General features: G+C 43.7%; 4 protein-coding genes across 4 annotated transcripts; all 4 read right to left on the bottom strand.

The window, feature by feature from the left end:
- Positions 1–14384: 14384 nt before the first annotated feature.
- Positions 14385–15177, bottom strand: LOC120925023 (translationally-controlled tumor protein homolog). The gene has a single exon (XM_040335928.1). It carries the CDS (start codon positions 15093–15095, stop codon positions 14580–14582), a length of 516 nt encoding a protein of 171 aa, XP_040191862.1. The 5' UTR covers positions 15096–15177; the 3' UTR covers positions 14385–14579.
- A 10621-nt stretch (positions 15178–25798) lies between these two features.
- Positions 25799–27823, bottom strand: LOC120926698 (vomeronasal type-2 receptor 26-like). The gene is made up of 2 exons (XM_040336887.1): positions 27766–27823; positions 25799–26805 (listed from the first exon to the last, which is right to left on the bottom strand). The coding sequence occupies exons 1-2, from the start codon at positions 27821–27823 to the stop codon at positions 25856–25858; spliced, it is 1008 nt and encodes a 335-aa protein (XP_040192821.1). The 3' UTR covers positions 25799–25855.
- Positions 27824–29388: 1565 nt separating this feature from the next.
- Positions 29389–41351, bottom strand: LOC120926776 (extracellular calcium-sensing receptor-like). The gene is made up of 3 exons (XM_040337012.1): positions 41226–41351; positions 32166–32393; positions 29389–29581 (listed from the first exon to the last, which is right to left on the bottom strand). The coding sequence occupies exons 1-3, from the start codon at positions 41349–41351 to the stop codon at positions 29396–29398; spliced, it is 540 nt and encodes a 179-aa protein (XP_040192946.1). The 3' UTR covers positions 29389–29395.
- Positions 41352–41437: 86 nt separating this feature from the next.
- LOC120926839 (extracellular calcium-sensing receptor-like) lies at positions 41438–51178 on the bottom strand. Its single transcript, XM_040337135.1, has 4 exons — positions 51123–51178; positions 47926–48217; positions 45450–45689; positions 41438–41467 (listed from the first exon to the last, which is right to left on the bottom strand). The coding sequence occupies exons 1-4, from the start codon at positions 51176–51178 to the stop codon at positions 41438–41440; spliced, it is 618 nt and encodes a 205-aa protein (XP_040193069.1).
- Between the last annotated feature and the right edge of the window lie 20911 nt (positions 51179–72089).

The following is a 72089-nucleotide window of genomic DNA, read 5'->3' on the forward strand; positions in this document are numbered from 1 at the left end:
TGTGAAAGCCGCCGAGATCTCAGCGGCCGACTTTCCTCATTGAACAACGAGGAAATAGAGAACATGTTCTCTATTCGGCCCGACGAGTTCCTCGTCGGCTTCCTAGCTGAAAAGTGTACACACGACCGAGTTTCTCGGCAGAATCCAGCTCCGATCGAGTTTCTGGCTGAATTCTGCTGAGAAACTCAGTCGTGTGTATGGGGCCTCAGCCAGGCCTTCTCGTCCAACATCATGGCCTGACCTCACAAATGCGCTTCTGGAAGAATGGTCAATTATTTCTATAGACAAACTCCTAAAGCTTGTGGACAGCCTTCACAGAAGAGTTCAAGCTATTATATCTGCAAAGGGTGGACCAATTCAATATTGAACCCTACAGACTAAGACTGGGGATTCTATTAAAGTTCATGTGTGTGTAAATGGCAGGTGTCCCAATACTTTTGGTAATATAGGGTATGATCCCTCAGGGGACTGAAATGGGCAAAAAGTTCAGGCATTTGTTCAAATGCCATAACAGTCAAAGATTATACTGAACCATCGGCCCATTTACAACACTTTGCCACAAGGATTATCTGTACCCTTTTGACCCACCTCACCATAAGACGACTCGCTGTCCTAACGTTACATAATATAGGAAATTCTGCTTTTCTTACCTGGGTGTAACCATATAGGCTCAGCAGCTGGGCCATTTGGAGAGTGGTGTCAGAATTGAGATCTCCAATGAAACCAGCCAGGGCACCCCGCTCCATACAGGAATAATTTGGAGCTTCCTTTGTATGTCCAGACAATATCTGTGGAACGACTTTTATAGCTTTATTCACATGTCCACAAGAATCATACACATGATATCCCAGAGTTATGTTTGGGAAGAATATCTGGACTGCGGTTTATCTCATCAATAGCAAATATAAAAGCCAGGAGATGTCTGTATTCTCTCATGTAAACCCTGCAGAAAATGGAGAGTTTTGCATTGGTTCTACAGGACAAGGATTCAAGCAGAAATTCATTGCAAAATATATATCACATTTTCAACTACAGATCTATGGTGGATGGTGCCGTGTGTATTGCTCATAGGACCAGCAATTTGAAATAATATAAACATGTTTATTATCATCAAACATGGCATGGCACGTAGCAATTGATACATAACTAGATAGTAACACATTTGTATACTGTATATATCAAATAGTGCACATAAATGTATTTCTAGTCATTATATGTGCATTGATCATATGATACATATTGCAGTACCCAGTAATGTAAGCGATACATAACCGATATCATAAGATCAATTGGAAAAACAAAATTGTTGTATCAAGGTGAAAAAAGGAACGGGATGTTAGGGACATGACTGTATCCCATAAGGTTGATGCATTTTGTGGATCAACTCCACTTCTTCAGGAGCGGCCACATAACATGTTTTATGGAAAAGCAAAAATTACCACATGATCCAATGTAAAGACCCAATAGGTGACTTCCTCTGGGGCAAAGGTCAGGTGTTGGGTGACAGCTTTTTAAACCCCATAATTGCGGTCACCTGACCTTTCACCCCTGAGAAGTCACATGGTAGTGACGATACGTGTTAGGCAGAGTGCAGGCAGCACACAGGAGCCACGGCCCCGCTGGAGATAGAGATTGAATGCACAGTTTTTATCTTAGATGTAAGTGGATATTTTCAATAAATTCATTGGGCTAGATTCAGGTAGCTGCACCCCTTCTTACGGCGGCGCAGCGTATCTTATTTACTCCATGCCGCCGCAACTTACAGGAGCAAGTGCAGTATTCACAAAGCACTTGCTCCATAAGTTGCCTAGGCGTAGCGTAAATGGGGCCGGCGTAAGCCCGCGTAATTCAAATGTGGAAGGGGGGCGTGTTTTATGGTAATATATGATGACCTGACGTGATTGACGTGTTTTACGAACGGCGCATGCGCCGTCCGTGTACATATCCCAGTGTGCATTGCTTCAAATGACGTCGCAAGGACGTCATTGGTTTCGACGTGAACGTAAATTACGTCCAGCCCTATTCGCGAACGACTTACGCAAACGACGCAAAAAATTCTAATTTTGAAGCGAAAACGACGTCCATACTTAACATTGGCTGCTCCACCTAATAGCAGGAGCAAAGTTACGCTGAAAAAGCCTTACGCAAAACGACGTAAAAAACTACCGCCGGGCGCACGTACGTTTGTGAATCGGCGTAACTAGGTAATTTGCATCTCTACGCCGAAAACAACAGGAGCGCCACCTAGCGGCCAGCGTGAGAATGCACCCTAAGATACGACGGTGTAAGAGACTTATGCCAGTCGTATCTTAGGCTAATGTTGGCGTATCTTGCTTTCTGAATACAGAAAGAAGATTACGCCGGCGCAGCTATGAATTTACGCGGCGTATCTATGAATACGCCGGCGTACATCGTGCTGAATCTAGCCCCCTGTGTTTTTAAATACTTCACATTGGGAGCTTGTTTGCTTTGATTGAGGGGAAACTCATAAAAAAATAAGTTACTCCACACGGCTCACATAAGGCCTCTAGAATAACTCGGAGAGGGGAAAGGAGGAGAAGGACACACATACCCAAGTTGGGGAAGATGAGATCGGACCTACACAGGTCTATTATTGAGGTGATCGCAGTGGTGAATCGGTGCCGGGGATTGATGCACATGTATGCCGTACTGAACACACGTAGGGTGAAGGTTACAGAGGATCATATTTAAGGAGCACCGTGTATAAGAAAATTTGTAACAAACTATTACCTAGATTCAGAAACACTTACGACTGTGTATAACTAGATACGCCGTCGTAAGTCCGAATCCGCGCCCTTGTATCTTTAAGCGTATTCTCAAACTGAGCTACGCTTAAATCTTACTAAGATACGACCGGCGTAAGTCTCCTACACCGTCGTATCTTAGTTGAATATTTACGCTGGCCACTAGGGGCGTGTACGTGGATTTACGCAGAGAATATGCAAATGAGCAAGATACGCCTATTCACGAACGTACTTGCGCCCGATACGCTGGTTACGTAAGGCGTTTTTCCGGCATAAAAATAAACCACCAAAAAGATGGCGCAGCCCATGCAAGGTATAGGCGACGGAACAGCCGTCATATTTTACGCCGTTTGCGTAAGTGTACGTGAATGGGGGCTGGGCGTAGGTTACATTCAATTCGACAGGAGTATTTGCAACGTGATTCTGAGCATGCGCACGCATGCACCGTACCAACGGCCCTCATTTACATGGGGTCACGGGTATTTTACATGGAGCACGTCCCCTACCTGCCTAATTTGAATTAGGCGGGGTTACACCAGCACATTTACACTACGCCGCCGTAACTTAGGACGCAAATTCTTTGTAAATACAGTACCTGCCTCTCTAAGTTACGGCGTCGTAGTGTATCTGAGATATGCTACGCCCGCACAAACTTAAGCCAGTCTTTCTGAATCTGGCTATATATGTTTTCTTGTTACACTCTGAAGTAATGTGTATTGATGTCACTATCGCAGAATTGGGTTTTTATTTTGATAAGTACAGCCAACACATAGTATCTTTTTCAGTTGTGGGGACACAATATTTGGATGTCACACAAATATATTTTGACATTGAAGGAGACAGCGCGGGATAACACATACTGTTATTTGTTATTCTTTAGTTTAACTAAAGAAATTTGGCAAGGCTGACACCATTTATTGTTATTTCATTTAACAAACAGAACGGTATTGTCTGTCTACAACAAGAACAGATCGATGGGAATTGTTCTGTGACTGCGTTGTCTTTAACCCTTTCACTGCCAGAGCAGATTTTGTGTGAAATATTAAAATGTCTGACGATTAGTTAAATCCCCAAAATATTTTCTGAAAGCAAAGACCCTGCGGAATACAATGGTGGTAGTTTAAATTGTTATGATACGAGAGGATCTGTTTATCAAATACATATTTTCTGTAAAAAAACAACAATAAAAGTAATGTTACGGCACACTAACGAGATGCATTACCAACTTTTTGGTAAAATATAAAATATAAAATAAAATATAAAATATGAAGTTGTTACCGGTAAAATGAAACCGAACATGTAAAGCCTTCAAATTGTTCATGCCGGTGAAAAGGGAAATGCAATTCCGGCCATCAGAAACAAAAATACTATATAATGTTATTGTGGTGCTTTAAAATTCATGTCCAACCAAAACCTTTTTCCTTTGGACAGACACCGTCCAGGGCTCCATTAGAGAGATTTCCCCTCACTTCATGTCCTGCAGATAACATTCTACCAGACAGGAAGAGAGGAAAAATCTGCAATAGGGACAGAAATACAAGACTGACAGGGATTCCAGCCTTCCAGGACTTTACTAATAATTGTGTTTATTTCTGTGCTGCTATTGGAGAGATTCTCTCACTTTCTATGGTAGAATGTTATCTGCAGGACAGGAAGTGAGGGGAAATCTGTTTTGGGGGCCCCGGATAGCAGTAAAAACCTGACAGGGATTATTTACCCTTCCCCACTGTATTCAAAGGTGAGAAAAAGATATGGAGTCATTAAGGGCCAAACTCATTAAAGGTCCCATTCACACTTGTACATTGTGGTAACACATGACAATGTATGACAAAGCCCCTTCTCTATGGGCAGTGCAATGCGGTGTCATTCATTGTGAATTGCCCCCCAATGCATTGTACAGTAGATCCCAACACACAACACACCTCTAGGCTCCATAATACACATACCATGCTCTGTGGTGTGCTGCCTTATTAACAAACAGGTATTGTGTGTTTTTTCATCCATTGTGGTACATTAGCAGCTATTCATAATGAATAAATGTGACCATTAACACACAGCAATGGAATACCTAAATGTGAATGGGCCATACGTGATTTTCATGAACACATTAAAGGATATACTTTGATTTTATATAAATGCTGTGTAACAGACTGAGTCCTGCACATTATCACACATCTCTCCTAAAGACACAGCTCTGTAGATCAGATTGGAAGCTTTACACTTCAAATTTTACTTACGCTGAACATACGAGATTTTTAATAAGACTTCCTTCCTCATTCCATCGTATCACTGCAGAATGTACAGAGAATATCCCTCCTATAATGATGTCTCCATCCTGAGAATACTTGTACTCAAATGTATAATTTCTCATAGTCATATCACAGCGGTGAGCAGAGTTCTGGGTGTCAGATGTGCAGGGGGTCACACACAAAGACAACAACCACAATATTCTAAGTGGATATCTGAAGACAACATGGCCGAGTCTCTGATAGACTCCAATGACTTCTTCCTCTTCTCCCAACCTCATCATCACTGACAGCAGCTCAGGATCCTGACACTGACTTCATGGCTCAGCTGAAGGCTGTGAGAATGTCAGGTTTATAAAGAATAATTCTGTTATTTATTACTGAATATGAATCTGCTTATAGAATAAGAAAAAAAGCCAAACATAAAATACACAGAATCCATCTTTGTCAGCACTGTAGAAAGTGAAGGTTATAAAATTACCATTATGATATATTGTACATGAAACAGTAAAAATGTGAAGTTTGATGGCCAAGAATGCCGTGTGTATTATTATTATTATTAATATTATTATTATTATTATTATTATTATTATTATTATTATTATTATTATTATCATCACACTGTATAAATACAGGTTCAGGGATAAGGTTCAGCAGTTACCATAGATTTGGGGTGAATCTAGGATTTGTAAAGTTTGTGACTTTTGGCTGAAAAGTTTGCAGGTTCACCACCAAAATACAGAACAACCTCTAATGCAATGCACAAGGAATGGATGAAGGAATGGATGACCTATCGTATCGATGGATGGGTGGGGTCACAGCAGCTTTATTATCAGTGTTGTTAGGGACAGCTGACACTTCTTTGTAGAGAGAGATTATTATTATTATTTTTTTATTTTTCATCTGTACATGTCCCCCATGGCAGTGAATATTTCAGAACATTAGGGTGTTACTGCCAACCTGCTCTTTAATCTGCTTTTTGTTTGAAGACTGCCACTGGATCATTTGAATGACTAAGTGCAAGAACATTGTGCCCTAATCCACCGCCCATCATTCACCAAACCCCCTATCCCAACTGATAAGATAAAAGTTAGGCATACACCAGTTAGGCCCTATTATCCCCGATTAAAATTATCCTCCTGCTGGACAATTTTACAATGGTGTGTGCTGCTTAGTATCCTAATTCCTAATGAGAATTTGAAATCAGTATAGAAAACTTTCCATGTAAGGTGAGCCAAGGTCTCTATATTGATGTCTGACTTTTGTGACTTCTTCTTTGACAATAAATCTGAGATCCAGCACATGGTATTGTAGACCTGTTTTTTTATTTGATATCACATTGTGTAATGGGAAGAGGCAAGGTCTACAAGCTGAAATTTTCTGCTGCAGAGGTCAAAGGATTTACCAATAACAAAATAAAAAAAGCTCTACCTACAGAGGTGCACTGCAATGGCTGCATATATCTTCCTCTCTGCCAGCACAGGGAAGAATTCACCCAGTACACCCACCACGGCCGCAATTCACAGACAAAGAATGGCAGCCCAGCCCCCGGAGACAATGCAGGACATGACAGGGAAGAAAATTCACCAGCCAAAGCCTTGCAAGCTCACTGAATTCTTTAACAGCTCTGGGTGTGCAGACAGGCAAAATAGTGCCAAGCTCACCTCACAGAGCGCGCCCTGCAGGCCTAACAGTGCATCTCTCATAGATCAGAAACAGAGGATATGGACTGCTCCGCTCCAAAGAATAACAGACCCAGAGACAGCACCAAGAGTGTAGCATCTTCTCCACACTCCTCACCATCTCACCAGGGCCCAATAATCAAAAAACACCTCACTTTTCAGCAGGCATCAGATGATGATGAGGACCCTGACTGTGGCCAAGATCAAACAGCCACCCTTTCTGCCTTGCCAACCACTTATAACCCTGTTTTTTAAAACATGCTAAAACATATGCTCCTCTCCATACAAAAAGATCTCAGAAAAAATCTTAGAAAATATATCAATAAATCCATCTCTCACTTACAATCTCAAATTGATGAACTAGGGGAATGCACAGATACCCTCGAACACCAATTGAGTAAATATGCCACTGCATACAATGAATTGGTTGATATTCACCAACATCAAGCTGAAGAGCTAATACACATCACTACAAAAAATGCAGATTTAGAGGATCGCTCTCGCAGTAACAACCTCAAAATTAAAGGCATATGGGAGGCGCATGCACGGCAGCTCCCAAGATGGCCGCCGGCTTCTAGAGCTCTGCTCCACCACGGCCCTGTAACAGCCATCGGAGCTCTCAGGGCGCCCTAGCACCCTCACCGGGATAATTGAGTGGGGGAATCCCCTGGGAATGTGCGGATGTCAACGGCGCTGGCCCGGAGGGACTTGTCACGTCAGATGGCAGCATCTCCCAGCCCCCACAGCTATGCCAAAATGGTGGCGGCGCAGTGAGGCCTGCATTCGGCAGAAGACACGGAGGATTCCGTCGCTGACCAGGACCTGGTTCCTCCACCTTCCCCAGGTACTGATTACCCCCCCTGCCCCAGACCACATCATCAGCATCCACGAAATCCCTGCTGGGAAGACTGGGCTCTGGCCCCCCTCTACCCACATGCTGGATCCACATACAGGCCTACTGCTGGAGGTCAGTGATGCTGCTGAATCTACTCCCATCCCCACTGACTGTCCATCCATGATGGAAGCTTTTGCGCAAATGCTCTCTAAAACCCTAGCCCTTAATGCAGCCCAGATTACTTCATCCATCCAATGCGGATCTGCAGCAAATTGAGATGAGAATGGACACAATTGAGAAAAAGGCTGATCAATCAGTGGCTCAAATTAATCAAAACACAACCAGGCTGCAAGATGTTCAGGATCAATTAGAAACTGCCTTTGCAAAGATCGATGACCTCGAGAACCGATCAAGACGCTATAACTTTAGGATCAGGGGCTCCCCGAATTCGGAGAAGGAGGTGCAGGCAGCTGTGAAATCTTTCAAAAAAAGCCTTATCCCAGATATTGCTGAACACCGCCTGGAGCTAGACAGAGCTCACAGAGCCCTGCAACCCGCCCGCTCAGATGGCCTCCCCAGAGACATCATAGTGAAACCTCACTATTATTCAGTAAAGGAGGAAGCGATGAGAAAATCTAGGAACTCGGATAACCTAACTCTGCATGGACACAAAATTCTGATTTTTGACGATCTTTCCCCATACACGGTGCAGAAAAGGCGATCACTTAAACCGTTACTGCAGCTTCTGATGGAGAAGGAATTCACTTATAGATGGTCTTTCCCCCTCCGCCTGAACTTTTCCTACAAGAACAAAAGCTTTGGCTTCTCTTCTCTGGCTGAGGATGAGTGCCTTCTGATACATCTGGGGATTCTATACCAGGACCGGACCCCCACCCATGCAGACCGGCAGAAGCAATCCAGCCTCTACAAAGAGACCCCCACCAGCGAGCCAGCTGCAGCACACCTGGCTGAAACAAGGCTCCAAGCGCTTCAAGGAAAATCTCCTGCCTTGATGGTCTCTTCCCCTTTATCGATCAAGGATATGATCTGTGATGTTTCCACTCTGTCTACATTTTGGTGTGACTTCTCCGCTCCTTCCCCTTTTGAGGGTCCCCGCTGGGGTTCTGTAGGTTCCCTGTGTGGCATCTCTCTGTTCTCAATTGTTTTGCATTGACAATTTTTTCTCTCGTATTAAGGTAACTGTTCTGATGTTGAAATTGTTTTACTGACAGGATCCTCTGAACAACCGGCTGAGGTGACACCTCCCGTTGGTCAGAGGATGGTTTATAAGATGCCCCCCGGGCGTGTCCCCCATACTGGGCTGACTGTAACGGTTTGCGCTAAGTTTGTGTCCTGCTCTCCCCCTGCAGTCCATGGCACTTTGAGTGGGGGCTGGTCGGGGGGGCGGGATTCGGAGGGTGTGTCTGGTGTCTTTAGTTTAATACTGTGTGTTAATTGTTGGGGCGCTCTGTTCTTTTGCTCATCGTAGGCTCAAGTTCGAGCCTTCAGTTCAATCGGTTTTTGGGTGGTTGGGCTGTGGTGGACCCAGTGCACCTCACTTTAGGACCGGGAGCACCTATTGTGCTCCTAGGTTCTTTCACGGATTCCCTATAACCAGGGAATTCCGGGCCTCTCAGGTTGGAGGGTAGGAGATGGCTAGTCCATCCCGATCCCTGGCTGGGAGGGGGTCAGTGGACCCCCGGATTCATTGTTCTTATGTATTCACTTTGATAGTCAAGTTATTTTTTTGGGTTTGCAATTATGTATCCAGCTTCTCTTTCTTCCTCTCTTTTTTCACACCTTTTCTCCTTCCTCTTCTTGTGACTGTTCATCTGAGTCTCCACGGATTCCACAGGTGTCACCGGCCTCACATCCCAGGGCCTGGGTATCCGCCATCTTCGCACTTCAAGCATCCCGGTGAGTACCGCTCTCTAGATCAAGGTGGGCCTTGATTTTTTGTTCTAGTCCTACCCACTCTGATCCATGTCTAATGCACATCCTTCTACACCCTCCCTCAAGATTATCTCCCATAATGCTCAGGGTCTTAACTCTCCCGTTAAATGCAGGAAACTTTTCCAGCAATACCACTCCATTCATGCCGACATTCTCCTGTTACAGGAAACCCACTTCCCAGCCATGTTTAAACCCACATTTCTCCATCAGCGTTACCCTCAATTTTTCTTAGCTTTGGCGGATAACAAGACAAAAGGGGTGGCCACCTGCTTTGCTAAACACATTAATCTCTCTCAACCACACGCTCTAACATTCCCTAAAATTCGGGCGAGCTCAGGGGACCCGACGCAGAACCCGACCAAGAATATAGATACTTTTTTAAAGTTCTACTCTGATCTATACAAACCTAACAAACCTCCCCAGGGTTCATTGAGAAACACATTTTTAGACAATCTCCCTTTGCCCACTCTGTCCACATAGCATAGGAATCTCCTTGAGAGTCTGTTTACCCAGAGGAAATACTGGATACCATTAAATCCCTTAAGCTAGGTTCCTCACCTGGACCGAAAGGTTTTTCCACTGGTCATTACAAAAAAATTGGACCCTGTCTGGCTCCACATCTGGCTCAGATGTTCAACTCTCTCAGGGGGGGAAACCCCTTGGGGAGGGACATGAATTCTGCATATATCACAGTGATTCCCAAACCTGATAAGGACGTTAGTGAAGTGAGTAATTACCGCCCGATCTCGCTCATCAATAATGATATTAAAATTATGACCAAGATCCTGGCCAATAGGGTTTCGGGTTTTATTGCTGAATACATTCATAAAGATCAGGTGGGTTTCATCCCTGGGAGACAGCGTCTGGACCAGATCTGATGGGCTATTGACATCATTTCGCTTCCCAAATCACAATGGGATGGGAGACCCCCTCAAAAAGTTTATTTACTCTCCATAGACCTCCACAAGGCCTTTGATTCGATAGACTGGGCATACCTGTCTGATATCTTGGGGAGGTGGGGCTTCAGCCCGTATTTCTTAAACTTGATCCAAGCACTTTACTCGAACCCCACTGCCCAGGTACGCTTAATGGGCAGATACTGTGACTCTTTTACCATTGGCAGGGGTACCAGACAGGGTTGCCCGCTCTCCCCCTCCTCTTCGTGATGGCCATAGAGACTCTAGCCATAGCTCTTAGATCGAACCCTGACTTTAAGGGAGTGACTTGTGGACAATGGAGCATAAGTGGGCGCTGTACGCGGATGACCTTCTCCTCTTTATCACCTCCCCTCTGACCTCCACTCCTGTGATTCTTAAGACACTGTGGGCTTTTAGTGAGGTTTCGGGACTGAGAGTTAATATGACTAAGTCAACAGCTTTGAACATTACTGTCCCCCCGGATCTTCTTAATCAGCTTTCCAATAATTTTGACTTCAGTTGGGCTTCTGGTGCAATCCCATACCTAGGCATTAAACTGACGTCAGACGTCAATAGTCTTTTTAAAGGCAACTATCCCCCTATGATACACAAATGTAGGGGCAAGATGCATATGTGGTCGAAGTGTGGTCTGTCCTGGTTAGGCAGGGCCCATGCAGTGAAAATGACCCTTCTCACCTGTCTGTTATACTTATTCCGCTCCCTCCCAGTCCCGATTAAGAAACATTTCCTCAGTAAACTGCAGTCACAAATAGTTTGCTTTGTGTGGGGTAGTTAGGGGTATAGATGTCCCTCTGGAATTCTTTTCCACCTGAAATCGCAGGGCGGACTGGGACTCCCAAATCTATGGGGGTTACTACCAGCAGCTCAACTTACACAAATCTCAACATTTTTTTTAGGGGACCAAAACCTGATTGGCTCTCAATGGAAAGACAGGCTACCCCCTTGAATACCATTGATTACCTCCTTTGGTGTGACCTCAGGGTTAGGCCTGCAATAATGTCCCCCACTCTCTCGCACTCCATAGCCTTAAGCTCCAAGCTCTTTGGACTACACACCCTGACATCCTCCCTGAAGCCTCTAGCACATGTATTCCATAATGCAGCTTTGCCTCTGGGAATGAGCATTGAGGCCTTTCGGTGGTGGACAGATAAGGGTCTCTACCGTATTGGCCACTTCCTTTCTCCAGTGGGTCCGATTTCCTTGTCGCATTGTAGAAAGAAACTGGATATGCCCGATTCGGAACTATTCAGATTTTCCCAAATCTCCCATTTTTACACTCTGGACCAATAAAAAGGTACCCCCCACAATAACACCCTATGAGCATTGGTGCTCTAACACAGAGGATCAGAGGGGAGTTATATCCTTGATCTATACAGCACTTGCGTCTAAAGTGGACAAGCCAACCTATGCCCGGGCCTGGGAGGAGAAGGTGGACGGCTCGTGGGACACCGCGGTCTGGTTCCATGCTACACAGAGAGCGTATAAAGGTATTCTCAACATTTCTCTCATAGAGGCTTGCTTAGGTGGTACCATGTTCCTTCCAGGCTGGCAAGAATGTTTCCAGGGACCTCGCCAGTGTGTTTTAGGGGTTGCGAGCTGGAGGGCTCCACGCTCCTGCCCCCGCATTAGATCCTTCTGGCAGAAGGTTTTCCATACCATTAGCTCCTTAACCGCAGTGGTGGTAACTCCCCACCCCGGCATAGCACTTCTAAACCAGTGTATTCCTGATTTACCCAAACATTCCCAGGCTTTATCGTTTGTCATCCTATTGGGAGCCAAAATGTCCATTGCCAAGGCCTGGAAGAAACCCACTGTCTCCTTCCGGGGGTTCAGGGGGAAAGTCTCCTGGATTATGATGCAAAAACAGATTGTAGCTAAACTTACTGACAAAACAGAGAGATTTATGGCCATTTGGGATACCTGGGCCACCTTCTTTTTTTTATTATTCTATATCTTATTGTTTTTTAATCGATTTTATACAAACAAACATACTTCAATTGCATACGTATCACATATATAACATATCACAAATTGATTCTGCAATAAAAGGAATTTACAGAGCATTTCAGTTCTAGAATTTTTCCTCTTCTAGATATACTGATGGTATAAATAATATTCATCGTTCTTCCTATTTATCAAGCCGGCACAACAAAAAACAAAAACAGAACAAAAACAAACAAACCAAAAACAAATCAAAACAAAAACAGAGAAAAATATATATATATAAAAAAATATTCCTCTATTCCGCCTCCGCCAGTGCACAGCCATATTCTCTAAAGCAGACATACGCTGACCATGTTGACCATTTTTTATTAAACTTCTCTTCTCTGCCTTGAATAGTAGCACTACCTCTTTCCATAGTATATATTTCAGCAATTTTTTTAAGCCACTGCGAGACAGAGGGAGATGATTCCCACTTCCAGAAAGCTGATACACATGACTTGGCTGCATTCAGAAGGTGAACGGTCATCGAATTACTATATTTATGCCTAGAAAGCTCTGAAAGATGGAGCAAGTATGTGGCTGGTTCAGAACCCAGGTCCTGACCTGTCAGCTGTCTTATCATATCTCGGACCTTGGCCCAAAATGCCTGCAGTTTTTGACACGACCAAAAAATATGGAGCATATTGCCCTCTGCCACACCACAATGCCAGCACATATTCATCCTTTCCGGATAAATTTTATGCAACAATGATGGGACTCTATACCAACGTGTGAGAATTTTATAACACAGCTCTTGGTACTTAGCAGCCGTTGAGGAGTGATGAGTAAAATGTAAAATATATCTCCGCTGCTCTTCAGACATTTAATGTCTAAATCTATTTCCCATTTCTGAAGGAATCCCGGGGCATAACCCTCTAACGATTGTACTAACAGTTTATACATCTCAGATACCCCATGTGCTGAGGGAGCTTTTACCAAGCATACATTTTCCACGGGCGTATTCGGACGATCTGACCACTCCTTACGAAGAAGGGAACTGAGAAAGTGAGTAAGTTGCTACATCCGCCATGGATCCAGTGGATCAATTGTATTTCCGCCCTAGTCTTCAGCCTATATTCTTCAAGATAATCACCTAGACAAAATTTACCCTGTCTCACTGTTTGTCTGAAACGGCTATCTGTATATCCAGGGGAAATGCTGGGTTTCCCAATATTGGATACATCCGGGATATTTCTCCTTCTTCCTTAGAGAAAAAATGGCTTTGTTGTATTACTCACAGAGTTGCCCCTATCAAAGGATGGTTCCTCAATGTGCCAAGTACATTTGGCCTTAACCATGGCACACATTGAATTGGATACTTGGTGCACGATTGTTCAATTGCTACCCATGTTTTATTTCCCCCATCTCTGCACCACGCCATAACCCTGGCAAGGTGTACTGCCTGATAGTATCGGTTTGGATCTGGGAATGCCATACCACCCTGGGTTTTAGGCCTGGCCAGAAGATTGTAGGATAGACGTGGGTACTTTTTTGCCCAGATACATTTGATAAAAATATTACGCAGTGATTTCAGAAATGGCCCTGGAATAGCTATCGGTAAAGTATGAAACAGATACAATAACCTTGGCAGTTTGTTCATTTTATCCATCCATGTATAGGGCCCCTTATTTTTTTTTTTTTTTTTTTTTTTTTTTTTTTTAACGGGTTCAGGGGATAGTTTATTTATCCTAAAACTACACTGCACCACAATAAAAAAGGTGCACACCTGTGACATATTCCCAATAAAAAGTTTTGTATTACACAAGATCACAATGTCCATTTTCATAGGCTGTAGGCACTTCAGAGAGAATTAACTGGCTTCTTAGAGTGCCATACAGCATTCAGCAGCTAGATGAGAGGAAGCCTGTAGTTGCAATCCATAGAACTATTTGCAGACTAGTCCACTTGTGTGCAAACTAATGTGGCAATAGGCACAGTTGTAGCTTAAACATGCAATAGGAAGGAATGCACAAATCATTAACTAGAGTGGAGTATGATCATTTTATTTGGACTAAATGACAAAAGTTTTAAAATAATGTCTCCACTCCAATAATTTAGGTTCGAAATAAATGAAGCTTGATGATAACAGTCCAGTTTGAGTTGGTCATAAGACTTTAATCCTGGTGTGGTATGAATGGAAATCAGCAGCAGTTGGTTGCATCAAACGATCCAAATGGTTAACATTTTTCAAGTTCTAAGCCATCCAAGAAGAAAGTCATGAAGGGGGTTATACCATCCTCACGGTAATCCAAGAAGCCCACCATACCCTCTGGGTCCATTGACTCTCCTGTAAAAAACTGCAAGTTTTTGAAGTTTCCAAGAATTTCTTTGATTTTTTCCGCTGCTCCAGTCATGAAAGGCTGCACTCTTCCAGGTTTATTCTTTTCTAGATGACTTTTAATGGCTTTCATATAGTCTTTAATATATCGTTTGAATGCATCCTTTGTGAAGCCAGTTTCCTGAAGATGATGGTTCATCACAATGTCAACTCCTGATACCGATACACCCTCGGCCCCCTCCTCCACGCACTCAGCAGATGCGTTGCCACCAATAAGAGCATCATCAATGTCACCTTCTCTTCGAGTGATGGTCTTTCCTTCAACTTCAATACACAGCCCATTGCAGACTTCTTTTAGTCGATAGATGTCTGAGAACATTTCATCATTGCTGATGACACACTTGTAGATGATCATGGTGACGGTGAATTGGGAGTCGGCGTCCCGGAGCGACGTACAGGAGCTTCAGCTCCAGCTAAGGGTGGGGAGTAAAAAGGCAGGGCCCCTTATTTCATCTCTCCAGGTCAGCCGACAAATCCCACATTATCGGTGGCAAATTAGCTGTGAATATTTTGTCTACTGAGGGAGTCAGTTTGACCCCCAGATATGTCAAATAAGATGAAGCCCATGGAAAAGAGAATGAAACTTGAAGAGCTTTAACCCGCGCAGGAGACAGGGTAATATTAAGCAGTTCCGATTTTTGAATATTAATTTTGAAATTTGACAGAGCAGAATATCGATTAAACTCTTTTAATAGGTTTGGCAATGTGGTCTCTGGAGATGTAATAAAAAACAGTATATCATCTGCAAAAGCCGCAGCTTTATGATCCGTCTTGCCTATTGAAAAACCCTGAATATCCATGCTTCCTCGGACGTATCGCAGAAATGGTTCTGAAGTTAGTATAAAAATCAACGGAGATAGCGGACACCCTTGTCTTGAACCATTCCTCAAATTGAAGTATGAGGAGGTTACCTCATTGATTCTAAAAGCTGCACATTGAGCTGAGTATATAGCCTCTATCCATTTACTAAACCCCTCCCCCACCCCTATATGGATTAATGTCTCCTTCAGGAATGTCCAATCCACCATGTCAAAGGCCTTTTCTGCGTCAGAGGATAACAAACACAATGGTATTTTATGCAGATGAGCTAAATGAATGATATTTAAGGCTCTAGTAGTGTTATCTTTTGCCTCCTTCATTGGTAAAAACCCGGCCTGATCAGGGTGGATGATATCCTGAAGGTGAGATTGTAATCTTGACGCTAATATACGTGTAAAAAAATGAAGTCTACATTTAGTAGGGAGATAGGCCAATAGTTCATACAATGAGCATGGTCCTTACCTTCCTTTGGAATCACGTTAATGTGTGCTCTTAGGGTGTCTATTGGTATAGCCCGTTCTTCCAAAATGGAATTAAATGCCTTAATAAATCTAGGAGCTAAACATGAAGCAAATGCCCTGTAATATGCTGTTGTATACCCATCTGGGCCTGGGACTTTATGAGGTTTAAGCATCTTAATCGCCCTCATATATTCCTCTGCCGAAATTGGAGCATTCATTATTTCAGCGCCGTCTTCAGACATTGATGGTAGCCCCGACGAAGAGATATATTCCCAAACTAATTGTCGCTTTTGAGCCATCTGCTCAGTGAATAGGTTTGTCGGTAGATTATATAAGGACACATAGTACTCTCGAAAAACGTCTGCAATTTCCCTGGATATATATTTACATTTCCCACTGTCAGAATCGATAAATGGAACATAGTTTCTCCGGGAAATGTTCCTAAGTGAATGGGCCAATAGTTTACCAGATTTGTTCCCATTTACATATTGCATATGTCTGGCTTTTAATAAAAATATTTTAGTTTCATGTCCAAGAAGAGATGCCAATTTTTCTCGTTCCACCCTGATGCCGCGTACACACGATCATTTTTCAGCATGAAAAAAACGTTGTTTTTAAAAAACGTCATTTAAATCGATCGTGTGTGGGCTGCACATCGTTTTTCAGGTTGTGAAAAACAATTTTTTTTTTCCGAACATACTGCATTTTTTAACGTAGTTTTAAACAATGTCATTTTTCGGGTTGTAAAAAATGATCGTGTGTGGGCTAAAACGACGAAAAAAAAACGCGCATGCTCAGAAGCAAGTTATAAGACGGGAGCGCTCGTTCTGGTAAAACTACCATTCATAATGGAGTAAGCACATTCATCACGCTGTAACAGACAAAAAAGCGCGAATCGTCTTTTACTAACACGGAATCAGCTAAAGCAGCCCAAAGGCAAATGGAACTTCCCTTTTATAGCGCCGTCGTACGTGTTGTATGTCACTGCGCTTTGCTAGATCATTTTTTAAAAACGATGGTGTGTGGGCAACGTCGTTTTAATGATGAGGTTGGGAAAAGGACGTTTTTTAGACATGCTGAAAAACAACGTCTTTCCCAGTGACGTACGAGGGTGCGTCAGAGGGGGCGGGGTCACGTGACGGGTGGCTGCTTCCCCTATATAAGTAATGTCAAAGCTCCAGCGCGTCATTCCGCTGGGCTGTGTCCAGCAGAGAGTGGAGCCCACCTGCTGCGCTCTGGACGGATGGATCTTCTCATCGCTGGACCAGACCGCTGATCATCCATCGCTGAAGAGATCATCCGTCGCTGGATAGAAGACAACGTTGGAGCAGGGAGCCGCATCGACAGTGGATTACCACCGCTGGATTTTTTATTTTTTATTAATAAAGGAATGTTTTCTACGGTGTCTGTGTGTATTTTTTTCAACTATTTACACTTCCTTCGTGAAATTGTAGAGGTACAGTGTACCCCATTACCAATTCACATAGGGGGGGCCAGGATCTGGGGGTCCCCTTTGTTAAAGGGGTCTTCCAGACTCTGATAAGCCCCCCGCCCGCAGACCCCCACAACCACCGGGCAAGGGTTGTGGGGATGAGGCCCTTGTCCCTATCAACATGGGGACACCCTCCCCATGTTGAGGGCATGTGGCCTGGTGCGGTTCAGGAGAGGGGGGGCCGCACTCTGTCCCCCCTCTTTTCTGCGGCCAGCCAGGTTAACGTGCTCGGATAAGGGTCTGGTGTGGATTTTTTGGGGGAACTCTGGTGGAGTTCCCCTTAAAATCCACACCAGACCTCAAGGGTCTGGTATGGATATTTGGGGGGAACCCCACGTCATTTTTTTTTTAAATTGACGGCGGGGTTTCCCTTAATATCCATATCAGACCTGAAGGGCCTGTTAATGGAATTTGGGGGAACCCCCAGGCTTTTTATTTTTATTTTTTATGAATGAATCATCTCTGAATTGCCAGAGCCGACAATTCATTAGAGCCGCAAAGCCGGTTTTAAATGCCTTTTTTTCTTTCAGAAATTACACTTTGTGCAGGGACAGTTCTATGTACGGGAAACATGCACTTTTTCACATGCTGACTTTACACCCCCAGGTACAAAATTTAAAGTAATGTTACACTTTTATTGCTTCACTTTTAGCATTATTAAATTCACTGCTCCTGAAAAAACGACAGTTTTTAAAACTTTTTTTTGCATTGATACATGTTTCCTGGGACAGGACCCAGGTCCCCAAACACTTTTTAGGACAATAACTTGCATATTAGCCTTTAAAATTAACACTTTAGATTTCTCCCATTGACTTTAACAGGGTGTTCCGCGGCTTTTCAAATTTGCCGCGAACACCCCTAATTGTTCGTTGTTCGCCGAACAGGCGAACAGGAAATGTTCGAGTCGAACATGAGTTCAACTCAAACTCGAAGCTCATCCCTACTCCTGGCCTGAATGAAGCCAACACATTTAAATCTTTTTTTATGATTCATAACGGCATATTGGGCATGTCTCTAAAATGGCTCATTTTGACATGTTTTCCCTTCTCTCTCTTTCTTACCCCACCCACCCCCTTTCCCTTTTCTCCCCCCCACCCCCCTCCTTTCTAATTTTCTGGTCACTGTCTGATATTTTTTCATGTTTGTTTGTTTTTCCAAATGTATTTGTATAGGTTATTTTGACCATAAAATGTACTATATGGTTATCACCACATTGTATATTTGATCCTCTGTATCTGTGTTCTTTAAAACTGAACTGTCTGCTCAGAATTCTTGGAGCATCTCTTTGTTAAAATGCCCCACTTACTGTATAAATATTTGTTAGGGTGCGTTCCCACACCCTTGATAATTGTAATATATATTGTATCTTCAAGTTAACTGTATAATCCTTTATGAGTATCTGTTGATTCTGTATAACTAACAATCATTGCGCGGCTCTCTATTCTGTGCCCCCATTCGCTCTTTGGGATGCTATATCCCCAGCCATATACAGTAATCCCACACTCAAGTGCCTAGCGAATGGGGTTCTTTACCCTGTTTAGATAGGCGTTACTACGGCTACACACTCCCCCCTCCAACAAGCCCTTATCCACACACTACACCACATAACTCCGCCCTGGAAGGCCAGCTGCTTCTCTAGCCGCCGCCCAATAGCCCGCCCCTCTCAGGCTCTCTTAGCCTGTATGGTAGACACACACACACGGTGTATCGCCGTGTATACATTGGGACGACGCACAACGCAGTGATGTCATATCCAGGCGCCGCCGCGCCGATCTATGACACCACCCCCTCAGGCTTTTCAGCCTGTATGTAGTACATAGACACGGCGTTCGCCGTGATTACATCATGATGACGCATGACGCGGTGGCGTCGTATTCAGGCGCCACCGCGCAGCTCTATGATACAACCTACTTGGCCCTATATAAACATATGGGTTCCTTCGCTGGCCCTGGGACATGCTTGATGGTACACCTACTACAAGTAAGTACTTTTACCTACGCCCTGATACCCCTTTTGATCTTGTGAATATACGTACTTATCAGTACCTTAATTCCATAGGTGGTCTATGTCTAAATTATCCCTAGTGCTGGTACCCTCTCACTGGCTTTTTCCAGAATTGTACTTGGTGTTTCCCTAAACGGTCTCTGCCCACTACCAGATAGGTCCTAGAGCCTAAAAATGTCAACACTTTACACAGGTATGATAATATAATGTTTCCCTTATATACCTCCTTCACCATTACATTTTTACACTTCCCCTCACTCCCCTTCTCTCCACCTCCCTTCCCCTCTCCCCCCTCCCTTCACTCCCCCTCCCCCCTCCCCCCTCCTACCCCACTTTTCTTTCTTTTCCCCCTTCCCTTGCCCCCAAACACCTATTTTCTTCCCCCTCTCCCCCCTTTTCCCCCTTGGACTTCCCCTTCCCCCCAATCTCCCCCCCATCCCCCCAGCCCTTCCCCATCCTTGTTCCCTTATATTCTCAATTAAAAAACTTTTTTCTCTTTTTTTTTTTTCTCTTTCTTTTCCCCCTCCCCCTTCCCCTCTGTTGGCTTCTTCCCTCCCCTTTTGCCCTCCCCCTTTCTCCCTTGTTTCCCCTCTCCTTTCCCCCCCTCCCCCTCTCCTTCCTTCCTTCCTTTCCCTCCTTGTTCCCCGTCCTCTTCCTCTCCTCCCCATTCTTTCCTGGATCCTCGCCTTTTGCACCCCTGTTCTTTCTCCTCCCTCCCCCCTTTCCTTCCTTCCCTTCCCCTTTTTCTTCCTCCCCTCTCCTCCCTTCCCCCTCCCCCCTTCCCCTTCCTTCCTCCCCATCCCCCCCTTTCCCTTTACCCTCCCCCTTCTTACACTCCCTCACAAATCCCTCTTTTTCTATTCCCTTTTCTCCCCCCCCCCTTTTGCAACCCTTTTCCCCTTTGGTGGTAAGCATTTACGTTGTAATTCCCTCTTTTTCTTGGGAACCTCATCACAATTAATTTCCACAACACGTTTTGGGCAAATTGTTCCTTCACCTTCTATCCCGCTGGTCCCTTCACCTTAGCCTGTAATAAAGACTCTATTCAGTCCATACTAACTATTACTTCATATATAGTCATCACAGATTCACACTGTGCTGGGGCACCCTTACCATCCTATACCGCGTGTGAGATTTCTGTCTCCACACTGGGCCTATTCCCCCCCCCCCAAACGAGTGAATTTCTTGTGCACAGGTTAGCCGCGCAGTCTTTGTTTTATCCCCTTCAACTTTTTATCTGTATAATTTTCCTTTGATGACTGTATATATTTGCATTCTTTACTTGAGTGGTGCTGTGCATATGTTCCCATATGTACACAACCTGTAATGTTAATCACTATATATTGTTATTTTTTTAGACCAATATCTCCTGACGAAGCTACCACAAGTAGCAAAACTAGTAGAGATCCTGATCTATATGACCCCCTCTGCCTCATCGTCGCCCTCAGATTAGGGCTTTATACCATCTCTATGATGTGTTGGCTGGTCGTATAATCTATCTGTTTTACATTACTACTGATGTAATTTAAAAACAATTGTGTACTCCTTATCTCCTTTATGTTATTTTTAATAAATTGAACCTTTTTTACCTTTACTATTTTTTTTCTGCTTAACTGATTTACCTAGTACCGATATAGTCCACCTGCCCCTATCTACCCCTTCGGCTTCTTTGGGCCTCTGGGGTCCCAACGAACCCTATCTCTATTCAAAATTACGCTAGGATGATGGTACTTTAATTTCATGTTATTTTTTCTACTGAGAGGTCTCCTTATAAATCTTTTATATTTTAGTTTATCCAGTTTTATTCTATTTGTTTATAATATATTATATTTTATTCAGCGTTACCCTATTATTTTCTATTCTATTCTATAAAGCAGCCCAAGTGGTAATCGTCATATTATTTTTTTTTTTTAACCTCTACCTCTACATATTTTGGGAAATGATCACCCTCTGAGATAAAATGTGATAATTCTTACATATTTTGATTAGATGAATTAGAAAACAGATGATAAAGGTGCTGGTTGGCTAAAGTTTTCCAGATATTTCACAATAAATATTTATACACAGAGGAGTATATTTCCCTACAAGGGGGGGAGGAGTCTGATGTTCATGATGTCTCGTAACTTCTCCACAAAGTACGGAGAACAATGAAAATGGCACCACATGGAAGTATAAATGTATCTTCACTGTGACACTAAAGATTATTACCTGACTGTAATTTATTCTTCTTTTATTACAAGGTACATTTGTCTTGGTCAGATCTACGCCTCATACAGTTACATCTGGTGACTTGTGAAAGTGTCATTGCCGAACATTTCCTAGGAACAGTTGTGTGAAATTTTCCCTCAGAAGCCAAAATTAGACATGAGCAATTTGTTTCATTCCAATTAGTTTTTTGTTTTTTGAGAAATTTGTTAATCTGGACATATACAAATTAATGAAAACACATTTAACCACTTCAGCCCCGGACCATATTGCTGAACAAAGACCAGAGCACTTTTTGCGATTCGGCACTGCGTCGCTTTAACTGACAATTGCGCGGTCGTGCGACGTGGCTCCCAAACAAAATTGGCGTCCTTTTTTCCCCACAAATAGAGATTTATTTTGGTGGTATTTGAAGACCTCTGGGGTTTTTAGTTTTTGCGCTATTAAACAAAAATAGAGCGACAATTTTGAAAAAAATAAATATTTTTTACTTTTTGCTATAATAAATATCCCCCAAAAATATATAAAAATAAAAAATTTTTTAGGCCGATACGTATTCTTCTACATATTTTTCGTAAAAAAAATTGCAATAAGCGTTTATTGATTGGTTTGCGCAAAAGTTATAGCGTTTACAAAATAGGGGGTAGTTTTATGGCATTTTTAGTAATATTTTTTTTACTAGTAATGGCGGCGATCAGCGATTTTTTTCATGACTGCGACATTATGGCGGACACTTCGGACACTTTTGACACATTTTTCGGGCCATTGGCATTTTTATAGCGATCAGTGCTATAAAAATGCATTGATTACTATAAAAATGACACTGGCAGGGAAGGGGTTAACACTAGGGGGCTGGGAAGAGGTTAAGTATGTTCCCTGGGTGTGTTCTAACTGTAGGGGGTGGGACTGACTAGGGGAAATGACTGATCGCTGTTCATATATTGTATGAACAGACGGTCAGGCATTTCTCCCCTGACAGGACCGGGAGCTCTGTGCCCGGTGGTGATCACGACCCCAGGGCACGCGCGCTGGAGTCAGGAGCGAGAGGCGCGTGCATGCTCCTATTGGCTGCTGGGAGAGATGACGTAGATCTACGTGCTCTCGCCCAGCAGAGCCGACCTGCCGCCGTAAAACTGCGGCGGCTGGTCGGCAAGCAGTTAAAGAGGATCTCCGCCAAAAAAAAATATTAAAAGCCAGCAGCTACAAATACTTAATTATTTGTTCCATTCCATTTGCTTAGATGTGGCATTTTTGGATTTCCTTTCTTATTTTCTAATTATTGAATTTATGAATTTTCAAACTTACAAATTTACAAATTTTCAAATTCACAAATTTATGAATTGTGATTATAAAGAATAACCAGATAGAAAAAAATATAATAATTAAAACAAAAAGAAAACTTTTTTTTCCGGCAGTGCACATGTCTAGACAAGGGGCCAGATCCACATACATTTAGATAGGTGCAGCGTATGTGAGATACGCTACGCCGCTGTAACTTACTTTTGAATTCCTCTAATCCACAAAGAATTTGCGCCGTAAGTTACGGCGGCATAGTGTATCTCTCGGCGCGTAATTCAAATCGGCGAGTATGGGGCGTGTTTCATTTAAATGAAGCGCGTCCCCACGCCAAATGAACTGCGCATGCACCGTCCCTAAATTTCCCGCCGTGCATTGCGCTAAATGACGTCGCAACGACGTAATTTTTTTCACTTAGATGTGAATTACGTCCATCCCTATTCATGGATGACTTATGCAAAAAAAAAATTCACATTTTGACGCGGGAACGACGGCCATACTTAACATGGCAAGTCTAACTATACGCCGCAAAATAGCAGCTTTAACTATACGTCGGAAAAAAAGCCGACTACAGACGACGTTCGAAAATGCGACTGCCACGCGTACGTTCCTGGATCGTCGGAAAAAGCTAATTTGCATACCCGACGCGGAAAACGACGCAAACTCCACCCAGCGGACGCTGAAGTATTGCATCTACGATCTGAAGGCGTACAAAGCCGTACGCCTGTCGGATTGAACCCAGATGCTGTCGTATCTTGGTTTGAGGATTCAAACTAAAGATACGACGCGGGTAATTTGAAAGTACGCCGGCATATCAGTAGATACTCTTTCTCTGGATCTGGCCCAAGATGCCTCCAAACTGTGTAAACAACACAGATAACTTCTGATACATTTGTGGAATGTTACATTTACACCCCACAAGTGACAGCAGTGGTAAAAAAGACATAACACCTTTATTTTGGATGCAAAATAGGGTATCAGGACAAGAGTCGGGCCCCTCATTGTTGTTGCATTACATGTGCAACTTATCTGAGTCATTGGCTAAAAGAAAAAAGAAAAAAAAAATCCATGTCTTTCCCAGTCCCACTGGGGTGGAGGAACCCACCAATCATAGTAGTGACTGATATTTTTTCATGGTACCCCCATTTGTAAAAGAGATCTAAAAAGAATATCCAAACATTACATCCACACTGCGTCTTTTACCCCATGGTGTATAATCGCACATCCCCCTCATCATTAAGAATTATTTTGATGCAAATTTGACCTGAAGTTGTATCTTGGAAACTGGAGCCAATGAATACCCAGGACATTGTTTTCCTTTATTAGTGACACAATTCTGGTAACATTTTGCTACTTTCATTTCATTTCCTTTCTACTCTTTGTAGTGTTATTGTAATATGTTTCTATTTCAAATTCAATTTCATTTGCAAATTTGTATAATTAATTTTGTTATAATTTATTAGTGACAATTGTGATTTGGAAATTCAGAGACATCCGAATCTCCAATTAATGAAAATGTTGTCCAATTTTTGATGTGTAAATAAATGAATTGCACATGTCTAGTGTATACATGTATTCACAAAGCACTTGCCTCTAAAGTTACGGCGGCGTAGCGTAAATCTGCCGGCGTAAGGGCGGAGCGTATGGAGCTGGATTGATTGGTGTCCAGGGGGACAGTCATGCTGGAACAGAAAAGGTTGAAAGAAAACAATCGCCTACATATACTATACAGAAGGGATGTCAAACTCAATTTCATTGTGGGCCGCATCAGCAGTATGGTTGCCCTTAGTGGTCAAATTGTATCTGGGGTGTGCTATGTACAGAGTTTAGGGGTAAAGAGTGTGTTACATAGAGAATGCAGAGTTCAGGATTACACTATGTACAGAGTGTAGAATTCAGGAGTGCACTATGTACAGAGTGTAGAATTCAGGAGTGCACTATGTACAGAGTGCAGGGTTCAGGAGAACACTGTGCACAGTGTACAACCTCACCCCTCTCCAAAGCTTCCTCACATCGCTTTCTCCTACCTGGCCTGACTCTAGTACCTCCCTGTGTAGGTGTCTCTGCCTCACCCTGCAGGGAGATCGTTTCTCTCTCAGATCCTGGAGATCTGTCCCCGCTGGGCCCCACTGTGAGTGTGTACAGGGATCTGTTATTTCCAGGAACCACTGAGAGCAAAGATGTCCCTTGTAAACATAGAAGGCTTCTGTGTTTACAAGTGACATTGAGGAGCGGAGGGTGAGAACTAGAATGGAGTTCCACATTCCGGCTGCAAAACTGGGTTGGAGGATCACATGTCAGGGCCTGGCGAGCCGTATTCAGCCCGTGGGCCTTGTGTTTGATATCTGTGCTGTAGAGGGATAAATAATAATAGAAGGAAGACTGAAGCTGTTTCTGGTACTGCTGGTACTGGATTGCACTTGTACTGGCTGGTGATCTGGAATCTTTCTTTTCTATCACTCTCCAATCAGTGTGTGAGGGCAAAGTGGGGGCAAGCTGATATCTTCAGGTGTTGGTTACATTGTGTGATGCTTTGATTGGTCACAGGATTTTATTTGTGATCAGCACTGACCAATGGACAATGCAGTGACAGTACTTTGCTTGTGCATGCTGGGGGGCGTGTAAGGGCAAGAAAAAAATGAAGCTCTAAAATATCATCCAATCCTGTAACATCCACCTTCCATCCACTTATGTACAATAGGCAGACAGAAGGCAGTCAATGTCCCCAAAAATCATAATTCTGGTGATATGTCATTCATAATGATGATGATGGAAACAATATGACTGAATTTGTTTAATCTGATCTACAGCATTATACATTGAATCAATGTGTTACATTTACATCATTCTCTTCCCCAGCATTGTCCCTCTTGTGTTCAGTTCAGGTTTGAAAAGTAAAATGTAGAGTTTTGGAGAAAACATACACAATAATATTCCAGCACTGGAGGTCAGTATGGCGAATATCTCCACAGCCACCATGTATTTCCCTCTGGTGCTCAGATAGGCCGGGATCATGGCAATCCAGACACTGCAGAACACCAGCATGCTGAAGGTGATGTACTTGGCCTCATTAAAACTGTCCGGTAATGTCCTCACCATGAAAGCCAGAACAAAACTCACAGCTGCCAGAAACCCCATATAACCCAACATAGAGTAGAAGCCGATAACTGACCCTTCATTACACTGAATGATGATCTTCCCAGGATAGGAGTCCATGTCATACTCCTGAAATGGTGGAGAGATGGACAACCAGAGAATGCAATTCATAACCTGAATGGATGAGCAGAATAACATGACTGTATTGGGAAGTTTGACTCCCACCCATTTTCTACAAGAGCTTCCAGGTCTGGTGGCTTTAAAAGCAATGAAGACCATGATGGTTTTGGCAAGGATAGAAGATGCTGAGATGGTGAAGGGAACTCCAAAAGTGACTTGTTGCAGCATACAGGTAATATCCACAGGACGGCCAAGGAACAGGAATACAGAAAGGAAGCTCAGTATGAGGGAGAGGAGCAGAATGAAGCTGAGGTTCCGGTTATTGGCTCTGACTATGGGAGTGCTCCGAAACCAAACAAATAGTCCAAGTATAAGGAGAGATGTTGTAGCAAATATGACTGAAGTTATAGAAAAAAACAAAACTAGAATGTCCGCCTCGTATGATAAATACTCATTGACCTTGTCACTACAAATAGTTTTAGCTTTGTTAGGCCATTCATTTTCAGGACACTTCTTGCAGAGTTCACTGTCTGTAGAGTAAAAAGAAGTGAAAATAACATTAGGCACGGTAGCTATTTGACAGTATTAAATATTTTTTCTGTATTTTTCCTTAACCACTTGACCTCCAAAAGATTTACCCCCCTTCGTGACCAGGACATTTTTTGTTCACCTCTGCGTTTTGTGTGCTATAAACAAAAAGACCAACAATCTTGAAAATTAAAATGAACTTTTTGCTATAAAACACATACAATGAAAAAAATTGCATTCCTTCATAAATTGTATTCTGCTACATGTCTTTGGTAAAAAATCTATCCCAATAAGAGTATATTGATTGGTTTATGTGAACTGTGGTATATAAACTGTGGTATATATTTATGACATTTTTTCATACTAGTAATGGCAGTGATCAGCGACCTATAGAGGGACTGTGATATTGTTGGTGTCTGCTGATAGGCTGGGTGATAGAGAGGTGGAGTGTAGACCTGTGAATTGAATTTATCTGGATCCAGGGATATGTAGCCAAGACTTGATCGGGTTGTAGTCTGTCAAGGGCATATACATAGAGAACACATTGTGGAAATGAGAGAGATTGGTGACACAAGTCTGGGTGACAATCTGACACTAACTGACACTTTTGACATTTTGCGGGAACCAGTGACACTAATACAGTAATCTGTGCTAAAATATGCACTGTCACTGTAATAATGAGACTGGCTGGGAAGGGGTTAAACATCAGGGGAGATAAAAGGATTAACTGTGTGCCTAGCCAGTGTTTTTGTGTACTGTGTGTGTTGTTTTTCTAAGGTCAGAGGTAGAACAAAAATGCAGAAAGGCCTTATCAGTAATCATTAATTTTATACAATTTAGGGAGATGTTCAGCCTGCAAAGTGTAAAGTGTGTACAGAATTCTGATTCACAAGAATTTTGCAACGAATTATCGGATCATTTCATTAATAAAATAGAAAAAATCTGTGAAAGTATTCAGCAAAATAGAACCGTCATCAACCCCCCCCCCCCCCTAAATCACAAACCTAATACCCACATAAATCCCCCGCAATCATCGAATTTCACTCTAAAACCCATTTCCATCTATGCCACTAAAAATATCATCGGTACTCTGCAAAATAGCACAGCGCCTAATGATATCATCCCCACTAAACTGCTGAAAGAATGTGCCGAAACAAGGCATAATCAAACCAATTTAAAAAAAAAACACCCTTGACCCCAAAGACCCAAACCACCGGCGACCCATAACAGGATTAAATGTCTTCTCCAAGGTAATGGAGAAAGAAGTTGTACAAAAGCTACAACATCATTTGGACACCCACAAATTACTCGATCCGTTTCAATCGGGCTTCCTTCTGGGTCACGGGACAGAGACAACACTACTCAAAATATGGGATGATGCTCTCGAGGCAGCAGACGAAGGAGAATCCTGTCTTCTGGTACTGTTGGACCTAAGTGCTGCTTTTGACACTGTAGACCACAAATTTTTACTGACTCGGCTATCTGAAGCAGCCAGAGTCGCAGAATGTGATTTATCTTGGTTCTCCTCCTTCATGGAAAACCGATCACAAATAGTGAAACTAGGGCCTTTCACTTCTGAAGAAGGCACAGTGTCATGCGGAGTCCCTCAGGGATTCCCGTTTGTCGCCCGTACTGTTCAATTTCTATCTCCGCCCTCTCTTCAAAATCATCAGCAACCAGAAGTCACTTTACCACTCTTATGCAGATGACACACAACTGTATTTTTGCATATGCAATAAAAAGGATCATTATCTCGGACTAGAGAAATGCCTTACTATGATAGAGAACTGGATGACAAAGAGTTATCTTAAACTCAACGGCTCAAAAACAGAACTTCTCCTGTTTCACGCCAACCGAAAAAATCATCCCGCAACAACATGGACACCCCGCCCATTCTGGGTAAAACCATCAACCCCAGCACCAAAGTCAAAAGTCTCGGAGTCATTTTCTACACTAACATTACAATGGATGCACAAATAGGGTCAGTGGTCAGTGGATCGTACCATCTGCTGCACCTACTACGCAGACTCACTCCCTTTATCCCAAAAGAGGACATTGCAGTCGTGGTGGGAACAATTATCAACTCCAGACTTGACTACGCAAATGCCCTCTATCTCAGACTCCCCAAATACCAAATCACTCGTCTGCAAGTCATTCAAAATACGGCCGCTCGACTAGTGACTGGCAAAAAAACATGGGAATCAATATCAACCTTCTCTTAGATCCCTTTATTGGCTGCTAGTAAAAGACAGAATCACTTTCAAGGCACTCTGCCTAACGCATAAGTGTATCCAAGGAAACACCCCCCAGTATCTATGCGAAAAACTAAAAGCTCACATCCCCAATCGCGTTCTGCGATCCACCAACCAAAATCTACTCCAGATACCCAAAGCCAGATACAAGTCCAAAGGAGAACGAAGATTTGCAGTCCAAGGACCTAGACTGTGGAACGCGCTACCAACCACCATCCGATTGGAGGGGAACCACTTGGCCTTCAGGAGAAAGATCAAAACTCATCTCTTCTGAGGTCAAAAAGTTTACTCAGGAATGGATACTAAGCGCCCAGAGGTGATTCAGTTTGCATGTCTTGCGCTATATACGTTTTTCACTCACTCAGAATCACTTTAAAGGACTTTAAATGTTTTCATTTTCTAATTCAATATCAGAATTTATACTAATAGAAACATAAAGCTTACCAGGTTGGTTTGATATTTCTCCATCTGAACACGGAGCACAATTATAACAACATGGGTGATATCCTTCTCTTACAGATTTTCTGAACCCCGGAAGACATTCCTCGGAGCATTGACCTCTTGGGACCTGAGATAATATAGAGCTATATGATCTATTCAAGAGTAAAAGTACAGATATAATAGTGTAGGGAAGCCGAGCTTCTGATGTTTACAATTGTAGCGGGGTCATCCTGTCAGAGTCTAATGACAGGCCATCCCCGCTGGAACTTTGCTCACGCTTGTAAATATGTAAGATACCTTTAAGAAGTTATGCATTATGGACTGCAAGTAGCGGGAGATATGGACTCCATTGACTCTTAGAAGAAACAGACTACACATCCCACAATGCCCTGCGTTGTCAGAACATGTGACGCCCCAGCACAGACTTATGGGGGAGGCTACTTAAGGAAAGGGGAGGAACTGATCTCTCTCTCTCTCTGGACCTTCTTCTTCTCCTCTGCGGAGCTACAGAGGATAGCACCACCATACTACTAGGCCTGAAGCTGGGCCTAAAGCCACCGAGAGACCAGCCATCCAGAAGGAAGCAAGACCACTATACCCAGCCCGTGTTCCAGGAGATTGGAGAGGCCGCCCAGCTGACAACTGAAACAGTGGAGAGCCTGATGCCGGGATCCTTGTGCTGTGGAGCAGTGATCTACCAACGCGACTTTTGAGAAGAACTCAGGTGGTTCGAGCCAGTTCAATAGGGGTGAGCCAAGCAAAGAGAGAGTAGATCCCAAAACAATCAGCGGCTCCTCCGGGGGTAGCGCTACACAATGATGCAGCATGTACAGTATACCTTGGTGAAAACACATGGACCATTCCAGAAGGTGGCCCTTCATTAGTCTGGATACCACAGAATATGTTCTGAACCAGAAGACAGAAATAGACATCTAGGAGTACTAGCAGAATCCTTTCATTAGAAAAGTTACAGCAACAAAACTATCAGTACAAACATAAACACTCAAAAAATGTATGTTGCACTACATGGTTTTGGTAAATCTGAAGACAAAAATCTGCAGAAAATCTAATGGTGTGTATGGGGCTTAATGGTGTGTATGGGGACTAAGACTCAACTGCAACACACTGCACAACTGCTCGCTGTGATTACACAGGCGGGATCGGAGCGAATGTCTGTGAGAACCTGCATGAGAGACAACCAACACATCCACTCGCTGTAAACACACAGGTTGGATCAGAGAAGGTGTCTGTGAGGACCTGAGTCTAGGATACCTAGTACGATCGAGCAGAGTGGATGGGAAGCTTGGTTGTAGACGTGTCATTTGGTCACGGTGACCACACAAGCCTGATTTGACTCCCCCTGTCATGTGATAGAGAGGATCAACACCGTCTGGTGAGTCGGGATCCATATCCCGTTTATCTTGTTTTTTACCTATGGAAAGAAATGTGCCCGATGGCCTGTGATCACTGAGGGTTGCATGCAATCAAAGCCTCACAGTCGCAATTCTTGGACAGGAAAACAATATTTATTCATTTTGGACTTTTATGCCGCGTACACACCATCACTTTATGTGATGGAAAAATAAGACATTTTCTGTGAAGTAAAAAACGACGTTTTTGAAACTTCAATTTTCAAAAACGACGTTGCCTACACACCATCGTTTTTTCACAATGCTCTAGCAAAGCGAGGTTACGTTCACCACTTTTTTCCATTGAAGCTCGCTTCATAACTGGCTTCTGGGCATGTGCGGGTTTAAAAACGTTGTTTTAAACATCGTTTTTTGCTACACACGGTCAATTTTTGTGAAACAAAAACCGACGTTTTGAAAAACGACACAAAAAATTGAAGCATGCTTCAATTTTTTTTGTCGTTTTTCACAAGACATAAAACAACGTTTTCCCCCACACACGGTCATTTAAATTGACGTTTTTAAAAATTTCGTTTTTTTTCATCACATAAAGTGATGGTGTGTACGCGGCATTAGATTTGAGTTCACATTGAGAATTTTGATGTTGACACCACATGAAGTTTGTTATCCAATTGCCCTTTAACCGTGTTTTCTCAGTGATTTCACGTAACCACTAATAATTTGTCCCAAGTATAAAAACTGCTTTAAAAATCCAAATGGAAAATCAACCGCATTTGACCGCATTTTAGGAGTCACTCATACAGAAATCCAGGTAGCTCCATTTTTTAATGTATATACAGTAACTGCAAATTTCTGATCGGGGGAATTACTACTCTAAACTTATTTTTCTTCTTTTTACAGTCAGATGAATTCAGAAGGTCTGGATAAAATCTGGCAATGTATAATATTGGTAGTCATTCCATTCCAAAGTCTTTTATATTCTGCACAGGAGTTGGGGTCCTTCTATGAGTGTCTATGTCCCGGTCTGTGTGATGAGGAGGGGGGAGGTAATAGTAGTAGTCAGTCACATTTAGCTGGACTTGTTCTGTAATGTAGAAGATGTTTTGTAGTTCATCCACTTCTTCAGGTATAATGAGTGATGGGAACATATCCCGGCATTTATATCCACACATCTAGACCTGACACTTTCATCTAATCACCATGGAATGAGTCAGGGCAGATAATGGTCATCTATGAACAGGATGGGGGGAGGGGGTTAGGATTTATCTGGAGATGGGTTTAGGGACAAAACTAGAATGTTTCTTGTATAAGTTCTGGATCAGCTTCCCCAGTGTAACTCACCTTGTCTCCTTTCCATGATATTCGCTCTGGTTCTAGTGTAAGTTGCTGACCCTCTGAAAGGGACCCATCAAAGTGACCCACAATCATCCAATCAGTGATATTTCTATCTTTAATTCTTGTAATCCAATTAATAATATCCATTGGGCTGGGCAGTTCTCCTTTATCATTAAAAATCATGACCTTGCCGTTCTGATCCTTGTACTGGACTTCTTTTACATAGCGGGACAGCTTAAAGAAAATGACAGATATGATTATAGGTAAGAAGTATATAGAAGGTTTAGTATTTTTTTGACTATAGATTGTTTATTTAGTTATATCTCAATTAGGGATGAGTTTCGAGTTCGCCGAATAGCGAACAATTTGGGGTGTTCGTGGCGAATTCCAAAAGCCGTGGAACACAGGGGAGAAAGCTAAAGTGCTCATTTTAAAGTCGCATATGCAAGTTATTGTCATAAAAAAGCGTTTGGGGACCTGAAGGGTCTGGAATGGATATTTGGGGGGAACCCCATGTTTTTTTTTTATTTGACGCAGGGTTCCCCTTAACCACTTAAGGACCGGACCAATATGCTGCTAAATGACCCAAGGGGTTTTTACAATTCAGCACTGCGTCGCTTTAACAGACAATTGCGCGGTCGTGCGACGTGGCTCCCAAACAAAATTGGTGTCCTTTTTTCCCCACAAATAGAGCTTTCTTTTGGTGGTATTTGATCACCTCTGCGGTTTTTATTTTTTGCGCTATAAACAAAAATAGAGCGACAATTTTGAAAAAAATGCAATATTTTTTACTTTTTGCTATAATAAATATCTATGGGAAAAAGGTGGAAATAAGGGCCGTCTAATTGAGCCACCCCCACTGCGCGTAACTGGAGAATATAAGTGAAAATATAGTGATATTGATAATATAAATAAAATAAATTAATAAATAAATATATGTGAGCTGCTGCTCTAAAAGTTAAACAATCAATTCACTTAATAGTTTAGCAATATTATATGTGTGTTTTTTTATTTGATTTTCTTGAGCGCTGCTTAATATCACATTTGATACCTTTTTTCACATCAGGTAGCACTGTATTTGCATATTACATTTTGATTATAATAAATATCCCCCAAAAACATATATAATTTTTTTTCTCAGTTTAGGCCGATACGTATTCTTCTACCTATTTCTGGTAAAAAAATTGCAATAAGCGTTTATCGATTGGTTCGCGCAAAACTTATAGCGTTTACAAAATAGGGGATAGTTTTATTATTATTATTTTTTTTACTACTAATGGCGGCGATCAGTGATTTTTTTCATGACTGCGACATTATGGCGGACACTTCGGACAATTTTGACACATTTTTGGACCATTGTCATTTTCACAGCAAAAAATGCATTTAAATTGCATTGTTTATTGTGAAAATGACAGTTGAAGTTAACCACAGGCGGCGCTGTAGAAGTTAGGGTTCACCTAGTGTGTGTTTACAACTGTAGGGGGGTGTGGCTGTAGGTCTGATGTCATCGATCGAGTCTCCCTATAAAAGGGATCACTCGATCGATGCAGCCGCCACAGTGAAGCACGGGGAAGCCGTGTTTACATACGGCTCTCCCTGTTCTTCAGCTCCGGGGAGCGATCGCGAGGGGACGGCTAGAAACGAATAGCCGCGCCCTCGTCCCGGATCGCTCCTGAAGCCACGGGAACCGCCGCATGTACGGGGGGTCCCAATCGGACCCCCGAACCACCTCTAGGCAGGGACGTACAGGTACGCCAATGTGCCTGTCCGTGCCATTCTGCCAACGTAAATGTACATGCGGCGGTCCGGAAGTGGTTAATATCCATACCAGACATGAAGGGCCTGGTATTTGAATTTGGGGGGACCCCCACGCATTTCTTTTATCAATGACTTTTCTCTGTGTTGCCGGGAGCCGACAATTCATTATAGCTGCGAGTGGTTAAATGACTTTTTTTCCTTCAAAAATGACACTTTGTGCAGGGACAGTTCTTAGCACGGGAAACATGTGCTACTTCACAGGCATGCTATACCCCCCTCCCCCACCCAGATACAAAATTTAAAGGAATATTTCACTTTTATTGTTTCACTTTAGGCATTATTAGAATCACTGCTCCCGAAAAAACTGCCGTTTTAAAAACTTTTTTTTTGCATTGATACATGCCCCCTGTGGCAGGACCCGGGTCCCCAAACACTTTTTAGGACAATAACTTGCATATTATCCTTTACAATTAGCACTTTAGATTTCAAACGTTCAAGTCCCATAGACTTTAACAGGGTTCTAAAGTTCACACAAACTGTGTTACTATTGTTCAGATAAAGGAACACCTGGGTAGCAGTGATCATAACATGATTTCATTTAATGTTAACTATAAGCAAGAAATATATACAGGAAAGATAAAAACACTCAATTTCAGGAGAGCAAATTTTCCAAGGATGAGGGCTGCTCTCCAGGACTTGGACTGGGAGGGAATATTGTCACCGATGAACACAGAACAGAAATGGGAATTCTTCAAAAAGACTGTTTGGAACCTCACGGCAAAGTATATTCCCATGGGCAATAAGTTTAAAAGGCTAAAAATAAAACCTATGTGGCTCACGGTCAAAGTTAAAAAAGCTATAAACAATAAGAAAATAGCTTTTAAAAAATATAAAAATGAAGTAACACCAGTGTCGTTTAAATGTTACAAAGAATATAACAGGATATGTAAAAAGGAAATCAAGGATGCAAAAATCCAAAATGAACGACAGATTGCAAAACATAGTAGGACAAACCCCCAAAAATTATTTAAATATATTAATAGTAAAAAGGTGAAGTCTGAGCATGTAGGCCCCTTACAAAATAATCTAGAGTGGGTGACTGGGGACAAAGAGAAGGCAAATGTATTAAATACTTTGTTCAGCTCTATGTATACAAAAGTGATCTGGTCCAGAAATATTTAGACAGAATAAATGAATGAATGAATGAAAACTTATATAGCGCAGCACATGCGAATTTAATCGCCTCTGGGCGCTTGTTGTTCCTGTCTCCTTTGGTATCAAAAGAGATGAGTCTTGATCTTTCTCCTGAATGCTAAGTGATTCTCCTCCAACCGAATGCTGGTTGGTAAAGCGTTCCATAGTCTAGGCCCTTGGACCACGAATCTCCTTTCTCCTTTGGACTTGTATCTGGCTTTGGGTATCTGGAGGAAATTTTGATTGGTGGAACGCAGAACGCGATTGGGTTTATGAGCTTTTATTTTTTCGCATAGATAATGGGGAGCATTCCCATAGATACATCTATGCGTTAGACAGAGTGCTTTAAAAGTGATTCTGTATTTTACTGGTAACCAGTGAAGGGCTCTCAGTGAAGGTGAGATTGATTCCCAAGGTTTTTTCCCAGTCACAAGTCTAGTGGCCGTATTTTGAGCGACTTGTAGACGAGCGATTTGGTACTTGGGGAGTCCGAGGTAAAGGGCATTTGCATAGTCCAATCTTGAGTTTACAATAGCTCCCACCACGACCGCTATGTCTTCCTTGGGAATAAAAGGAGTAAGTCTGCGTAGTAGGCGCAGTAGATGGTGAGATCCGCTGACTACTGACCCTATTTGTGCGTCCAATGTCATGTGAGAGTCAAAGATGACCCCGAGACTTTTGACTTTGGTGCTAGGGGTGATGATTTTGCCCAGAATGGGCGGGGGGTCCAAGTTGTTGTAGGTTGATTCATACGTTTGGCGTGAAACAGGAGAAGTTCTGTTTTCGCTCCGTTGAGTTTAAGATAACTCTTTGTCATCCAGTCCTCTATCAAAGAGAGGCATGTCTCTAGATTGAGGTGATGATCCTTTTTATTGCAAATGCGGAAATATAGTTGCGTGTCGTCTGCATATGAGTGGTAGAGCAGTTTTTGACTGCTAATAATCTCAAAAAGAGGGCGAAGATAGATGTTGAATAACCCCGACGACAGGGGGGATCCTTGAGGGACTCCGCACGATACCGTGCGTTTCTCAGAAGTGAAAGGTCCTAACTTCACTATTTGCGATCGGTTTTCCAAAAAAGAGAAGAACCAATGTAAATCACCTTCTGTGACTCTGGCTACTTCAGCTAGCCGAGTCAATAAAAGCTTGTGGTCTACTGTGTCGAAGGCTGCGCTCAGGTCCAACAGAACCAGAAGACAAGATTCTCCTTCATCTGCGGCCTCGAGAGCGTCGTCCCATATTTTGAGCAATGCGGTTTCTGTCCCGTGTCCAGACCGGAATCCCGATTGAAATGGGTCAAGTAGGTTGTGGGTATCTAGATGATGTTGCAGCTGTTGTACCACTACTTTTTCCATTACCTTTGAGAGTACATTTAGACCTGTTATTGGACGACGGTGGAGTGGGTCCTTGGGGTCCAGGTTGGGTTTCTTCAAGATGGGTCGAATTATACCCTCCTTCAACTGGGAGGGCACTATGCCTTCCCTGAAGGATTGGTTGATAAGCTGCGTGATAGGAGGTGCCAGGATGTCGGCGCATTCCTTCAGCAGTTTAGTGGGGATGATATCATTCGGTGCAGTGCTGTTACGCAGAGTACCGATGATATTTTTAGTGGCATGGATAGAGATAGGTTCCAGCGTGAACTTACCTGGTTGTGGTGAATTACTGCAGGTATTGTGTAAATCATTACGGGGAGAGTTGAGGGGGGAATTATTTTGCTGAATGCTTTGTCGGATCCCCTCGATTTTATTAATGAAGTAATCCGACAATTCACTGCAAAATTCTTGTGAGTCCGAATTGGGGGCTTCAAGACATCTTGGATTCATGGTCTGAGTGACCAATTTAAAGAGTTCGCATGGGCGATTAAGGGCGCTGTTGATAGCCTCGGAAAAATAGTTTTTCTTGGCTTTGAAGATTTCTTTGTGGTATTTTCTTGTTGTTGCTTTGTAGACGATAAGGTTCTCATCTGAAGAGCTTCTTTTCCAGGCGGCTTCCGCCCTTCTACGCTCTTGCTTCAGTAATGCCAGTTGGTTATTGAACCAGCTGGAGTTATTTTTCCGGATGCGGGTTTTACGTTTCGGCGCTATTAAGTCGGCTGACTGTAATAGGGCTGTGTTTATGGTATCCAGCGTTTCCTCAGCCGTTTGATGCGGCTGAATTGTATTTATTTTTTTCCTTAACGTGGTTTTGAAGAGTTCCGAGTGGAGCTTCTTCTGGCATCTAGTCCAGTGTGTTGTCACTAGATTTGATGTTTTAGTTAAGGGTGGGAAATTGGAAATAATGAATTTAATTGCATGGTGATCTGTCCATGGCAATGGTTCATTTTCCAAGATTTTTATTTCCAGATCTTGTCTGAAAATAAGATCGAGTGTGTGACCTGAAGCATGTGTAGCCCTAATCCTTCGAAGTGATCAATGCAGGCGTCGGCAACGGGGTCTTGCGGGGAGTTGGCCCAGAGATTGAAGTCCCCGAGCAGCAAAAGGTGTTTGCTGTTAAGGCTATAGGTGGAGATAAAGTCCGTCAATGATGGGAGAAACTGCGATTTTGGGCCAGGTGGCCTATAGCAGAGTAGAATCCGGACGGTCTCCTGGGAGTTTGTTTGTAGTTGCAGGGTAAGGGTTTCCATAAATGGAAGAGGGTTTTGAAGGACAGGTTTAGTGATTGCAAGATGAGTCTTATGGATCACGGCCAGTCCTCCTCCTCTTTGCCCTATTCTGTTTTCAGTTATGATACAATAGTTTTCTGGCACCAGTTCTCCGAGAATGGTGTTACAGTCAGCTGTAAGCCAGCTCTCTGTAATAAAGAGGCAGTCTAAATCATATTGTAGAATGAAATCATGGATTTCCAGTCGGTGTTTTACTGCCGATCTTGTGTTGATCAAAGCACACGATATATGCTTAGGCTGGGGTAAACGGCTGAGATTTTTGATAGTCGATCGTCGATCGATTCTCAAAAGTCGCTCAGTTCTTAGGGCTTTTTTAGTGATGGCTGGTAGTATTGCGGCAAATTGTCTCAGATCCCCAATGGTTTCTGCAGAATATTGCAGATTAACCATAGTCGCCAAACACCAGGGGGAGGAGGGAGGGGGGATTAATCAAGGATTAACTTAATCCTCGATCCTGACTTGGTCCAGAGGAAGGCAAAAAAAACCTGGTTGTGCTACACCAATATGCTACGACAGGGAAAAAAATTCCTTCCTGACCCCTTGAGAGGCGATCGGGCGAACCCTGGATCAAGTACAAATGGTATTTGAGAGAGGGGGAGTGGGGCTAGGGTGTTGCAAGATGGCCACCACTCCGGCTGCAAAGAGCCAAGGTGGTGACCTCGAGGGAGGGGGGCAGGGGGGGGATAGCCAACTGGTAGTTATTGAGTTAGGAGATGGTGGTAGGTGACCCAATTACAAGGGGGTAGCAGGCTGGTATCTGGAGGGGAAGAGTGGGGAGCCACTCGGTCGCGGCGATGAAGGGAGGGGGAAGGGGCCCTACCTATCTACATCCCGTGGGCCACACGTCCTACTCCTAGGAAGCGTGCGCCGGTAGCTGCCGGGATGCAGTTCTGGCCCTAGGGAAGAGGGGGGTCCTGCTGGTGTCAGGGGGGATTGATGTGCAGCTGGCAGGTGAATGGTGTATCGCGGGGCGCCAAGCCGGGGAATACAGAGTTGCCACCGGGGGCTCTCGGTATATCAAGAGTTCCAACTTTATTAGCTTCAAGCTTGTTCTGTATCGGTGATTGGAAAAAATAATGAAGACTCCTGTCTTACCTCCTGTTTTAAACTCCAGGTTTTTAACTCCGGCACTTTTGATCAAAGAATGCACTTCTGGTCAGAGAATGCACATGTGAGGCCACCATCAACTGGGAGCCAGCTCCTCTGGGAGCTGGTACAGCCACTTTATACTCACCTGTGAAGACCTGTAAAGGTGGATAAAGCACCTGGACCAGATGGCATCCACCCACGGATCCTAAAAGAATTGAGCTCTGTAATTTCAAAGCCACTGTATCAAATATTTAGGGACTCATTAATGACAGGAATAGTACCACTGGATTGGCGCAGGGCCAATGTGGTGCCCATATTTAAAAAGGGAACAAAGTCTTTACCAAGTAACTATAGACCTGTTAGTTTAACTTTCATAGTTGGGAAGATATTGGGAAGATTAATAAAAGACCACATGGATGAGTTCTTGCTGGAAAAAACTATTTAAGCAGCAGACAGCATGGATTCATGAAAGACAGAAGTTGTCAGACAAACCTGATTTCCTTTTATGAAGAGGTAAGTAAAACCCTGGACAGAGGGGTGGCTGTGGACGTGATATATTTGGATTTTGCAAAAGCATTGGATACAGTTCCGCACACACGGCTCATGTGTAAGGTAAGGTCTACAGGATTGGATATTTCAGTTTGTAAATGGATAGAAAACTGTCTAAAAGACAGAATTCAGAGAGTCGTGGTTAATGATTCTTACTCTGAATGGTCCAAGGTTATCAGTGGTGTACCCCAAGGTTCAGTGCTGGGACCCTTACTTTTCAATATATTTATAAATGATATTGGGTCTGAGATCAAAAGTAAAATTTCTGTCTTTGCAGATGACACCAAGCTATGCAGTAGAATAACGTCCTTGCAGGATGTCTCCAATTTACAAGCCAACCTCAATGCTCTGTCTAATTGGGCGACTAAGTGGCAGATGAGGTTTGTTGATGTTGATAAATGTAAAGTTATGCACTTGGGGGCTAAGAATATGCATCATACATACTAGGGGGAGTACAACTGGGGGGATCTGTAGTGGAAAAGGATCTGGGGTTTTTAGTTGATCATAAGCTCAATAACGGCATGCAATGCCAAGCTGCGGTTTCCAAAGCGAGCAAAGTCCTTTCTTGTATAAGAGAGGTATGGACTCCAGAGACAGAGATATAATTTTGCCCCTGTATAAATCATTAGTAAGACCTCATCTGGAATATGCAGTTCAGTTTTGGGCCCCAGTTCTCAAAAAGGATATCGGAGAACTGGAGAAAGTGCAGAGAAGGGCAACCAAACTGATAAGAGGCATGGAGGAGCTCAGCTATGAGGAAAGATTAGAAGAACTAAATCTATTCACTCTTGAGAAGAGTAGAATAAGGGGGAATATGATCAACATGTACAAATATATATAGTAAGGGGTCCATATAGTGAACTTGGTGTTGAGTTATTCACTTTATGGTCATCACTGTGGACAAGGGGGCACTCTTTACGTCTAGAGGAAAAGAGATTTTATCTCCAAATACGAAAAGGTTTCTTCACAGTAAGAGCTGTGAAAATGTGGAACAGACTCCCTCCAGACGTGGTTCTGGCCAGCCTCTCGGGGGATCAGGAAGGATTTTTTTCCCCTGCTGTAGCAAATTGGATCATGCTCTGCTGGGGTTTTTTGCCTTCCTCTGGATCAACTCACTGTGGGTATGGAGTTGGGTGTATGGGATTGTATTGTGCTTTTTATTTTGTTTGTTTATTTTTTTGTGGTTGAACTGGGTGGAATTGTGTCTTTTTTTCAACCTGACTAACTATGTAACTATGTAACTATGTAAACTTTTGGTCTGTTTGCAGGTTCTGGTGCGAACCGAACAGGGGGGTGTTCGGCTCATCCCTAATCTCAATCAGATGACCTGTTTGCTGAGCACTTATAATCAGATACATTTTAATGGGACTATTTATAAACAATTTGCTTTGTGAATGTGAACGCTCCAGAGATAAATCAATAATTTTACCCCTTTACAATACACTGGCTCAGCCTCATCTTGGATATACAGTTCAGTTTTGGTCACCAATCCTCAGGAAAGATGTCAATGAATTAGAAAGAGTTCAGCAAATGACAACAAAAGTAACAAGGAGGACGGAGGACCTCAGCTATGAGGACTGATAGATTACAGGTATTCACTCTGGAGAAGAGGCACTTAACCCTTTTTCCGCCTGGTCCGTTTGTCATATAGACCTGACAGTGGGAGGTTTTGCAGATGATCCGGTGGCTGCAGCCGCTTGGATTGTGTGCGAAACTGACAGTCAGCCTCCTGCCTGTCAGGTGAGAGCATTCAGGTGGCACCGCTGTCGACGGATCGCTCTCACACACCCTCGGTACCAGCACCGCCATGCTTACCAGGCTCTGCTTGCCCATCTGCGGGCCCGAGAGCTCCATGGCGGGTGCTGGTTTCTGGAGGGGAAGGAGAAGAGCGGACACACATCCACTCTCCTCCCCTTCTTCTTGTGACCCAGAAAGCGACATCTCTGACGTCACTTCCGGGTCAAGCTCTCGGTGTCCCCAGCTCGCTCACCTGGAAAATAATGTTTTGCAATGCGATCTGCGATCTTTTAGATCCTGCATATCTCAATAAAGAGAACCTGTCACAAAAAAGACATTACATAGGGGACTTTTTGTGCCCTATGTGATGAAAAAAAACTGCTGTGCCCTCTTACATCAAATGTACTTGACTTCCTTCATCACCCAACACAGTAACTTTGGTTGAAATCTACCTCCCCTATATGTATGTAAGGACAGGTACTCATATATATATATATATACATATACACACAACTCCATCTCATTATGCTGTTACATTGTGCTAATCCTACTCTAACCCTGTCTGTCCCTTCCGGGACCATTAAGACCAGACACACACTAGATCTAATGTGCTTAATATGTCACATGTCCAGTCACATGTTTAGCATGCTGCACTTTTATTAATATTAATACTATATTCCATGAACACTGGCTCATATACAGTATCTCATAAAAGTTAGTACACCCATCACATTTTTGTAAATATTTTCTTCTATCTTTTCATGTGACAACACTGAAGAAATTACACTTTGCTACAATGTTGTGTAGTGAGTGTACAGCTTGTATAACAGTGTAAATTTTCTGTCCCCTCAAAATAACTCAACACACAGCCATTAATGTCTAAACTGCTGGCAACAAAAGTGAAACTGTCCAAATTGGGCCAAATTGGGCCAAATTAGCCATTTTCCCTCCTCGGTGTCATGTGATTCAGGTGTGTTACAAGGTCTCAGGTGTGAATGGGGAGCAGGTGTGTTAAACTTGGTGTTATCGCTCTCACTCTCTCATATCGGAATTAGGTAAAATAATATATAGACTTCTTGGCTTGGTTGTTTATTTTACTCCAGTAGATGTTTTTCCTTTTTCTCTCTTTTTGTATATCTACTAAGATTATGATGCACATAAGGAATATTTGTTTTCCTTTTTTTTTTATTACATTTTAAAATTTGAATGGAAAAAAAGAATAAAGAATGAATAATTAAAAAAAAAAGAATAGAAGGGGTTCTGTACCATCTGGTAATGATTTTGAAGCCACACTCTTGAGTGGCCACATTTAGAGATCCTTTATGTGCGTATATCTTTTCCCAGTTTTCTTCTGTTAGACTAATATCTAGATCCCTTTCCCAATTCTGACATGATGCGCTGGAGAAATCAGTCATCCCCTCAAAGAGTGAGTTGTATAAGGATGAAATGATGTGTCTGTGTGGGGATTTTTTTGTGCATAGGTCTTCTAGCATTGTATGGGGTCTTTTCCAGTGTTGGGCTTACTCTTTTCTGGTCAGGAAATGTCTAATTTGCATATAGTGTCATTGAGGGATTATAAATGGGTTTATGTCTTTGTTCAAGTCGTCTCTCGATAAGGGTTTCCCATTCTTAGGCCCCGTACACACAAGAGGATACATCTGCTGAAAAATCTCAGCGGATCGGTTTCAGCGGATAGATCCCCTGGTGTGTACGTTCCAGCGGATATTTACCGCGGATATTTCCGATTTCCAGCAGATAAAAATTTGTAGACATGCTTACAAATCTATCCGCTGGAATCGGCACCAGCGGATCGATCCGGTGGTCTGTACAGATTTACCGGATCGATCCGTCCGAACCCATCCCTCGCATGCCTCATAATGATTCGACGCATGCGTGGATATCCTTATATGACAGTGTCGCGCACGTCGCCGCGTCATCATCGCGGTGACGGCGCGACACGTCACCGAGATGGGAATTCGGCGCGGATTTAGATCCGATGGTGTGTACACTCCATCGGATTAAAATCCGCAGAGGATTTATCCGCGGATACGGTCCGGCGGACCGTATCCGCAGATCAATCCTATCGTGTGTACCAGGCCTCAAAGAAGTGTTTGGCAAGGATTTCCTTGTGTGGCCAGTATTGTTTCTCAGGGGTGTGAGAGGACTAGACCATGGAGATGTTTTATTGATCTTGAAGGTGTTATGAAAGATATCTAGTGTGGGACCTACAAGTGGGTGTGCTCTGATAATTTTTGGGTGATGTTTAGGGTGAATCCAAGGAAGAGACTTAATTGCTTGTGGGAACTGTATTTGTTCTAACGATACCCATAGCCAGATTCACGTAGGCGGGTGCAACGTTAGGCAGGCGTAGCATATGGCATATACAATACGCCGCCGTAAGTTAGAGAGGCAAGTGCTGTATTCACAAAGCACTTGCCTCCTAAGTTACGGCAGCGTAGCGTAAATGGGCCGGCCTAAGCGCACCTAATTCAAATGTGGAACAGGGGGCGTGTTTTATGTAAATGACTGGTGACCCAACATGATTGACGTTTTTAATGAACGGCACATGCGCCGTCCGTGGACATATCCCAGTGTGCATTGCTCCAAAGTACGCATTTTTGACGTGAACGTAAATTACATCAAGCCCGATTCGCGTACGACTTACGCAAATGACGTAAAAAGATAGGCCTGTTCCGAAGTCCATACCTTGCATGGGATGCGCCACCTAGGGAGCAGCTTTATCTTTACGCCGGCGTATCTCTAACGTAAACGGTGTAATTAATTGCGACGGGCGCACGTACGTTCGTGAATCGGCGTATCTAGTCATTTGCATATTCTACGCCAAACTCAACAGAAGCGCCACCTAGCGGCCAGCGTAAATATGCACCCTAAGATACGGCGGCGTAGGAGACTCCTACGCCGCTCGTATCTTAGCCTAATTTAAGCGTATCTGGTTTCCAGAATACGCTTAAATTTGCGACGGCGTAGATTCAGAGTTACGACGGTGTATCTACTGATACGCCGGCGTAAACCTACCTGAATCCACCTACCAGTCTTTAATTTTTTGGTGGATGTTCCAGTCTACTATTCGTGCCATAAAAGCTGCTTGGTGCTATTCCACCTTTATTTTTGGGTAAGGTTAGTCTTGTATAATTAATTTTAGTTTTTTTGCCCCTCCAGACAAAGGTAGAACATGCCCTACGGAAAGAGGCAAAGAATGATGCTGGTAAATTGATGGGGATTGTCTGAATGGCATACAACAATCGGGGTAAAATTGTCATCTTTATTAGGGAGGCTCTTCCAAACCATGAGACGTTTAAGGAATTTCATCTCTTTAAGTCTTCATGTGTTTCTTTCAGTATGGGTAAGTAATTTAATTTAAAAAGGTTGTCCAAATTAGAGGGAATTTCAATTCCTAGGTATGTTATATTATGTTTGGCCCAGGTGAATGGGAAATTCTTCTTATATAATTCTACTGAGCTTGAGGATACTGTGAAGTTTAAAGAGTTAGATTATGTGTGATTTTCTTTTTAAATTTGAAAGTAGGTGGAAGTGGTCCAGGTCTCGAAGAAGATTAGGTATGGAGATATGGGGTCCTGATAAGAAAAGAAGCATATCATCAGCAAAGGTTGCAATTTTATATGTATTGTTATATATTTATTGGATTTGCCTTTCATAAATAACCCCCATTGTGTTCCAGTACTGAACTGATCGAGTATAGAAATATACGAGTAAACTTTTATTGGACGCTCTCACCTTATACTTTAGTGTGTGTGGATTTATTTCAGATTTTTTGTTATTTATTTTTAAAGAGAAATCCATGTCATGTAATGCTTGAGCCAAAATGTAGACTGCAACATACACTCTACAGGAGGTTTTCTCATCAGAATAATATAAATCAAGTGGAAGTTTCCCCAAACTGCAGTCCCTAAGAGGTAATCTAGTTGTGTGTGGAATAAGGAAATTTTTCATTTGGTTTTTTGAAAAGCATTGAAATTCAGATATGAGAATATCCTCCATCAGGGGGTCATTTTTGCATCTGGATGGATAAATACTATAAAAATATTCCAGCAATCCCTTTATGTAGAGATTGGGGAATGTAAACGCCAAGCTGCAGTTACTGAGAATGAAAAACATTTCGCTCATTGACCAAGAATCTGGTAAAATAAAAGTTTTCTCTGTGTAATAAGGGACATTATTATACAAAAACTTGTAATATGTCAGACTAAATGAGCCACAAATAATAAGAACTTCTGTGGTTGAAATCCGCAGCTCTGGAGGAATTTTATTATAATTCTTTACAGACACCAGAATCTTGAATTCAATACAAATTCCATGATCAGATAAATGTTTGCTGAGTTGTCGGATCTCCCTCTCTCCGTATTCATCATCAGATGTAAGTATCCCGACCCAGTTCCACTTCAACCTTTCCAGTAACTTTGCTATGGCCACATATTGCATCTCATCATCCGGAACTGTCCGGAAAAAGTTTGGATACATCTTTCTATCACTCAGCAAAGTATCTCTGGCTCCATAACTAATCTAGAAAGGAAGAAAAGTGTAATTAATGTGGAACGCTTAATATCCAAATGGACAGAAGAAAACCTTAGAAATGTTTTAAATGCTTTTTAGAGAGCAACAAACATATTGTCTGAGCTGTCTATAATAGATGTATAAGCAGATTGTAGTGGTGCTTTTATTTCACCAGACTGATCAGATAAAGATACAAGAGAAAATGTATTATTTCATAAATGATTAGAATCTGCAATGAAAGCTGATAATATGGCATTAAAGGGGGAATTTATTAAAACTGGAGCAGCCAGAATCTGGAGCAACCAATCAGCCTCTATCTTCAGCTTGTTTAGTTAAGCTTTGAAGATGAAATATGGAAACTGATTGGTTGTCATACACAACTGCCCAGATTCTGGCTGATCCAGTTTTGATAAATTCCCTCTAAGGCCGCGTACACCCGGTCGTTCCAAACCGATGAGAATGGTCCGACGGGCCATTTCCATCGGTTCACCACTGAAGTGGCCTGATGGTCTGATGTGAGTACACACCATCGTTCCAAAAACCGATCGGGTCAGAACGCGGTGACGTCAAACACACGACGTGCTGAATAAAACAAAGTTCAATGCTTCCAACCATGCGTCGACTTGATTCTGAGCATGCGCAGGTTTTGAACCAATGCTTTCTGTACTAACCATCGGTTTGGACCGATCGGGCAGCGGGCCATCGGTTCGATTTTAAAGCATGTTTTAAAATTTTGGACCGAAGGACAGCAGACCGATGGGCTATACACACGGTCGGTTTGGACCGATGATACTGAACCTCGGTCCATTCTCATCGGCTTTGTCCGAACCTAAGGGTTCTTCCTTCTGTAATCCCACCTAGGGGTCTCCTGATCATCATCTGATTTTGGCTTTAGCTGGAGGTGGACAACCAAGTATAAACACAATTACCAGCTCAGCCCCTGAACCTGTATATCCTTTATGGACCAGTTGAATGTTTACATTTCCACTATGGGTCTGTCTATTGAACCAGAACTCTAATTTCTTCAGATAACAAATCTGTGATATACTTTTTATACTGTGTATATATATATATATATATATATATATATATATATATATATATATATATATATATATATATATATATATATATATATATATATATATATATATATATATATATATATATATATATATATATATATATATCAGTTTTTGAGCTAAAAAGTCAAAATTGTTTTGCAAAAAATATTGTATTACAGTTATAGACAAAACAAAAATAAAACACACTTCCATCTACTTTGATCGATCTTCTCAATACCTTCCTCGCACTGTGTACAAACATTGTATCAATCCCCAAAAACAACTTTGACAGCAACTACAGTACATATAAGATTCAGACCTACAAGGCTTGATACTCTATATACTGTATACAGTATACATGATAGAATTATGCAGTGATTCTACATTTACAATATATCAATAACATCACCATGTGCTCAGTAATCTCCCCGACTGTTCAATGGAATATAAAATAATACAATAATTCAATAACAAAACAAACTTGTGTTAAAAGTCTGCTTTCAATTATATGTGAGTTTCAAGATCTACCAATAGATAGTTCTTCTCTCCACAACCCTGGCCCGGTGGTTGTGGGGGTCTGCAGGCGGGAGGCTTTTAAAAACAAAGGGACCCCCTATGTGAATGAGTAAGAGGGACATAACACTCCTACTTATTGACAAAAAAAGTAACCTATAGATAAAGACACACAAATGTTTGACAAGTCTTTTAGAAAAAAAAAAAAAAAAAAAAAGAAAAGCTCCTCATTGTAAATGCATCCTTATTTATGATGTCTGCCGCCTGAGAAATTGTCAACACTAAAAACCCAACAGACCCGGTACACTTGACAGGAAAGGGATGGGGATAGCAATGACACCATTGACCAAGTATGACCATGACCAGGGATTATAGGTCATGTAAGCCAATGATATTGGTGACTTTGGTGGTTTCTAGCTTCCTGAAATATTACTTTTATAAATGATCATCGGGGGGCTGAATGGGCAACAGTTCAGGCATTTTTCAAATGTCATAACTGCCAAAGATTGGACTGAACCATTGGCCCATCCCTACACAGCACTGCCTTCTTTTTTTGGAACAACTTTATACTTTACCACCAAGGTTATTTGCACCCTTTTGACCCACCTCACCATAAGACGACTCGCTGTCCTAACCTTACATAATATAGGAAATTCATCTTTTCTTACCTGGGTGTAACCATATAGATTCAGCAGCTGGGCCATTTGTAGAGTGGTGTCAGAATTGAGATCTCCAATGAAACCAGCCAGGGCACCCCGCTCCATACAGGAATAATTTGGAGCTTCCTTTGTATGTCCAGACAATATCTGTAGAACGTCTTTTATAGCTTTATTCACATGTCCACAAGAATCATACACATGATATCCCAGAGTTATGTTGGGAAGAATATCTGGACTGCGGTTTATCTCATCAATAGCAAATATAAAAGCCAGGAGATGTCTGTATTCTCTGTGGTAAACCCTGCAGAAAATGGAGATTTTTGCATTGGTCTACAGGACAAGGATTCAAGCAGAAATTATCTATGGCAAAATGTATAACACATTTCAACTAGAGATCTATGGTGGGATTGGTGGCCGTGTGCATTGCTGCATGAAACATATAATGAAATTCAATCGTTCCTGAATTTATAAAGTTATAGCCATGGTTGGCAATTTATGAGGCATGCATTTTAACCTGCCTAGCGGTATTCCCGAGTGTGGCGAGGTGAGATTTTTGTTCTACTATCGGTATCCCTGAGCCAAACTCGGGATTGCCTTGCTGGATGCTGGAAAAGGTTACTTACCCTTTCCCTGGGATCCAGCGATGTATTTCCGCAGTGCACAGCGGCCAGATGTTCCGCCCGATGCACTGTGTTCCCCTGATCTCCGTTCCCTGCGACGTTACGATGCACGGGAGCGGAGATCGGTGCCAAATTCAAAAAAGTAAATAGACACAATACATACAGTATACTGTAATCTTATAGAGTACAGTACTGTATGTAAAAAAAAAAATACACATCCCCTTTGTCCCTAGTGGTCTGCCCAGTGTCCTGCATGTACTTTTATACAATAAAAACTGTTCTTTCTGCCTGCAAACTGTAGATTGTCCATAGCAACCAAAAACTGTCCCTTTATGTCAAAAATGGTTTTAGAGCAGCTAGAAAACAGTGATAATTCATTATAATCACTTGCAGAATTGAGCGATAGCGATTTGTGGGGAAATTTGTCATAAAAAAAATAAAAGTATTGATAGCGACAATTTTGCAACTGAGCAAATTTCAGTGTTTTCGATTTGATTACATTATTGAATAATTTTTATTATGATTATATTATTATTTGTAATAATTATTTATAGTTATTTATTATATTATAATTTATGATTTTGTTTTTCAAACTTTATCATACCCGAGATGTCTACTAGACTCTTGTTTGGACAGATTTAAGTAATTTATTCCGAAGAATTACAGGCCTACAATGTAAAACGCCAAATTTCCTTGCAAAATAATGGTACCGCATTCAGCACCTAAAATCTAAAATAATCATACCGCCAGGGAGGTTAAAGTACCACAATAACATTATATAGTATTTCTGTGAGGGGAATCTCTTTTATGGAGCCCCAGATAGCAGTAAAAACCTGACAGGGATTCTTTATCCTTCCCAACTCTATTCAAAAGTAAAAAAAATAAAGATATGGAGTCATTAAGGGCCAAACTCATTCAAGGTCCCATTCACAGTTGTGTATTGTGGTAATAATTCACACCTTAACACATAACAATACATGGCAAAGCACCTTCTCTATGGGCAGTGCAATGCAGTGTCATTCATTGTAAATTGTACCCCAATTCATTGTAACTCTAAGCTGTGCTGCCTTATTAAAAAAGGGGTCTTGCATGTTTTTTCATCTACTGTGTTACATTGGCAGCTATTCGTAATGAATGAATGTGACTATTAACACCCGGCAATAGAATGGGCCATACGTGGGTTTTCATGAACACATTGAAGGATATACTTTGATTTCATGTAAATGCCGTGTAACAGACTGAATGAGTCCTGCACATTATCACACATCTCTCCTAAATACACAGCTCTGTAGATCAGATTGGAAGATTTACAATTCATATTTCACTTACGCTGCACACATGAGATTTTTAATAAGACTTCCTTCCAAACTCCACCGTGACACTACAGAATGTACAGAGAATATCCCTCCTATAATGATGTCTCCATCCTGAGAATACTTGTACTCAAATGTATAATTCCTCATAGTCATATCACAGCGGTGAGCAGAGTTCTGGGTGTCAGGTGTGCAGGGGGTCACACACAAAGACAACAACCACAATATTCTAAGTGGATAACTGAAGACAATATGGCAGAGTCTCTGATAGACTCCAATGAGTTCTTCCTCTTCTCCCGACCTCATCATCACTGACAGCAGCCCAGGATCCTGACACTGACTTCATGGCTCAGCTGAAGGCTGTGAGAGTGTCAGGTTTATAAAGAATAATTCTGTTATTTATTACTATAGACTGGAATATGAATCTGCTTATAGAGTAGGAAAAAAAGGCCAAACATAAAATACACAGAATCCATCTTTATCAGCACTGTAGAAAGTAAAGGTTGCAAAAATATCATTATGACATATTGTACATGAAACAGTAAAAAATTAGAAGTTTGATGGCCAAGAATGCCATGTTTATTATTAATATTCATATTCATATTCATATTATTATTATTGTTATTATTATTGTTATTATTATTTTTATTATTATTATTATTATTTTGTATAAATACAGGTGTAGGGATGAGGTTCAGCAGTTACCATAGATTTGTGGGGAATCTCTGGGATTCATAAAGTTTGTGAATCACAAACTTTTGGCCGAAAAGTTTGCAGGTTCACCACCAACATAGAGAACATCCTCTAATGTGGTACACAAGGATGAAGGAATAGATGACCTATCATATCGATGGATGGGTGGGGTCACAGCAGCTTTATTATCAGTGTTGATAGGGACAGTTGAAACTTCTGTGTAGAGAGAGATTATTATTATTATTGTTTTATTTATTTTTTCAATTGGTACATGTCCCCCATGGCAGTGCATACATTTGAATATTAGCATGTTACTGCCAGTCTGCTCTTTAGGCTGCCTTTTGTTTGAAGACTTCCACTGGATTGTTTGAAATACTAAGTGCAAGAACAGTGTGCACCTAATCCACCGCCCATCATTCACCAAACCCCCTATCCCAACTGATAAGATAAAAGTTAGGCATACATCAGTTAGGCTTATTATCCCCAATTAAAACTCTCTTGCTGGGGGGCGTGGTTACCGCGCAGCTGAATGGACGCCTAACTCAGGAGCTCCGCTTCAGCGTCGGGGAAACTAGCACACCGAGGCACCGTGGGCTGATCAAAATCACCCGATCGACCACCCATCAACCCGCACATCGCCCAGGGATGACCAAGAAACTGAAAAATGCCGTTCAACCGGCGAAATTGGAGGATTTCTTCTCCCCCAGGCCTAGCAGCGTGTCTCAAGATGGCGCCGGCCACGTCTCTCCGGCCTCCGCCGGAGGATCTTCTATATCCACGCCAAGCCCGGGACCGAGAGATGGGACACAACGCCGCTCTCCGGAGGCCTCGACTCCCCTCTCCTGCAGCCCAGTGAAATATAAACCGCGACTGTCGGCCGGATCCCAGGTCAGTGTATCACAGGGCTCAATGGAGGACACACGTGAGCTCTCAGCTCCCATCAATACCTTCCCCACTTCCAACCTACCTGTATCTGACACTACCCTAAGGGATATGCTGGTCTCCCTGCGCAGCTCCCTCCATGCTGACATGATGGACTGCATGAGGAGCTTTAAAACAGAAATGGGGGAGCTGGGCGGCAGAGTAGATCATGTAGAGAAAAAAATGGGGGACTATGCGGCCTCATATAACTCCCTAGTTGACTCTCACAATGATCAAGAGGATGAGGTGGCATGGCTCAGAGCGAAGGTCGCAGACCTCGAAGACAGATCTCGCAGGAACAATATTAAATTGCGGGGTGTCCCAGAAACTGTCCTACCCGCTCAACTCCAACAATATGCCCGTGAGCTTATGGGGACGTTCCTACCCTCCACGCCTGCCTCAGAGTTAGTGGTGGACCGGATACACCGCTTGCCCAAGCCTGCTCACCTCCCTGAAAATATACCCAGAGATGTGCTGATGCGGGTACATTTCTACCATGTCAAAGACCAATTCATGCTAGCGTTCCGCAAGAACTCTCAGGTATCTGACCGCTTCCCTAACCTGCAGGTATATGCGGATCTCTCGCAGCACACTATGCAAAGACGCAGGTCCCTTTTACCTGTCACAAAAGCACTCCGCAACCACAACATCATTTACAAATGGGGCCAGCCGACCAAACTTATTATAACCAAAGAGGGTGTCTCTAGCGTGATCATGACCTTGGAAGAGGGGCTCGCCCTTCTTCGCAAATGGGACATCCTGCCCGAACATCCCCCTGGCGAAGCAGCTTCCTCCTCTGCGCCCAGAGCCCAGACCCAAGACGAGTGGTCGCTGGTGACACGTAAGCGCAACAACAAAAAGAAATCATGAAAGCCCCGTGCCTCGGCAATTTTGTATTAATGCTGTTTTTCATCTGATTCCCTGACTTTTCTGGAGCTCCATCCTTCCACGAACTTCCCCTCCTTACAATATGTGCAGCTACTCTGCATCCAGATCCCGGCTGGGATCTCCCTTTTTATTCGCAATACTTTAAGTTTGTGTTATAACCCCCCTGTTTTTGGTTCTCAAAACCTATCTTCCTTTCTTCCCTTCCCCTGAGATGGACACCGTCCTCTTCTCACCGAAGACATCCTGCTCACCGTGCACTTTCGCCGCCTGGACTCAGCTGCTTTGGATCCCCAGACATGCCACCAAGAGGTACTGTTATCACTTCTTTTCTATGCTCAAGTATGGCCCTGACAATAACCTCCTTTAATGTACGTGGTCTGAACCACCCTGTCAAAAGGGCTTCAGTATGGAAGGAGGCCCTGAAACTGCGCTCAGATGTCCTCTGCCTCCAGGAAACTCACCTGGAGGCGGCTGGTGCACCTCCCTTCCACCATGCCAAATTCCCACACGACTTTTTGGCATCCGCCCCTAAAAAGCAGAAAGGGGTTGCCATTGCCATCAGGGACTCTGTGAACTTCTCCCTGCAGGACTCCCTGATAGACCCTGATGGCAGATTCCTGGTACTAGTTGGAACCCTTAACAACAAACTGTACACACTAGTCAACTTGTACGCACCCAACACTCATCAACTCCGCTTCCTGAGGAAACTTTTTTGCAAAATCAACAAGATCAGGAGGGGAGCTCTGATAATGTGCGGAGACTACAATCTGACGGTTGACTTCGAGATGGACTCCAACTCCCGATCTAAACGCCACCAGCCTGCCTTACGCGCTCTACTACACGCTGAGAATGTGTTTGATGTCTGGAGGTGCCAACACGCAAGTGAGAGAGACTATTCCTTCCACTCCTCCAGACATAACTCCTACTCAGGCATAGACTTGATTTTAGTAGATAAGATTGTACTACAGAGGGTGTCCTCGTCCGCCATCCACGACATTACGTGGTCAGACCATGCTCCAGTGTCGGTGGTGATGGACGGAGGGGCCCCAGTCTCCTCCCCCTTTATCTGGAGGGCAGATTCCTATTTGCTTCAGCAACCTTCACATGTAGCTCACTTATCCTCTCATCTGGAAGAATTCTTCACTGTTAATGCGGGATCTGTTGCTAACCCTTTCTCCATTTGGTGTGCCCATAAGGCCTACATTAGGGGTATAATGATACAACTTAGTGCCCGGGCAAGGAAGCAGAGAGCACAAGAACTAGACTCCATCCTTACCAAAATTGCCTCACTTGAACCACTAAACAAGCAGACTCCTGATGTCTCGATAGCTACTCAGTTATACAATTTGCGCGTTGACCTCAGGAGACTGCTACTTGAACGCTATGACAAACACGTCCAATCCCTCAAATTGTCCCACTACGCGTCCGGCAACCGGGCAGGCAAACTCCTGGCACAACGACTAAAAAGTCGCAGAATTAAAGCCAACATCCCCTTCCTAGTTAAACAGATAGATGGCAGCAAACTGGGGGCCAAATATGCCCCGAGTTTGGCCAATCTATTTATGGCCAAATGGGAGGAGGATGTCGTCGGTGTCAGTACTAGGCCCCATATTCGGTTATGGGCGCGGTACATAGACGACATCCTCCTCCTTTGGACAGGGTCTGAGGATGAACTATCTACCTTTATGACATTCCTCAATACCAACAATAGGGGGATCATACTTAAATATGAGGCCAGTAAGGACAGAATTAATTTCTTGGATCTAACTATTTCTGTAGATCAAGATGGTTTCACCACTGCCACCTATTTTAAAAGCACGGACAGGAATGCCTTCATTCCAAGTGACAGTTGTCATCATGCCACTTGGCTTAAAGCTGTGCCTAAAAGACAATTCCTCCGTTTGAAAAGGAACTGCAGTAAACATAGTGTTTTTCTTGATCAGGCTGGGGTTCTAACAGAACGCTTTGTTGAAAAGGGTTATGATCGAAATTCTTTGATTGACACATTGGATCTGGTGACCAAAACCAACCGCGAGGATTTACTTTGTGTTAAACCCCGAGACGATCAAGGGGGTAATTATAGAACCCCTTTTGTCACCGATTATTGTTGCCAACATGCCAGTGTTAAACACATCATCAGTAAACACTGGCATGTACTTAAGAGTGACAAAATCTTGGGTGCCATACTACCTGATAGACCCCGGGTCATCTTCAGGGGTTCGACATCCTTGAAGGATAAGTTGGCACCCAATGTTTTGGACCCACCCAGGATCCCTTCTATGTTTTTATCGGGCCTGGTGGGTTTTTTTAAATGTGGCAAATGTAATGTTTGTGCTGTCAATCGCCAAATCTCTAAGAAAACGATCAGCTTTGGATCTAGACATACAAACAAAAGGTTTCCTATCGAAACATTCATTACCTGCTCTACTGTGGGAGTGGTGTATCTACTCCAATGTCCATGTGGACTCCAGTATGTGGGAAGGACCAAACGTCCCCTCCATATAAGGTTGAATGAACATCTCACAAACATTTGTAACGGTTTCCCAAATCATTCTGTGTCCAAACACTATTTGTTGGCTCATAATAAGGATCCCACGGGCACAATTTTTTTGGGAATTGAAAAGTTTCAGGCACACTGGAGAGGGAGTGACCTCGTGAGGAGCATCTCACAGTCAGAGATGATGTGGATTCACCAATTAAAATGTTATGAACCTCACGGTATGAACATAGAGGTAGATGTCAATTGTTTTATTGATAACGCTTAGGTGCATGATGTCTTCCTTTATCGATAATTGTTTTAGGTGTTTTTAATTTGATAATTTTTTTAAGAATTTTTTTTAAGAATTTTTAATAACACAATTATGCGTTTGTTTTGCCCTTTATTAATACAGCATAATTTGTGCAGTTTTTTAATTAGGTCATTATTCGCAAACTTTTGATCCCTACACGTTTGCTTGTGTCATGTCTGTTTTGTGGCTGCATATATGACACTATTTTTGTGATAATTACTAATGACCATAATCAATTGTGTTGGTGCGATTCGGTTTGCTGAGTGGGCATCAGTTTAGAGGATATATATATGTCTTTTTTTGTCAATAACCTGATGTGTATGATATCCTCTTTAATTTTAATCTCTATTTTAATTTATATATTTTTTGATTATTTTTGAATGTGATGTTGTTTTTGGGTCAGCCAATTGGACACCAGTCTCAGATGATATATAATTAATTTTTTTAATTTCTTTTCTTTGTTCATCAGACATGTCTTTTGAACCTTGTTCAATACAAATTTTTTTTTTTTTTTTTTTTTTTTTTCTCTATGGTTCCTTCGATAGGATCGTCTTAGGTTCCTGTTGTTGGTTATACATAATTTGTTATCAGTCTGGGAGCATATGCTGCAACCACGTTTGTTTCCCTGACTTTTGCCCTCAAGCAAGATGGTGGACGGACGATCTTCAGAGACTGCTGTCCAGTTGACTCTCCGCCCACTTTACGTTTATATGCGGTGACGCAGAACGTCTCCTCATTCCCGTGACCACGTCTAGAGCAGACGAAACGTTGGGAGGCGACGTGCTGACGTCACCGCAATCTGAGGATCCGTTCTGACACGCCGGCCGGCTTTTCTCATACCCTGCTGTTATTTTTATACCTAATTGTAAGTGTTACTACTCTATTTTATTAAATATCGCTACGGTATTACGCTATGTGAGTCTTTCTTCCTCCTCTCACATATTCTACCTGCTGCATCTCCTGTTCCAACATTGGCTGAGACGTCCCATCGCTGCCTACTGTGTTTTATCCCCTATGCTCTGACTGATCCTGATGGATCAGTGGCTCTGGTAAGGGTCAGTGTGTGTACTGGTGGTGGTTTGTTTATGTTCACACTGTCTATTACCAGTCACTGGGGATACATGTTTATGATCATCATACACGGATTTACACTATAAGAGTTTTTTTTCCTTTTTATTTGGTCGTTTCACTGATCGATTGGTGACCCCTGGAGGGATTGTACTTATAGAGAGGATCCTCTCCAGCATACCCAGTGAATCCAGCTTGACTTGGTCCGTTAGGATCTTTCTTTGCGGTAAGGGTCAGCAAGTCGTATCTTTTTATTGGAATCAGACTCCACGTAACCTGAATCACATTGGGGTGTCACGCTCCGAATTTGTTCTTCACATGGACTTTCATTAATGATTTTCCTCACTTTTGTATATCACACCACCTTGATAGACATTGTGTTTATACAGCCTTCTGTCCTTTGAAGGCCTTCACTTCATTTTTTTCAGCGCTACTCCATTTTTTTGTAGCAAACTATACAACCCTCAAGACATAGCAAATTCTTTTGCGGAGTATTACTCCACCCTGTATAATCTCCGAGAGGACCCCTCCACGCCCCAACCGGTAGAGGAGGCAATTCGCTCCTTTCTGGCTGACCTAGCACTGCCCACTCTGTCCCGCACCCAGCTGGATTCTCTTAATGCTCCGATCACGGAACCCGAAATTAAACGAGCAATCAAAACCACCCCCATAGGGAAGTCCCCGGGGCCAGATGGACTCCCTAATTGCTACTATAAGACCTTTGGCTCTCTCCTAGCTCCCGCACTGGGTAAGGTATTTTCTGAAGCAATGCTCTCTGCTTCGTTCCCGAGCGAAATGCTCAAAGCTTTTATTGTAACTATCCCAAAGCCGGGAAAAACACCTACTACGCCTGCGAATTTTCGACCTATCTCCCTATTAAACACGGATGTGAAATTATATGCCAAAATACTAGCGTCCAGACTGCTCCCACTCCTACCATCTCTGGTGAAACCAGACCAGACAGGGTTCACCTCAGGCAGACAATCATCAGATGTGACCAGAAGAGTGATAGACCTGGTTCACCATGCGGGGACCTCTCGGACGCCTTCTCTGCTCCTTTCCTTGGATGCAGAGAAGGCGTTCGACAGGGTTCACTGGGGATATATGTCCCAGGTACTGGAGAAATTTGGGTTCTCCGGCCCCATTTTGACAGCAATTCTGGCACTGTATTCCTCTCCTTGCGCACAGGTGTATACCTCAGGTATGCTTTCCTCCACTTTCAAAATCTCCAACGGCACTAGGCAGGGGTGTCCCCTGTCCCCCTCCATATTCAACCTACTTGTAGAACCCCTAGCAGAAAAAATTAGAGCCCACGCTGATATCCCGGGGTTTGTGTTAGCTGGCAGGTCCCACAATATAAGTCTGTTTGCGGACGACATTATTCTCTTTTTAACCTCACCCACCTCTTCTCTGTCCCAAGCACACAGTGTTCTCGCAGAATTTAGCCGTATATCCTACTATAAAATTAACTACACCAAATCTTTCATACTGGGTCTCAATCTCTCTCCCCACCTCCAATCCCGCCTACAGGCCTCCTTCCCATACTCCTGGGCTGTGTCCAGTATACAATACCTGGGGATCCAAATCACAGCAGACTCAGCGAAACTGGCTGATATTAACTACATCCCTCTGATAGACAAAATTGCCAAGGAGGCAGCTCGCCTAGCCAAGGTCGAACTGACGTGGTCGGAACGCTTGGCCTCCTTTAAAATGTTGCTCCTTCCCCAAATCTTATACATCTTTCGTACACTCCCTATCCCACTGAAATGCAACCACCTTAGATCCTTGAACGGCATTCTTAATCGCTACATATGGGGTTCCAAGCGGCCTAGGTGCGCAAGGGCCCTGCTGATTAGACATAGGTCGGTAGGGGGCATGGGCTTGATTGACATTAAGGACTACCACCGAGCAGCTATTCTTACCCAGATTAGACGTTGGATATCCCCTACCCCCGACATCCTTTGGTGTGGCATAGAAAAAGCCCTTAGCCCAACCAAGGATCTCCTCAGTACATTGATACTTGACACCTGGAGACCTCTCCCATTACGGCAACTCCTGTTAACTTTCCAGGCCTCCATATTAGCCTGGAGAGAACTATGTGCCTTGGCACATACATCCTCCAGCACCATTTCTGTGCCAATCCCTATTGACACCCTATCAGATGCGGTACCGTACACCACCTTCTCCAACTGGGCCGTTAAAGGCATCACTTGGCTGGATGACTTATATTGCCACAATACGCTCAAATCATTTGAAACGCTCGCCGCGGCACACGGCCTGCAGCAAAATGACAGCTTTAAACATACGCAGGCCTCCCATTTTCTCTCTGCAATCCCGTAGGGTACTGATTCAGGATGCTGTATGGCAATTTTACACTAAAACGACCCCTCCCTCTAAAGGAATCTCCCTTTTCTATAATTTGTTCCAGGATAAACTACTGTTCAATAAGTCCCCCCCACTTTGTAAGTGGGAAACAGATTTGGGCGAAACATTTTCTCCGAGTCAATGGAAATACTCATTCAATCTTATTTACAAAGCATCCAGGTGTATTAACCACTGGGAGCTATCCCAAAAAATAGCCCTCCGCTGGTACCTAACCCCATATCGCATAGCTCAATTTTATCCCTCGGCCTCCCCGCTGTGCTGGAGAGACTGTGGAGAAGTGGGCAATATTTTTCATGTATTTTGGCAGTGTAAGAACCTAACAAGTTATTGGAGGGGTGTCTTTAGGTGTATTTCACGTATGACGGGTATATTAACCCCCCCCAGCCCTGAACTGGCGCTATTGAATCTGGGAATGGAGGGATTTCCCCTAGACTTTCGAGTGGTAGTCACCCACATCCTGCTAGCTGCTAGGCTGTTGGTGACTAGAAATTGGAAATCACATACAGTGCCTAGTGTAACTGAGGTCCTAGAAATGACCAGAAACAACTACGTCTTTAAGTCTCTCTTGGCAAACAGGGAGGGTAGAAGAGCGAAATTTGACTCCCAATGGAAACCCTGGACAGACTGGTTCCATGTGCAGTGAACTTAAAAATTTTGAAATGTCTTCCTCTGTTATTTTCCTTTTTTGATATTTCTTAAACAAATACCCACATGAGATTATACTGTTAAAAGTCCCACAGGTGTCCATCTCATCCTCCCTCTCCCTCCCCTTTCCATTACCCTCCCCTTTCCATCCCCTCCTCACCCCCCTTCCTTCCCTTCCTTCCTCCCCCTCCTACCCCCCCCACCCAACCCCTCCCCTCCCTGACCTCCATCCACACTACTCCACTTTCCCCAATACACTCCTTAATGTATTGTCTGGAAGTATGGAAGGTTGTAACGGCGGACGCCTTATTCTTCATGCTTTAATGTTATGATACTTGACTGCCTAACCATCCTCACTTGGTTTAATCTGCCCTGGTTTGATGTTGTCAACGCTGTCTATATCTTCCCTACTGTTCCATGGGAAATTATGTGAGTGTTTTCTACCTTTGTACTCTGGTAAAAACTTTTCTCTCAATAAAAATTATTGTAATAAAAAAAAAACTCTCTTGCTGTCGAGGAAATAGAGAACTTGCTCTCTTTTTGGCTCGTCGAGTTTCTCGACAGTTTCCTCGACGAAAATGTACACACGACCGGTTTCCTCGGCAAAAAAAAAATCCCAGCAAGTTTTTTGCTGTTTTTTGCAGAGAAACTCGGTCGTGTGTACGAGGCCTTAGGCACTGACAACAAAAGTGGCCAGGGAAGCAGATAATACACAATTTACACTCCATTATCTTTCTTCTGTGGAAAGCGATACTTGTGCAAAATAAATAAATAAAAAAGTAACAAATAATGTAGATAAAAAAGTAAATAAACTTTTGACAAATAAAGGCTTTAAGACCCCTTTCACACTGAAGCGATTTTACAGCATTTTAGCGTTAAAAATAGCGCTATTAAAAGCTCAAAAAACACTCTCCATGCATCTCAATGGGCCCTTTCACACTGAGTCCTGCAAGCAGCATCTTTGGAGCAGCTTTTGGGCGCTGAAAAAAAACGCTCCAAAAACGCCCCTTCTCCATTGAAATGAATTGAAAGCGCTGTAAAAATGCCTTACCCTTTCACACTGAGGCACTGCAAAAACGACCTGTTGCTTTACCAGTACATTGGGATTGCAGATGAGGCTTCGCTCAAATAACAATCAAATAACGCTCGAAAAACGCTCGAAAAATGCCACAGTGTGAAAGGGGCCTTAAAGTGTCAACTATGGACAATTCTGAGTAGCAAAGTTTGTGGGAGTTTCAGCGGCACACAAAATTTGAAGTCGTGACTAGAGTTGAGCGGACACCTGGATGTTCGGGTTCGGACCCGAACCCGGACTTTGAAAAAAAATTTGGGTTCGGGACCGAACCCGAACCAGGACTTTGACCCGGACCCGAACCCCATTGAAGTCAATGGGGACCCGGACTTTTGACTACAAAAATGTCTCTAAAAAACTAAGGGAAAGGGCTGGAGGGCTGAAAATGGCAGCAAAATGTTGGGAAGCGCATGGCAAGTACTCTGAAAATAAATGTGGATAGGGAAATAACTCAAAATGGCATAAGAAAAAAAAAATGCAAAATGTCGGAAAGAGCATGGCAAGTACTCTGAAAATAAATGTGGATAGGGAAATAACTCAAAATAACATAAAAAAAATCATTTTGCTAATGTCGGGAACAGCACGGCAAGTACTCTTAAAATAAATGTGGATAGGGAAATAACTCAAAATAACATAAAATAAAACATAAAAAAAATAAAAATAAAAAATAAAAACATTTTGACCTAGGAGGACAAGGTCCATATGTATTAGGAGGTTGAGGTGGATGTGGCGGTGTAGGTGGAAGCGGCGGTGGAGGAGGAGGAGGAGGAGGTAGCCAACACAGCAGGTTTTGGTTTTTAATATATGTATTTTTTAAATTAGAGTAAACCCCAAAAGAGTGAGAAAGATCTAGGGTTGCTACCTCATCCCTTTAAACCAGAACACAGAGTAATTACACAGGTTATGGGGCTAATTTACTGTCGATAAGGCACCAAGTGTTTAATTAGCAGCAACTTAATCAGCCAGAGAACCTGTGTAATTAATATGTTTTTGCTTTTAAAGGGATGAGATGGCAACCCTAGAAAGATCAGAAAAAAACAATGGCTGGGTAAGGCCGGCCCGGTGTCTATTCTGCACAAGGTACAGACAAGTCCTGTGGGATCCATGCCTGGTTCATTTTAATGAACGTGAGTTTGTCCACATTGGCTCTGGACAGGCGGCTGCGCTTGTCTGTGATAACGCCCCCTGCTGTGCTAAATACACGTTCAGACAATACACTGGCCGCAGGGCAGGCCAGCACCTCCAAGGCATAAAGGGCAAGCTCAGGCCATGTGCCCAATTTGGAGACCCAGAAGTTTAAGGGGGCATAGCCGTCATTCAGTACGTGTAGGCGTGTGCACACATACTGCTCCACCATGTTGCTGAAATGCTGCCTCCTGCTAAAACGTTCCATATCAGCTGGTGGTGCTGTTTGTTGTGGTGTGCTGACAAAGCTTTTCCACATTTCGGCCATGCTAACCCTGCCTTCTGAGGTGCTGGCGGTGCCCCTGCTGCGTTGGCGACCTCTTCCTCCTCCTCTGCCTTCGCCTTCTGCTTCCACTGTGCCCCCGCTGCCAGGTGGGAATTGCACCAGCAGCTCGTCTACCAGCGTGCGCTTATACTCGCGCATCTTGCGTTCACGCTCCAGTGAGGGGATTAAGGACGGTACATTGTCCTTGTAATGGGGATCCAGCAGCGTGGCCACCCAGTAATCAGCACCTGTCATAATGTGCGAAACACCGGTCGTTGCGGAGACACTGCAGCATGTAATTGCTCATGTGTGCCAGGCTGCCCAGAGGCAACGAAAAGCTTTCCTCTGTGGGAGGTGTATCATCTGTGTCCTCTGTATCCCCCCAGCCACGCACCAGTAATGGCCATGAGCTGGTCTGGATGCCATCCTGCTGTGAACATGGTTCCTCCTCCTCCTCCATGTCTTCCTCCTCCTCATCCTCCACCGCATCATCCTCCAGAACTGTGCCCTTGCTGGACAATTGTGTACCTGGCCTTTGTTGGTGCACAAACCCACCCTCGGAGCCACTTGTGAATGACTGCCCTGAAAGCCTTGCAAATGATCTCGATTCCTCCTCCTCCTCCTGTGCCACATCCTCTTCCATCATTGCCCGTAGCGTTTTTTCAAGGAGGCATAGAACTGGGATAGTCACGCTGATAGCGGCGTCATTGGCACTGGCCATGTTGGTGGAGTACTCAAAACAGCGCAACAAGGCACACAGGTCTCGCATGGAGGCCAAGTTATTGGTGGTAAAGTGGTTCTGTTCCACAGAGCGACTAACGCGTGCGTGCGTGCTGCAGCTGGAACTCCACTATCGCCTGCTGCTGCTCGCACAGTCTGGCCAGCATGTGCAAGGTGGAGTTCCACCTTGTGGGCACATCACATATGAGGCCAGTAATTTTGAAATGCTGGCATTCAGGGCCAGGGATCACGGGTGGGTAGAGGGGTACTTCCTCTTATGCTCCAGTGTTTGTGAGATGGAGAGCTGAATGTTTCCATGGGACATTGTGGAGATGTTTGGTGACCCAGGTGGTAGTGTTGCTTGCCGGTCCTCTAATTGATGGGTGGCAGGTGGTACTGTCACTACGGAGGTGGATGAAGAGGCAGAGAGGCCTGAGACTGATTCAGAAGAGGAAGCAGGAGGAGCCAGAGACCTTTCTTGGTTTTTGTGGTGTCTACTCCACTGCAGCTCGTGCTTTGCACTTAGATGCCTGGTCATGCAGGTTGTGCTCAGGTTGAGAACGTTTATGCCTCGCTTCAGGCTCTGATTGCACAACGTGCAAACCACGCGTGTCTTGTCATCAGCACATTGTGTGAAGAACTGCCATGCTAGGGAACTCCTTGGACCTGGCTTTGGTATGCTCAGTCCCTTGCTGCGTTGGGCAGTAGCAGGCGTACGGTCTAGGGGACGGACGTGCTGCTTTGGCACCCTGCTCCCTCTTCTGCTGTGCTGGTGGCTCTGTGCGACCACCGCCTCTTCCTCCGAACTACACGGGTCACCTGCATGAGGTTGATTCCATGTCGGGTCGAGGACCTCATTGTCCTGCACATCATCTTCCACTCAGTCTTCACCACTGCCCTCCTTGTCGGTCTGCACAATTGCAAAAGCACCAGAAGTTGGCAACTGTGTTTCATCATCATCATGCAAGACGTGCTGTGATGGTCCCCCCATGTACTCATCTTGAAATATAAGTGGTTGGGCATCGGTGCACTCAATCTCTTCCCCTTCTGGGGCTGGGCTAGGTGGATAGCCCTGGGAACACATGCTAACAGACTCATCAAAAAGAAGAAGAGACTGCTGCATGCTTTGGGGCTCAGACTGCTTGGCTGATTTGCAAGGGGGTGAGGTGAAAGACTGATGGTGTACATCGGCTGCAGGCGCCAACTCTGAGCTTTCAGCACAAGACTGGTTGGAAAACAATGTGAAAGAACTGGAGGCACTGTCAGCAACCCAATCTACTACCGCCTGTTCTGCTCCTGGCCTCAACATTCGTAGAGCTGGATTAGGCCCGACCAAATACCGCTACAGGCTCTGTCGGCTACTCCCACCTGAGAAAGGTGTTTCACTTGTGCTTGTAGCTGGCACAGATCGACCACGTCCTCTCCCTGTAACAGGAGCTCCACCAGCAGCACCACGACCGCGGCCACGTCCCTTATTTGATGTTTTCCTCATATTTCTCAAATTTAGGGTCTTGCCCTAATTTTGAGAATTTTTAAATACAAAAATAGTGTAAGCTGGTGAAATAGGCAGAGATGCACCTATATATTTCTCTACCTATAGCAATAAGAAGGAAGCCAGGCCTAAACAATGTACTGGAGGAGTGCTGGTGAAATGGGCAGAGATTCACCTACAGTACCTGCCGCCGAGAATGTGTTTTTAGCACAACGGCATCGCGCTGATTCTCGGCGACAGGGTGCCGACATCTTGCACTCGCTGGAATAGTAAAAGCACATTCCAGCAAGCGCATCATAGAAGCGACGAGAGATCCGACTTGGATTCCCGCCAATTCTACACGTGTGCGGCGTTTGTTATGAATCCTTAGGGTGAACTCCCCGCCGGATTTTAAATAAAAATCCGGCATGGGTTCCCCCCTCAGGAGCATACCGGGCCCTTAGGTCTGGTATGGGTTGTAAGGAGACGCCCCCACGCTGAAAAAACGGTGTAGGAGGTCCCCCTACAATCCATACCAGACCCGTATCCAAAGCACGCTGCCCGGCCGGCCAGGAAAGGAGTGAGGACGAGCGAGCGCCCCCCCCTCCTGAGCCGTACCAGGCTGCATGCCCTCAACATGGGGGGGGTTGGGTGCTCTGGGGCAGGGGGGCGCACTGCGCCCCCCCCCCACCCCAGAGCACCCTGTCCCCATGTTGATGAGGACGGGGCCCCTTCCCGACAACCCTGGCCGGGAGGCTTATCAGAATCTGGGAGCCCCCTTTAATAAGGGGGCCCCCAGATACCGGCCCCCCACCCTAAGTGAATGGATATGAGGTACATCGTACCCCTACCCATTCACCTGGAGGAAAAATGTTAAAGATAATAAACACGACAAAAGGGTTTTTAAAATAATTTATTAGTCTGCTCCGGAGGCACCCCCTGTCTTCTTTAGCTCTTTCTGCAGGGGAGGCTTCTTCTTTGACGTCTTCGGGTGGGGGCCGCTCTTCTTCGCCGCCGTCTGGTTCTCTTCCACCGCCGGGGGGGTCGCTTTTATAAAAGCGCCCACCCCCCGGTGGGTTTCCTCCGACGTCTTCGGCGGGGGGTGGTGTGCTTCTCAGTGGGGGCTTCTTCGCTATCCGGGGGGTCTTCTCCACTCTCCGGGGGTCTTCTTCTATGTTTGCCGCTCTCCGCTGTTGACTCGGCGCACCCCGGTTCTTCCTCCCGCTGTCCGGTGCCTTCTCCTTCAGGGCTGAAAGTCTTCTTCTTCTGTGCTGTGACGTTTTCTTCTTCTTCTCTTCTCTTCTTCAGCCTTCTCCCGATGTTGACACGTCGCCTCTTCTCGCTGCAATGACAGGTGCGCGGTTTGCATCTGACTTATATAGGCCTCACAGTCCCATCATGCTCCGGTACCTACCCACGTGGGAAAGAGCTAAAGAAGACAGGGGGTGCCTCCGGAGCAGACTAATAAATTATTTTAAAAACCCTTTTGTCGTGTTTATTAACTTTAACATTTTTCCTCCAGTTGAATGGGTAGGGGTACGATGTACCCCATATCCATTCACTTAGGGTGGGGGACCGGTATCTGGGGGCCCCCTTATTAAAGGGGGCTCCCAGATTCCGATAAGCCTCCCGCCCGCATACCCCGACAACCAACGGCCAGGGTTGTCGGGAAGGGGCTCTGTCCTCATCAACATGGGGACAGGGTGCTCTGGGGTGGGGGGGCCGCAGTTCGCCCCCCTGCCCCAGAGCACCCAACCCCCCATGTTGAGGGCATGCAGCCTGGTACGGCTCAGGAGGGGGGGGCGCTCGCTCGTCCCCACTCCTTTCCTGGCCGGCCGGTTAGCGTGCTTTGGATACGGGTCTGGTATGGATTGTAGGGGGACCCCCTATGCCGTTTTTCGGCGTAGGGGGGGGTCTCCTTACAACCCATACCAGACCTAAGGGCCCGGTATGCTCCTGAGGGGGGAACCCATGCCGGATTTTTATTTAAAACGCCCACGTGTAGAATTGGCGGGAATCCAAGTCGGATCTCCCGTCGCTTCTATGACGGCTTTGTCTCCATCGCGGCAAGCCAGGTCGGCGCTGGCTCCCGCGATGGGGCTCGTAGGTGATCAATCTCGCCGAAAAAGGGAGCGAGATTGACACAATATCGCGGTCACCTACTGTATATATTTCTCAAATTTAGGGTCTTGCCCTAATTTTGAGAAATGTTAAATACAAAAATAGTGTAATATGGTGAAATAGGCAGAGATTCAACTATATATGTCTCTACCTATAGCAATAAGCAGGAAGCCAGCCCTAAACAATGTACTGGAGGAGTGCTGGTGAAATGGGCAGAGATTCACCTATATATTTCTCAAATGTAGGATCTTGCCCTAATTTTGAGACATTTTAAATACAAAAATAGTGTAAGCTGGTGAAATAGGCAGAGATTCACCTATATATTTTTCTACCTATAGCAATAAGCAGGAAGCCAGCCCTAAACAATTGTACTGCACAGACAGTATATGACAGGGAACAGGTACAGTGCTGGTGAAATGGGCAGAGATTCACCTATATATTTCTCTAACTATAGAAAGATCAGGTAACCCAGCCCTAAACAATTGTACTGCACAGACAGTATATGACAGGTGACAGGTAGAGTGTGCTGGTGAAATGGGCAGAGATTCACCTATATATTTCTCTACCTAGAGCAAGAAGCAGGTAACCCAGCCCTAAACAATTGTACTGCACAGACAGTATATGACAGGGGACAGATAGAGTGTGCTGGTGAAATGGGCAGAGATTCACCTATATATTTCTCTACCTATACCAACAAGCAGGTAACCCAGCCCTAAACAATTGTACTGCACAGACAGTATATGACAGGGGACAGGTAGAGTGTGCTGGTGAAATGGGCAGAGATTCACCTATATATTTCTCTACCTATACCAAGAAGCAGGTAACCCAGCCCTAAACAATGTACTATATGAAGCAGATGTCACAGAAATCAAGAGTTCTGGTTTAGATTTCTGAAGCAGCATACACCTCACTGACACTGTGCCTAAGAATCAGTCAGCAGCCTTTCCCTATCATTACTAGAGCAGAGTTCAATGAATAAAGAATGCTTGTTTAGATGTATGAAGCAGGATCAAACCTCACTGACACTGTCCCTAAGAATCATTCAGCAGCCTGTCCCTGTCATAACTAGAGCAGAGTTCAATGAATAAAGAATGCTTGTTTAGATGTATGCAGCAGGATCAAACCTCACTAACCCTGTCCCTAAGCAGCAGAATCAGCAGCCTTTCCCTATCATTACTAAAGCAGAGTGACGATCTGTGCTGTGAGCCTCTATCTAATATAGAGACTGGTCACATGATGGGTCACATGCTGCACTGGCCAATCACAGCCATACCATAAGTAGGCATGACTGTGATCAGTTCCCAGTCACAGTAGTAAAACGAATGGCGATTGGCTGTGTGCAGAGCGCCAAAACATACCCGAACTCCGAACCCGAACCCAAACTTTTTCCAATTATTCGGGTCTGGGTTCGGGAAAAACCAAAAGTCCGTACCGAACCCGAACTTTACAGTTCGGGTTCGCTCAACCCTAGTCATGACATGTTGGGGATCTATTTACTGAACACAATCTCATATTTTATCTTTTATTAAACATTGGGTAATGTCTTGAATTTATGTGTTCTAAAACTAACTTTAGTGTATTTTTTTTTACTGAAAATATGCGTTTGATAAACTGTTTCATTATAAACATGTGACATAAAGCTCCCAACATTTTATTCTCCAAGGTCATTGCTTTCAGACAATATATAGGGCCAGATCCACAGAAGAATTACGCCGGCGTATCCCTTGATATGCCGTGTAATTTCAAATTTTGCGCGTCGTATCTTTGTTTTGTATCTACAAAACAAGATACGACGGCATCTCGGATGGATCCGACAGGTGTATGTCTTAGTACGCCGTCGGATCTTAGATGCAATTTTTCGGCGGCCACTAGGTGGCGTTTCCGTTGAATTCCACGTCGAGTATGCAAATTAGCTAGTTACGGCGATCCACGAACGTACGTCCGGCTGGCACATTTTTTTATGTTGTTTGCGTTCGGCTTTTTCCGGCGTATAGTTAAACCTGCTATTATGAGGTGTACTCAATGTTAAGTATGGCCGTCGTTCCCACCTCGCATTTTGAATTTTTTACGTTGTTTGCGTAAGTCGTTCGCGAATAGGGATTTGCGTAGAATGACGTCACCGTCTTAGAACTTTGGCTTGTTCTGGTTTCATTTCGAGCATGCGCACTGGGATACCCCCATGGACGGCGCATGCGCAGTTAAAAAAAAATGTTGTTTACGTCGGGTCACAACGTATTTACATAAAACACGCCCCATCACAGAGATTTGAATGCCGCGCCATTACTCCGCCAAAGATAGACTACGCCGCCGTAACTTACGGCACGCATTCTTTGTGGATTTGAAAAAAATATATAAGTTACGGCGGCGTAGTGTATCTTAGATGCGCTACGCCCGGCGGATTAATGCGCCGATGTACGTGGATCTACCCCATAATGTTTAGGGAGTTTAACAAATCTCCAGACTTAGGCCCCTTTCACACTGGGGCGTTTTTTGAGCGTTATTCAAGCAATTTTTTGAGCGTTATTCAAGCGTTTTTCAATCGTTTTACGAGCATTATTCGAGCGTTTTTTGAGCATTTTCGATCGTTTTTTGAGCGTTATTCGAGCATTATTTGAGCGAAGCTTCATCTGCAATCCCAATGTGCTGGTAAAGCACCACTAAGACCCTAACGTTTTTAGGGCATTTTTGCAGTGCCTCAGTGTGAAAGGGTAAGGCGTTTTTACAGCGCTTTCAATTCATTTCAATGGAGAGGGGCGTTTTTGGAGCGTTTTTTTCAGCGCCCAAAAGCTGCTCCAAAGATGCTGCTTGCAGGACTCAGTGTGAAATGGTCCATTGAGATGCATGGAGAGCGTTTTATGAGCGTTTTAATAGTGCTATTTTTAACGCTAAAATGCTGTAAAAGCGCTTTTATTATGTGTGGAAAAAAATGGTTCTGGCAGCAAAATTGTTAAAGGTGATATTGTAGAAGAAATGGCGCACATTTGTATGATGAATGTTTTATTTCTATATTATGGAGGTGTGATGTGATTGGTCAGGAAATGGTCAGGTGGTGTGCGGTGATGACGTCACAAGGAATCTCATTCTGTACTATTTTATGGAATGAAATCTCTTTTGATGTCCTAATCATTAGAGGTGAACCTTGAGTGAATGAATTCTCATAAGATGGAGATGGTGATTTCCAGAATAGGTAATACACGGTCACATGACAAAGGTCACATGACAAAGGATAACACTTTCCACTGACAAACATCACCTGATATTACAAAGTTCAATCCCATTACAACTTTATCAGACAAGACATGAAATGACATGGAGTTGGGTAAAAGGTTTTCCTAATGACACGTCAGCCTTACATTACATATACATATTATAATAAGAAAAGATACAATTAATAATTATCTTATCATTTCATAAATTCTTCCTCATTACCTCTATGACATTCAGGAAGGGATTCCATCTACTTTATCAGAGCCGCCGATCCCTACAATCCCTCCACTAATCTCTCCCTGTGCACTTTATATCTTCCCTATCACAGATAAATCACATGTCACTATGGCCACTGTGACCTCACCCTATTATAGAAGGGGGAGGGGTCATCAAAAAGCCCTCCTATTGGCCATGTAAGCCAGATGACTGAAGTTCAAAGGTTATAAAATATTTTTCCTGGGACTTTAAGTGAGGTACAAAACACGTGGAAGGAGAAATTATGTAAATTGTTTAACCACTTTAGCCCCGGAAGGATTTACCCCCTTCCTGACCAGAGCATTTTTTTCTTTTCTGTACTGCGTCGCTTTAGCTGACAATTGCGCTGTCGTGCGACGTTGTACCCAAACAAATTTGACGTTCCCATTTTTCTTCCCACAAATAGAGCTTTATTTTCGGTGGTATTTGATCACCTCTGTGTTTTTTATTCTTTGCCCTATAAACCAAAAAATAGCGACAATTTTACAAAAAAAGGTACCGTATTTTCCGGCGTATAAGACGACTTTCTGGATGCAAAAAAATGCATCCAAAGTCGGGGGTCGTCTTATACGCCGGGTACAGTCTAAGTACTCACTTTTTTCCCCAGCGCTGACAGTCTCCATACGGCGATCGCGATCGAGAATGATTTCAAAGCCGCGCCTTCACTGCAGAGTGTTCTGTGATAGGATGAACAAAAATCTTCCCAGCAACGCCTCTGTTCTTTGTTCCTCCTATCACAGATGCCTTCTCATCCTCGGACGAGATGAGAAGACGTCCGTGATAGGCGGGAAACATAACAGAGGCGCTGCTGGGAAGATTTTTGTTCATCCTATCACAGAACACTCTGCAGTGAAGGCGCGGCTTTGAAATCATTCACGATCGCGATCGCAGCATGGGGGACTGTCAGCGATGGGAAAAAAGTGAGTGTTAATGCACTGGGGGGGCAACAAGTTCAGGCACAGTGGGGGCAAGTGATGGCAATGTGGGGGCATGTAATGGCACAATGGCAATGTGGGGGCATGTAATTGCACAGTGGCACAGTCTGGGCATGTAATGTAATGGCACAGTCTGGGCATGTAATGTAATGGCACAGTGAGTAATGTAATGGCACAGTCTGGGCATGTAATGTAATGGCACAGTGAGGAATGTAATGGCACAGTCTGGGCATGTAATGTAATGGCACAGTGAGGAATGTAATGGCACAGTCTGGGCATGTAATGTAATGGCACAGTGAGATTTGAAAAAGCCTGTTTCTGTCAGCGGTTCTGGCTCCCCCTCAGCTTCCAGAAAGACAGTAAGAAGGGGGTAGTCTTATACAGTGAGTATATCCCAAAACCAACATTTTTCCTGGAAAATTAGGGGGTCGTCTTATACGCCGGGTCGTCTTATACGCCGGAAAATACGGTATATATTTTACTTTTTGCTACAATAAATATCCCCCCAAAAAATATATAAAAACACAATTTTTTTCCTCAGTTTAGGCCGATGCGTATTCTAAATTTTTTTGGTAAAAATTTGCAATAAGTGTATATTGATTACGCAAAAGTTATAGCGTCTACACAATAGGAGATAGTTTATGGCATTTTTATTATTATTATTTTTTTTTTACTAGTAATGGCGGTGATCTGTGATTTTTTTGGGGACTGCAACATTATGGCGGACAGATCAGACACTTTTGACACTATTTTGGGACCATTGGCATTTATACAGCGTCAGTGCTACAAATAGCCACTGATTACTGAAAAATTACACTGGCAGGGAAGGGGTTAAACACTAGTGGGCGATTAAGGGGTTAAGTGTGTCCTAGGGAGGTGTTCTAACTGTAGGAGTGATAGGCTCACTACAACATGACAGAGATCACTGCTCCCAATGACAGGCAGCAGTAGATCCCTGCCATGTTACTAGGCAGAAGAGGGAAACACCTTGTTTACATAGGCATCTCCCCGTTCTGCCTCTCCATGTCACAATAGCGGGCTACCGGCGAACATCGCATTTGCAGAACCCACGGGCAAGCTCCCGCGGCACATGCGTGCACGCTTGCACTAAGCGGCAATTTAAAAGGGACGTACACGAGAGCAAATCGCTGCTAAATGTTCGAACCAAACTGAAACATTTAGATCCACATGGGAACCCTGGGCCACCTTCAGCAATGTGTCTCTCCAACCTGGGATCCAGCCTGGAAGCGTGATCACTCCAATCCATTCTTGACCGCATCTCCCTGATCTTCTTCTCCTTTCCTCCGTCCCACTTTTCTCTTTCTTTCTCTCTTCTCGCACCTCTCTTGGTTTTCTGATGTTTTGCCGTGATTACTGAGTTGTTTAGTGATATGCTCTAACGTTTGTTGTTTACACTGCTGTAGGCAATCTTCTGTTTCCATGTAGGTTGTGCACTGCTGGACAACACCGGGAAGAGCTCTGTGGCCTTGACTTCCAGGACGCAGCGTGACCCCTTTAGGGGCGTCCGGGGAGCCGAGAGTCGCGGGGTCTGAGCGGCTGTCATATTAACCACTTAACCCCCAGGACCATATTGCTGGTCAAGGACCAGAGCACTTTTTG

This window comes from Rana temporaria, chromosome 1 (genome assembly GCF_905171775.1).
Source record: "Rana temporaria chromosome 1, aRanTem1.1, whole genome shotgun sequence".
Classification (NCBI taxonomy): domain Eukaryota; kingdom Metazoa; phylum Chordata; class Amphibia; order Anura; family Ranidae; genus Rana; species Rana temporaria.

What these genes read in the sequence shown, in the direction of transcription:
- LOC120926698 (XM_040336887.1), bottom strand. Translation starts at nt 27,823, where the DNA reads ATGGAAATGGGTTTTAGAGTGAAATTCGATGATTGCGGGGGATTTATG. An exon ending in GGGATTTATGTGGGTATTAG is followed by an intron (nt 26,806 to 27,765) that starts GTTTGTGATTTA and finishes ACTGTCAAATAG; the next exon opens with CTACCGTGCCTAATGTTATT.
- LOC120925023 (XM_040335928.1), bottom strand. Translation starts at nt 15,095, where the DNA reads ATGATCATCTACAAGTGTGTCATCAGCAATGATGAAATGTTCTCAGAC.
- LOC120926776 (XM_040337012.1), bottom strand. Translation starts at nt 41,351, where the DNA reads ATGTCGCTTTCTGGGTCACAAGAAGAAGGGGAGGAGAGTGGATGTGTG. An exon ending in AGATGGGCAAGCAGAGCCTG is followed by an intron (nt 32,394 to 41,225) that starts GTAAGCATGGCG and finishes ATTTTCTTTAAG; the next exon opens with CTGTCCCGCTATGTAAAAGA. An exon ending in TATCATGGAAAGGAGACAAG is followed by an intron (nt 29,582 to 32,165) that starts GTGAGTTACACT and finishes ATATTATCTCAG; the next exon opens with GTCCCAAGAGGTCAATGCTC.
- LOC120926839 (XM_040337135.1), bottom strand. Translation starts at nt 51,178, where the DNA reads ATGTGCGGGTTGATGGGTGGTCGATCGGGTGATTTTGATCAGCCCACG. An exon ending in GATCAGCCCACGGTGCCTCG is followed by an intron (nt 48,218 to 51,122) that starts GTGTGCTAGTTT and finishes CATTTTCTGCAG; the next exon opens with GGTTTACCACAGAGAATACA. An exon ending in AATTCAAGATTCTGGTGTCT is followed by an intron (nt 41,468 to 45,449) that starts GTAAAGAATTAT and finishes TTTTTGTGACAG; the next exon opens with GTTCTCTTTATTGAGATATG.